Source organism: Delphinapterus leucas, chromosome 3, assembly GCF_059928025.1.
Source record: "Delphinapterus leucas isolate spDelLeu-1000000601 "Yukka" chromosome 3, BTC_Dleu_Yukka2, whole genome shotgun sequence".
In the NCBI taxonomy this organism is placed as follows: Eukaryota; Metazoa; Chordata; class Mammalia; order Artiodactyla; family Monodontidae; genus Delphinapterus; species Delphinapterus leucas.
The window spans coordinates 159183151-159244098 of NC_143131.1; the positions used below are offsets into that span (position 1 = coordinate 159183151).

At 46.5% G+C, this 60948-nt stretch overlaps 1 protein-coding gene across 2 annotated transcripts; it reads left to right on the plus strand.

The window, feature by feature from the left end:
* The first annotated feature begins 12791 nt into the window (after positions 1 to 12791).
* On the plus strand, positions 12792 to 58434 carry GFPT2 (glutamine--fructose-6-phosphate transaminase 2). 2 transcript variants are annotated; one of them, XM_022563331.2, is made up of 19 exons: positions 12792 to 12900; positions 28179 to 28286; positions 29162 to 29260; positions 29760 to 29885; positions 32324 to 32382; positions 33050 to 33184; positions 35475 to 35536; positions 37896 to 37975; positions 38413 to 38530; positions 44672 to 44835; positions 46260 to 46355; positions 46435 to 46532; positions 46819 to 46939; positions 49582 to 49739; positions 49888 to 50002; positions 52677 to 52804; positions 54808 to 54975; positions 55995 to 56156; positions 57381 to 58434. In XM_022563331.2, the coding sequence occupies exons 1-19, from the start codon at positions 12894 to 12896 to the stop codon at positions 57423 to 57425; spliced, it is 2049 nt and encodes a 682-aa protein (XP_022419039.1). In that variant the 5' UTR covers positions 12792 to 12893; the 3' UTR covers positions 57426 to 58434. The 2 variants fall into 2 exon arrangements, with proteins under 2 accessions (XP_022419039.1, XP_089765936.1); XM_089909810.1 differs by lacking the exon at positions 12792 to 12900 and having other exon boundaries at positions 27323 to 28286.
* Positions 58435 to 60948: the final 2514 nt, after the last annotated feature.

Sequence of the window (60948 nt, forward strand, 5' to 3'; positions counted from 1 at the left end):
CACACACACACACACACACACACACTCCCCAGAACATGCTGGACCCCTCTGATAACATTCTGAACTAATGTGGGCCATGGATAGTTTTTTTGTGTTTTTTTGTGTTTTTTTGGCTGCTTTGAGTCTTTTGTTGCTGTGTGCGGGCTTTCTCTAGTTGCAGCGAGCTTGGGCTACTCTTCGTTGTGGTGTGCAGGCTTCTCATTGCAGTGGCTTCTCTTGTTGCGGAGCATGGGCTCTAGGCGCACAGGCTTTAGTAGTTGTGGCACACAGCCTTAGCTGCTATGCGGGATGTGGGATCTTCCCAGACCAGGGCTTGGACCCGTGTCCTCTGCATTGGCAGGCAGATTCTTAGCCACTGTGCCACCAGGGAAAACCCCACTGATAGTTTTGAGGAGTGATGGAGCATGTGCCAAACCTGGGAGTGCCACCCCACCTGAAGGGCCAGTGTCAGCACCAGCCTGTGGTCACTTGAGGGCCCCCCAACTGACAAATGACTCTGCACAGTGCCCTGAGCTTCTCTGGCTCCTCTCTCCATATGTCCAATGGGTGGATTGGCCCAGAAGGCCTCGGAGTTCCCAAAGCCAGCCATAGCCTGACTCACCCAAACTCTGTAAACAAGCAACACACAGCTTATTTTCTTCATCTGTTAATGACAAGATGAATATCCAAAAATCCTGTTGATCTGGGAGGGGTGACAGAAAGGCCATCTGGCCAACACCCATCCCCATGCCAGTGATCTTCCATTTCCCAGCTGTGTTTTTAGGAGAAAATAAATAAGACTCCAAAAGCTGCCAATAGGGTGGCTCTGCAACTGTCCTTGGCAGTGACCCAACAGAGAGCCCCCAGTGATTATGCTCCCTTGCCCTGGCTGGAGCCCCACCCATTGGTCCCTGCTGGGGCCACTTTAGTTCAGATCATGGGGCAGCAGCGACAGTAGACCCCTTTCCATGGATGGCCTAGCCTCTGCCTGGGCTATAGCTCTCAGACCCTCTCTGGGCTTCCCCACTGTCCTCTGAGCACCTACCCTATGCTTCATGGTATGCAGAGCCCATCCTCATCTGTCCTCATAACTGCACAGGAGCTATTATTTCTAGCCCCTTTTTACAGATGAGAAAACCGAGGCTCAGGAAGATGAAGGGGCTTACAGCGTCATAGGCCAGCAAGAGGGAGCACCAGAAGTCTGATCAAACCTCTGGATTTGGATTCCTTGGCATTCTCTCCCTTTCCCCTTACACCCTCCATCTCTTCAAATCAAAGTCCCCAGCTCCAAACTCTGTCTCCAGCATAGTCCCCTCTCTGAGCTCCAGACTCATGTCCCACAACCTATAGACCCCTCTGCTGGGTGCAGGGGTCCTCAGTCACCTCAGATTCAACAGGGCCCAAACAGTTGTCCTCACCCCACTCACCCTGCTACCATCTTGTATTCCAAAGACCAGCAAATTACTCTCTCGTTGCCTCTAGAGCTGAATACTGTGGGCCATACCAAGGCTCTCTTTCTCCCCACTATCCTCTTCTTGTACTCTGCCTGGGCAACCTCCCAGGTCTCCTGCTCACCTCTCCTGTCACCCCAGGCCTGCACTGAACCTACCCACCCAGCCTCCTACTGCTGCAGAGATCTTTCTAAAGTGCAAAGCCCACTGCGTCACTTCTGCTTAAGGATTTCCACTGAGCCTCTGTGAAGTTCTGAACTTCTGACTGAACTTCAGAAAGCATTTTTATGATTCTCAGCTGATTGAACATCTTATTTATATTTTTCAATTGTATACTTTTTTTCCAAGCTGAGGAAAACATCGGCCATCTAGGAAATGGCCCATCCTACAGCTTAAGTATAGTCAGGGTGTTCAACATCACTTCACTTGAAGTTGGAAGCATTTGTTTTTGAAGTTGTACATAGTAATAATATGTCATTGTAGATGTTGAAACGTTTCTATGGTACTAAAAGTTGTATTTTATCAAAAATTAAATTTTTTAAGAAAATAATTGGACAGTAAAATAAACTTTTCTTCTTGTCCCCCCCAAAACAACAGCAACAACAACAGAGGAAACCCCAGGCAGGCCCTTGTGCTCCACCTACTAGCCCAACCTGAGATCTGGTTCCACCTGGGTGGGCTTCCAACATACCTCTCTTCTGCCTTACCTGTCCTACCAGTTTGTGAGAGACAAAAGGCTACCCCATTAGCCGTGCCCGTAGTCTGGTAACAGCACCTCAGATTTTACTTGGGTATGTCCACCCCTACCCTCACTCCCTCAGACACTCAGCAAGTGTGATGGATGGATGTGGACCACCCAGCATCTTCCCCCTTTCCCATCTGGGGACCTTCCCTTTTGCCTCTCATTCCAGGTGGCTCTGGGTTGAACCCTAGTCCCCAGCTCCCAGTTCAGGTCCATGACTGGGGAAGTGAACTCACTTCTCACCCCTCACCAGGGTCGCTCATTGTATAGACCCCAGCCACCAGGAGAGGGCACCTGTCTGAGCCCTGAGACCACCCAGAGGCAGGCTGAGTGGAAGACAGCACCATGAAGACACTGTTCAAGCCCCTGGATCTACTTTCAGGAACAGGAAACTTCCTTTCTTTATTGCTTAAGCTGATGCTGTAGTCAGATCAGGCTGCTGTAACAAAATCACTGTAGACCAGGTGGTTTAAACAGCAGACGTTTATTTTTCAGAGTTCTGGAAGCTAGAAGTCAAAATCAAGCTGCTGGCAGATTTGATTCTTCTGGTTCCTGGTGAAAACCCTATTCCTGGCATGAAGACAACTGCTTCTCAGTGCCCTCACACGGCCTTTTCTTTGGTGCATGTGCATGGAGGGAAAGAACGTTCTCTCTTCTTCTTCTTGTGAGGGCATTTATCCCTCAGGAGGATCCCACCCTCAGTGACCCTTGCTAAACCTAGTCACTTCGTAAGGGCCCCACCTCCAAACACCATCACTGAAGGTCAGGGCTTCAACATATGAATTTGGGGGGACACAATTCCGTCAAACGTCCAGTTTGAGGTACTTTCCTGCTCCATGAACTGAGCAGAGGCCTGAGGCCTGCGCTGTGTGGGACTCCAGGGCTGGTGACAGAAGGCAGGAGGCAGGCTCAGGCAAGAGCCCTGTGCTTAGCAGAGACCTCAGAGGTCCCGTCACAATGAGATGTCGAGGTGCACAGTCAGAGGATTATAGGGATTTCCTTGTTGATAAATGAGAGAACACAGCGTCACGTCCCAATCATCTTCAGTCAGCCAGGTATGAAAGGCACCTGGCACAAAGTCACATGATAGCCAGGACCCCTGGCAGGGGCAGTCACCACAACCTGCCTGTGTGATTAGAGAGCTAAGACAGGGTTAGCATGTCCCTTCTAGGAAAGGCTTCTGTGGTTAACTGTTATCAGTGTCTCGACCACGATTCCACATATGCACATGGACATGCCTGGCTGGAGGCAAGGGATTCTGATGTCAACCTGTTTTCAGTTATTTTTGCTCACCTGTGTCTGCAGACCCACGAGCATTTCCAAAATATTTCACTCCACAGACTGAGCCCAGTCAGCTTCAGGACATGGGATGATTTGCACCTCTGTAGGACACAGAGGCTCTTGTTCTCCTTGCCCCAGCTTCTCTGCTGAGGCGCTGGCCGGCCAGGCAGGCTGTGCCAAGAAGGCCAAGACCTCAGCTCAGCAAGCACGCAGGTGAGGGAAGTGCCAGGGACCACCAAGAAGAGCTGGTGGTGTAGGGGATGCTGCCCCATCATACCCCGTGGGCACTGTTCCTCCCCAATGAGCCTCTGAGGGCCCCAGAACTCAGGGACCTGCATGTGCCCCACAACCCTCAGACTCACAGCACCAGCTAGGCCTGAGTCACAGACCTGCCATCGGTCACTTTCCAACCAGGACAGAAGACCCACACTGCTACTCCCAGGCGAGGGGCCAGCCTCTCTGCTCCCCAGGAACACCTAAGGCTTAAGGACAAGGAGACTTTCCTGCCAGCCTTGGAGGCTCTTGATTTTATTTTTGAGGGGAATGATGAAAATGTTCTCAAATTGATTGTGGTGATGGTTGCACAACTCTGTGCATAAGTTTAAAATCATTGAATTGTACGCTTTACACTAGTGAGTTGTGTGGTGTGTGAATTATATCTCAATAAAATTATATCTCAATAAAACTTTGCTTCAATATGAAGCAAAACACAATAAGGATTACACACTACATAGCATCTTTGTAGCCCTCTTTTCTACTGAACAACCTAGCCTGTACATACCTGTGCTGCCGTTTCATGGTGGATACTTTCCACTCTTCATGTAACCAGTCCCCTGTCTATATATATTGCCAAAGTTTTCTCTAGAAAGTTGTACTCATTGACACTTTCTCAGGCAGTGTGTGAGAGTGCCTGCTGTCTTCATCTTATGGAAGAAGAGATTGCCTTGCTCAATACCACACCATGAGGCTGCAGAAAGCTAGGGCTTATAGCTAGCCAGCCCAACTCTGGGGCCAGTGTCTTCTCTGCTGTCACAGCTGCCTCTGGCTTGCACTGGCATCTCCATTCCCTCCTGGTCTCCACATCTCCTGCCTGCTCCAGGCCCTGGGGTGCTGCTTTTCCAGTAGCATGTGGTCCCCACACAGCCTACTCTGTCTGCTCTGAGCCAGGCGGGAGACAGACATCCAAAGGAGCAGTTACGCAGGGCCTGGCAGGGTGTAAAAACACTTGCTGTTTTCAGACCATCCCAAGTGGTGGAGGCAAAGGTGTGGGGGAGATTTTGTATGTTTTATGGATTACAAATTTAAAAGTCTTAGAGATGTATAACACAAAGGCACTGTGTAGACATTGTTAGTATACTGATTTGAATCAACAAGTTATAAAAAAAACATTTTTGAGACAATCAAGGAATATTGACTGCATTCCAACAAACATCAATGTTGAAAATAAGTAAGTGTCTGACAATATTAAGGTATTGCTATTAATTTTGCTTGGTGTAATAATGGAACTGAAGTCATAGAGTTTTTATTTGTAAATACACATAATGAATTATAAACAAATCAAATCATATCAGGATTTGTTCCAGCAGAACAAAACAAAAGCTGGAGGGATAGGTGAGACAAGGTCAGCTACATGTTGGTAATTCTTGACTCTGAGTGATAAGTACTTGGGGATTCATTAGACTATTTTTGAAATTTTTCATAACGAAAATATGTGTATAATATGTGTTCATATCTGCTAAGATCAAAAAGATTTTCTAAATATAGTATTGTTAAGGAAAGGAAGTTAAAAACTGCACAATCTGGTTTCCATTTGCAGGAAAAGGAAGAGTATTTTTTTGGATGGGTTATTTCAGAACATATGTAAGACATTGCCATGCCAGCAAAATGGGGAGCCCTGCTTTATTGTCCCGTTTGTCTTGTCTCTGAAGGAGGTGTTTTCACCAGTAGAGGCATCAAGTTCTTTCTTTGTGTCAGCTCAGGCTGCATAGAGTAAATCTCTGTCCCTAGCAACAGAGCCACTTCACTAATGCAAAGGTGGAGAACAGACACCCAGCCAGGGCTCCTGCATTCTCTGGCAGCTGGTTTCCTGGAGCACCGTAAGGTGTTAGACCCCCAACTCCCCATATTGCACAGAAAGTCGAAGTTTCGGTAACAGTTGGCTCACAGGTTATATAAATAGGTGGTGGTGCTACCTGCATCCTGTGAGAACCCTCAGTGCATTTCACAAAGATCAGTACTTGGAGGACAGAAGGACCTGCCCCCACAGTGTACTGCACGGGAAGGTAGTGAATGCCTACTCAGTGAATGAGCAGGCTGCTTGGAACCCTCCAAGCAGGGGCCAAGGAGAGGGCACACAGGGCAGTAGTCCTTGTGGGCAAGGGTCAACCTCACCAGCTAAGGCAGGACCCCTACCCAAGCAAGGACAACGTGCCTAAGAAGTCCAGGCATGCACAACTTCAGGCAGGACTGGGTCCATGTGCACAGATCTGTTTTCCTCTATTTTATTTCCACTCCTGGATTTTCCCCACCGGGGTCAATCTGGTTACAAATGACATTCCAGTCTTACATTCTAATACCTTAGTAAATTCACCGGAAACAAAGTCCCTCTTTTCTGATGGGTCCAGCAAAACTCCTCCAGTATGACACTCATTGGTTCTCATAGACCTGATTTAGGCCCCTTGTCCAGCCCAGACCCACCCCTGGGTTCAGAATATGGTGCCCTCATTATCCAGACCTGGGTCATGTGCTCACCCCGGGAGCCAGGCAGCAAGCCAGCCCTTGTGATCCAAAAGGCTGAGAGTAGAGAAGGGGTAATTCCACAGAGGAATCCAGGGTGTTGTCCCCAAAGGGGAGGGAAATAGGCCCAGATGTCTCCTCTGCCCATCGGTTACTCCAGAAGGCACCTTTGTCTGCCTACCTAGTGAACACCCAGACAGTCCCTCCCTGAAGCCTCCTTCCTGCACCAGCAGGGTCTGGGAAGGTCTCACATCCCACTGCCTCAACAAACATGTAAATGAGGCCACACATGGGTCAGGAGTAGTCCAGTAATGCCCTGGGGTCCTGTCCCCTGCCTGGTGGGATTGGACTGACCCTTACGTAGGATGCCCTCCATCGCCCTGCAGGGTGGCCCACCCAGAAGCACCCCCTCTCCACTGATGGAGAGGGAAACCATCAGTGAAACTTTCCATGGAGAGTCCTGGACCCCGCACCTCCACCTTCTGTCCTTTCTCAGGGCTCTAAGAATCACAGCCAAATGCCACTGCTAGACTGGACGACTTGGAGGGACACTAACCCTTGGAGAGCCTCCTCCTCCACTCCCCCACCCCCACCCGGGAAGCTGTAGGATATCAGCAGTGTGAAGGAGTATCTGGCCCGCCTGCCTTCGGGGCCAGGCAGGAAACCCAGGCAGGTAGGACAGGCAGCACCAGCCTAGGAGGAGAGACAGGGAGAATGTGGGGGTCAACCTCTTCTCAGGAGACTGCCACACTCAGTGATGGGCAACTGATCCTCAGCGTGGGGCCCGGATGGCCAGCTCTTCTAATTGGTCACAAGAAACTGGAAATCCAGGGCACAGCCTGGGCCCTTTTTAATCTCGGCTTAGTAGAGGGGAAAGCAAGGAGACAAGAATGCATATCAGAGTCTCTGCAGGGATCGGTGGCAGCTAGAGTGACCAACTGTCACAGTTTACCCAGAATTGAGGGGTTCCCAGAATGTGGCAACTTCAGTGCTAAAACCACAACAGTCCCAGGCAAACTCAAACAGCCCAGGTCACCCTGGGTTGTGCCCTTGGACAGAGGGATTCAGGGCATTTCCTGAAGGGAATGTGCAGGGTTAAGGAGACCAGTAGGGCTGGGTCAGCTTCAGGGGGTACTCAGCCCAAGCATAACCACTCTGTCAGGACCCAGAGAGGGCAGCTATGGGAGAGGCCACCAGACAGAACCTGAGGCCTTGGGGAGAGGATAGCTATCCTGACCGTACCCCCCACCCCAGGCCTCCTGCTCGGTTTCTCCCCCTGGCTAGAGCCAACCAGAAGTCAGAGGGCTTGGCACCCCAGATGAAGGCCAGCTTCCCAGGGCACAGAGCAGGGGGAGGGATGAAGAGTGAATCTGGTGCCTTTTTGTCTCTGAGACGTTTGCCTGAAATAATATACTGCTTGGCATGGGTTGAGCTCTGATAGTGCCATGCAGGCGTTACCATCACCAGCTCCTGTGTCTTAGCCAGAGAGCCTCCAAGGCCTGCACTCTGTGGGGTGGACCTGCTGCTCACCCCTCACTGCCATCCCACAGCCAATGCTTGATGCAACCTCAGATTTTTGCTCATCCCGCACAGACTCACACCCTCTCCTGGCCAAGCAGAGCAGAGACCCAGCTTTCTCTGGGTGCAATGGCACCAGAGGTACATCGGGTACAAAGCTGGCATTCCTGGTCAAATCCAGTCTTCACAGGACAATCTGAAATTCTTTCTAATCAGAATTCAAGCATCAGCTATGAAACAATTTTTGCAGTAAGGTGTTTTGCCAAAAGCCCGCTTTGGTTTCAATGTTTGTTGGATCTGCTGGCAAAATAACCACTCGTTTCACACAACTGAACAGATTTAATTAATTTTTTAATAGAAGATTATTAATTTATATAACTTCAATATACTGTCATTAGAAGGGGAAAACGTATGAGAGACATAACAGAGTATAAATCACCAGATTGGGCTGACACCTACATCCAGATTCAAACAGCAGCTGGGAAGTCCCACGTAACAGCAATCTGGAGTCCCAACTGGGAGGGATCCTGGGCGGTGCGTCCACCCCACAAGTGAGACTTCAAATTGCAGTTCTGGGGACTTCCGTTTATAATCCCAGGCCGCAAACTGTTACCATCAGTTTGCGCGCAAAAACGCAGCTTTGGTTCAATCATAACAATGCTGTTGGTTTCAACGTGTGAGTCACAAGATTTTCTAGACCCGGGGGGACTGGCCAGGTCCCCAGGGCTCAAGAAGTTCTAAGACCCACTCCCTTTCTTATCGTAAGTGCTGCTTGACTTGTTTATAACAATTGTGTGTGAGCAGGCACGCAGTCCAGGCAGTGTCACAGGTTGGTCAGAGGCCTACTTCTGCCTCTGAAGCCTGAACAAGACTACTTTACTAGTTTTCCCAACATAGGGCCATGTTGTTGTTTAAATAATGACTATATATGCAAAAAGAAAGAGCGTTTGTAGTGGGGGCAGGGGGAGGTGGCATAAAACGTTGACAGTGATTAACCCTTAAAAATTTTTTTATTCTGTATTTCCTAAAATGGATATGTATTTCTTCCAAAGAATGAAGTTATAAAGATTTATAATTAGCCCTATTTTTAAAAAAATTAACTTACAATTATAAAAGAATACACAAGTTCAGCCTTGTGGCAGACCTCCTCCTCAGTACCTGCAGGACAGAGAAGGTGAAAAAAGTTCTCCAAGGAACTCCTCAGGAAGGTCACCTCTGTGCAGCCCCAGCCTGTGCTGAAAGGGTGGTCTTCTCTTGCCTCAGAGCTGGGGTGAGGTGGGGGTGGAGTGGAACCATCTGGCAGCCAAAACTTGAGCTGCACAACCCTCCCTCTTTCCCATGCCCTAGCCAAGCTTCTGAGGCCTTCCTCCCCCAGGCCCTCCCTCTGTGGAATGATTCCTGCCTCACTTTCCCACCCAGCTCACCATTTTTGGCTGTCCTTGAACCCTGGCCCTTGGCCAGTCTCTCAGGCTCTCCCTAGCCATGGGCTTTTTGTACCCCACTCATCCCCCATCCACCTACCCCAGCTCCCAGGAGGGAGGGGGTGGAGGGCTGGAGGGTGGCTTCCTGCCCCACAACCAGGTCTGGTCTCATGCTTTGCTGCTCCTTGTTCTCCCCATCTCAAGTCTGAGCCGAGGCCCAGCTGTCCTGAGTCAGGGTACTCCATCTAGGTATGACATCTGAGGTCTGGCCCAGGCTCCCTGAACTTCATCTGCTGTGGGGACCACTCAAGGTGCCCTTAGAATCTTGTGCCTGCCCCCAGATGGAGTGATCCAATACAGGGCTCCCAGATGCAAGCACCAGTACCCTGCATCCCCAGCTCCCTGGACCCTCCCGAGGCCTGGGAAGCACTGTATTCCACAGCTCTGGGCAGGGTTGGGTCTCTGGACAAAAGGAGCCAATATCGAGGTCTGCCTGGCATTTCTGCTCCCAGAGGGGTACAAAGAGATAAGGAAGAACAGGTCATCATCCCAGGTTGCCCAGTGGCCACAGCCCAGGTGGGGCAGTTGGAAACGGGGGGCGAAGCCCCTGATGGGAGTCCTTGGGAGCTAGTAACAGCCCAGCCAGAACTCCTGCAGGAGTTAGAGAGTGGTCTTCACCATACCACGACCCTGTAACACTCCCTATGCCCCAGCAGAAATGTCAAAGGGAAAACAGCTGAAGAGGGCTTATATCAGCCTTCCAGGAGATAGCAGGCACCTTCTTTGTCTTCCAGAACAGCCATGGGACTCAGCTGTACTGTGTATGGGGTGCAGGAGAGCAGATCTTTGGGTTGTTTGGGAGAAACTAGATCAATGAGCAAATCTTCTGACTATAAAAGTTGGCTTGAGGTTGGAAAAAATGTGCAGGTGAAGAAGCCATGTCTGTGGCTGCAGTTTGCAATCCCAGTGTGAGGTCCCACCCTGCTGGCCAGAGGGGTCAAGGTCACTCCTAACAAGTGGGGTCAGAGCTAGCCAGGGTGATCAGTCTGGGCACTAGACACCTAGCACCCACTGGGAGTAAGCTCAGAGCCCTGCTCCACCACGCCCTGTGGGCTTCTGGCTCCAGCTCCTCAGGCTCACCCTTCTGGAAGCACAGGTATGGGGCCAGGCTGGGGAAGGTGTCTATGCATGGTCCCACATCCTCCCTCCTCTGAGAGGGACCAAGCCTTGGTCTCCAGATCCAGACCAGCCCCCCACTTCCTGGCTTTGTGACTTTGGTCAGACTGCTTAATTTCATCAAACCTCAGGGGACTCCTGGGCTGCACCCGGACAGGTCCCAGACACAAGGCGAGAGCAGGAAGGGGCTCCAGCCAGCAAGACCTTATGGGCTGGTGCCACCAGCTGCCTAATTGCTCCCCTGGACCTCAGATCCCAGTTCCGACAGGTTGAAGGAATCAGGACTCTACTTGGTTGCAAATGATAGAAGTCACTTCAGAGTGCCTCAGGTGAAGATGGGAATTTATTGAGCTCTGATACTGAGAAGCCTAGCGATAGATCCTGGCTTCAGGCCCGGGTGAACCCAGGGCTCCAAAAATGTTTATCTTTCTCCATCTTAGGGATTTGCTTTGCTCTGGATTCTTCACTCTCAGACAGCCTCTCCCCACCCAACCCCAAAGGTGACAAGAAGGTCCCCGGCATCACCACTCTACCCTCTAGCCAGCCGTGCCACTGGGCAAGGGACAAGCTCATCTTTTCTGCTGATTTTCCCATGTCCATAAGCAGATTGACAAGGGCCCAGCATGGGCCACACACTAATCCCTGAACCAATGCCAGGGCCAGGGGTATCTAGTGGTTATGTAGCCAGGCCCAGGCCACTGTCCTCCCAAAGGTCTCTCAGGGGCTGGTCCCCAAGGCAGGGCAGCAGTTGCAGATACCTCCACAGGGGTCCTAGCATTCATGCTCCTCTGCACCAGAGAGCTGTGAATCCCTGAGGAGGATAGGGGGCAGATGTGGACCCTGCTAGGACCTCAGGGTTCCTACTGTCTTGGTGCTAGAAGAGGGCCTAAGAATATCATCCTATCCCCACCGCAGTTACAGAGGGTAGAGGCCCTGGGGCAGAACAGCCTGATCTCCCAACTCAAGCTCTAGCCCTCAGCCATGGGACCCTTGCACATACCAGTACCTCCCTTTTCAAGTCTGTTAACTTCCTCTGGCAACTGCCCTGACTCTATACTGACCTGCACCAGCCCCAGCCTCAGGCCCAGCCAAGTTCCAGGCAGCCTGGAACCCTCCACATCAGCCAGGTCTGTCCCTCCTCCCTATATCCCACTTGGAACCACCCGGCTCTCTGTGACACTAGACTAAGTGTCTGCTGCCCACCACTTTTTAAGTGCCACGAGGGCCCAAGCTGGATCTATTTTCACTCACCATTAGGTCCCTAGTACCAGGACAGGCATGAAGCTGGCTGCTTAGGAAAGAGGGAACGAGTGAGTGAAAGTTGACAGTGCACTGTGGAGGTTGAGAAGCAAATGCGGCAGCTCCTGAACCAGCTCTGCTGTTTCCTAGCAGGATTACTCAACCAACCCGCTCCTTACTGTCGCTGAGCCTCAGTTTCCTCAAAGGTCCAATGTGTGCAATAAACGCCTACTCCTGACAGGGCCTGCAGAGCCTCGTGAAGCTAGAGACGGATTACATTAGGAAAAATGCTCTAGAGAAGACGTAAAAAGCTTCGTTTTTTCTCTAACACAACTGAAGAGTATCTGTTTAGAATTTCAGGACTTTTTTTTTTTTTAAGTAAAATAAAAAACACCAGATGGCTTCGAAGTACGCAAATGTTGGGCCAGTTCTCGTGACCTTCCTCGTGAGACCCAGCCCAAAGTACAGGGGGAAGGGGAGGGGGCAGCCGGTAACCAGGCGGGGGAACGCAGGCCTCTGTGACTCACGGCGGGGCCAGATTAGGGCTCCCGAGATTAGGCCGGCCGAGCGCAGGCCAGCTGCGCGGAGAAGTCAACCAGCGCCCCTCTGGGAGGAGGCGGCTTCCTGGGTTCCCCCAGCTTTGCTCAATACTTGGGGAATCTCGGCCTCCGACTTCCGGCTCTGCAATAAATCCCAGGTTCGAGTTCTGACACCGCCTCGGCTGCCCAATTTTGGCAAAGTCCCTTTCCATCTCTGAGCCTACCTTGTGCTGCGTCTCTGGCGCCCTGAGAGGAGTCTGGCACACAGAGGGGTGCACACCCGGAACACGTGTTATTATGCCCGACATTGTACTCTGTGACTTACACAGACTGCTTTAAACAACATTACGACCCGGGAGGTAGGTTCCATTGTTATCCCTATTCTACAGACAGGAAGGCTGAAGCGCAGAGCGAATCAGTCCCCTGCCCAAGGTCCCACGTCTACTCACTGGTTGAGTCTGGGTCTGAACTCAGGAAGCGTGCTGCCCCCACCAGCCCGTTTCCAGAATCTAACGCCGGATGCCCACGTGCTACAGCCGGGACTTGAGCCTGGGAGCCGCCCCTAGCCCGCTGCCCAGACTCCTGGGGGCCAAGTGCCCGCCGTTGTCACGACAACCGGGGGCCAATGGGAAGCGGGCAGGCGGGAGGAGGCCACGCCTCGACCCCGCCCCTGGAGGAGGGCTATGAGCTATAAGGGCCAGAGGCCGAGCGGCGGGAGCTAGAGTCCAGGAGCGCGAGGTGCGCACGGGGCTGTCCAGTGTCAGCTGAGCGTAGAGGCCCGGAGCTGGGAAGGGTGTGAGGAGCGGCCAAGATGTGTGGTGAGTGCAGCGCCCACCTGCGGCCCCCTCCGTGGCGGCCGCGGGTTCCGGCGCCCCGGCCTCTTAGAGCCTGGGCCCAAGAGCCGGGCCCTGGGGACTGGAGACGGCGCGAGATGGGGGCGTCGATTTGCCCTGGTCCCCGACAGAGGGGCTTTCACGGGCTGGGCCTGCCTCCCCTTGCCGCCGAGTGGGTGTCCCAAGGAGGGGTGAAGGGGAGGGTGCTCAACCCCGTTCTCGAACGCACAGAGGGGAGGGAGTTGGTCCTGTCCTAGGCCTGGACCCTCGAAACACAGAGGTGTGTCCGCACCCCATGTCCAGTGAGGAAAGCGCCCCCAAGTCGCCCACAAGGCGGCCAGGCGCAAGCTAGCGCGCATCCCGGGCGGCGGGTGCCCAACGCGACTCTTAGCCCATCGTGAACACCGATGAGAGGCGACCACACCTGCACCGTCCCCGTGGTGTCGGGAGCAGCCCCTGGTGCGCTCGGGAAGGGGCTGTGCGTCCTCTTCGCGTCCCAAAATGAACTTCTTGTCCCTAGAAGGGTTGATTCCGGATTGCCGCCTCTTCGCTGGAAGAGCTCTCGGCGAGGCGCGGGGAAGAAGCAGCACCTACCGCCGAGCTTCGGGCGGAATCTGGGAGAGGGAGCCCTGGACTGGGAGCGGGGTCGGGCCCCGGCGTCTCGAATACCGCGGTGACTGGGCGCGGTCCCTCAAGGCTGCGGGACGGTGGGGAGGGCGGCCCGGCCCTGCGCGCACATCTGCAATTCCTTACTCTCCTTGCTGGACCGCCTCCGCTGGCTGGGGAGAGGGCCGAGAACTTCTGCTGGGACAAAAGGTCACTGTGCATTTTTTTTTTTTTTCCTTGAGTGGGATTCAGTTTCCCATTCCAGCCTCCTGTGGCTGGAGGACCTGGTGGAACTTTTGAAGCCATGAAAGGCCTCTGTCTGACCGTGCTCAGGGCTGCTGGGGTCGGGTGTGCCAGCAGTGAGCCGTGGGCCAAGGTCTGTACAGGCCTTGTTTCTGAGGACAGGCGCTCCTGAAAAAGTGAAAAAGGACAGACTGACCAAGGAGCAGGCAGCTGACTTTTGGGGTGCAGCCTCCCCCAGGCCAAGCAGACATCAATTTAAATTCCTGAACCCTCAGCAAAAATGTCAGTACTCCTGGGTGTCATTGGTAATGTACATATAGGGCTGCCGGTAGGCATTCCTGGGGAGAGAGATAAGGCAAAAGTGGCAATTTTGCCAAGAAGCTTTGGGTTCCAAACTCCTTAGTGTGGCATTCAAGGCCCTTGGCCACCTGGTGGTCTTCGAGCCAGACTGGTGCACCAAGACCCTCCCACTGGGTCTGCCCCTCCAGCATGAGCAGCTTCCCTCCTTCCTCCTCTCAGATGCCCTTCTGCCCCTACCCCCACCCTAGCCATCCTGCTTCCTATGTATACCCACCTTTCTCTGTTGTCCTTCTGAGCCTGCGGGCGCTCAGACTCTCAATTCTGAGTTTGTTCTGCTTTCTTAAAGGGCTGCTGTGTTTTTGGCCCCTAGGGAAAGGATGAGCTTTGGTTTGTAACTACCTGTGTCCTCCCAACAGGGCTCCCTGCTGGCACACCCCACCCTCCAGTCCTCAGTGAAGTCTGGGAGTCTTGTGGAATTCCTGCATGGGAAAGTTATTTCCTTTTCAAGTAGCCAAGAGAAAGTCTCAGCTGGGTGCTAATGTGCCTTTAACATCTTTCTGACACTTGCTGGAGCAGCCCTTGCACAGAGGAAGCTGTCCTGGGCTCAGAGCTCAGAGCAGCAGATGGCTAAAATTGAACCCATTGGTGTGGTTTGTTTGTGGGTTTTTTTTTTTTTTTTTTGGATTATGATCTGTGTATATATGGCAAGTGATATTAGTTTTCCTTTATGTTTGTTTTCTTTTGTAATGAATTTATTTAAGTTTTAAAAACTTTGGTCAGTTTTATAGAAAAATATTAAAGAAATGATTGTGCTTTTGGTACAAGGATAGTGCAAAAATTGTGAAGGTGCTCCTGGAATAAACCACTTACCTCTTCACTTTACATTTGGGAAATTGAGGCCCAGAGAGGTCTGTGCATACCTTTGTCTGAGCAGTTGTTTTAGGTCTTTTCTCTGGACTGGCTGTAGCCCTGCTGGGCTTGAAGCCACCTCAGAGCTCAGATCTCTGGGGCTGGTTCCGCAGTGGTCAGCAGGGGTTGAGCTAAAGGCCTTTCCTTATCAGTTCCTGATGACCGGGCTCACAGTGCCTCCTGCTCTCCCTTGTCTTTGCTGCTTCTCCCACAGGAAGCTGGACCCAGTTCTAGTTGATCCTCCACACACTAAGCAGATCACCCTCAAAGTTTTAATGAACTGAGAGTTTATCTGAAGCAACACATAGGTACTCATGGGTGGTTTTGTTGACATCTGGGAATTGCTGGCATTTTGCTGACTTTCTGCTGATGAAAATGTTACTATATTCCCTCTCCCTCCCTACTTTCCCCTCTCTAGAGAATAACTGCTCCTGGAGAGGCCCTGTTTTCCAGGCCCTGGGGCTCTGTGGGCATGGTCCTCCCCTCAGAGAAGGGGCAGGTAGTTGGAGGGGCAGTCCAGAGGCTGACCAGGGACAGAGTAACTTATGAGGTAAATGTTGCCATAGAGGGAAGACCTAGGGCACGAGCTGCAGCCTGGCAGCCCCATATCAAACCGGCAGCCAGACATCTTTCTGTTTGGTGCACAGAATTTAAACTTTTTTTAAAAAAATTATTGTAGTTACCAAATAACACAATTGGGAGATTTCACATTAAATAGGTAGGATTTTGACTTCTCTTGAAAAAATCCAAAGATGAGCAACTCTGAGTCCATGTTTCTGAATAGTTTACAGTGATCCCTGGGATGACAGGTGCAAGCTTCCCATTTCTCCCACCCTGACCCAGCTGCCCCACTCACTGATGGTACCTGATGGCCCCCATGCAGTCTGAGGTTGGGACCCCAGCACAGTGGAGGCAGAGACACTGACTTTCCCCAGAAGAGAGAGAAGGACCTGGGACAGTGTCACAGGCCTGATTTCAAGTATGAGCTCTACGGAGAGAAGAGGGTGATAGGTGTGCCAGGCTGAGAGCACAGCATATGAAAGGGCATGGCGGCATGTGTGCTTGGGGATGTGACAAAAAGGATTGCATGTCCCGTCTATGAATTCTTAAATCTTCCCTGTCCTTCATTACTACACTTAGTCATCTATGAGGCGGGAAAAAAAGACTTGAGGAAGAACAAATTCTTAGTTTTTGCTAGAAGGTAAAGCCCTTGCCTTGAATTCATCATCTTTTGTATTAGCTCCTCTGACTGCTGTAACAAATTGCCACGAACTTGCTGATTTAAAACAACATAAATCTATTTTCTCACAGTTCTGAAGACTAGTTGTCCAACAGTCAGTTTTACTGGGCCAAAATGGAGGTGCCAACAGGGCCCCACTTCCTCCAGAAGCTCTAGGGGAGAATCTGTTCCTTGACTCTTCCAGCTTCTGGTGGTTGCTGGCATTCTTTGGCTTGTGGCTACTCATTCCAGTCTCCTATTCCATGGTAACATCACTTTCTCCTCTTCCATATTAAATCTCCTTCTGCTTTCCTTTTATAAGGACACTTGTGATTTCATTTAGGGCCCATCTGTATAATTCAGAATAATCTCCCATATCAAGATCCTTAACTTAATCACATCTATAAAGATGCTTTTCCATTTACAGATAGATTCTAGGAGTTAAGACCTAATATTTTTGAGGACGATTATTCATCCTGCTACAGTTGGGTTCTTGCTTTCAGATGCCTTCTGCAAGAATAGTCCAGTGTTGCCAATCCCAGATGGCTACAAGAATGTTGACCAGAGGGCTACCAGCATCTGCACCACACACACCCAACTCCTCTGGTCCCAGTCAGAAGGTGAATGTAGGCATCAGTTAAATACCCCTTCCTTCACTGGCATCATGCCACACACCCAGATGGACCAAATAGTGTTCATACTTTCTCTAAAAGTCAGTTCCCATGTCATATAAATATCTTGCATCTTGCTCTCCATGTGTGTACGTGATACCCTTCCCACTCATCTCTTCTCTGCAAGAAACAGGCATGGTTTTATTCCCCAGAACCAAGAGGGGCCAGGACACACACCAACACCCACACACAGTGTGTTTACTGCACAGCAGTCTTTCAGGAGAACTTGTCAAACGCTTACGGGGACTCGCTTGCCTCTCGTCTTAGGTGAGGAAACAGCAATCCAGGGAGATTACTTGGCTCGGGAAAGCTCATCCTTTTGTCCCAAACTTCTTTTGGCTCTCAGAACCCTGTCATATTTGACACTCCCTTCCTCCTTATAACAGTTCAGTTCATGGATGGATGCCTCAGAAGAGACTGGACTGGAGTTGATGGGGCACAGACTCTGGGGTCAGGACGCCTAGCTTGTTGCCTCTCCAAGCCATAGGAGCCTTGAGAAACGGAGCCCCCTACACAGTAGTGTGCAGATAAATGTTTAACAACTGGCTCTTTGGTTTGCCAGTTTCTATGGTGTGAATACTCTCACCGTGGCTAATTTCAGGTCACCAGCATGAGGTCCTTGAGCATGGAGTTGGGAAGAGATGCACACAGTTGGCTCTTCGGAGCCAGTCTTAGCAGCTCTTTAACACCCCTGCCCCTACTTATGGGACTTTTGTGGCACTCTCTGGAGGGCTGCAGAGAGGCCAGCTGGGCAGCCAGCCAGGCAGGGGCTCAGCGTGGCCTCCACCCTCCTCCACATCCTCCTTCTCCCCGCCGCATCATCATGCCATTTCCCCATCAGTCTTATTCATCAGGGGTTTCCCGAGTTCTGAGAAACCTTCTGGACATTTTGTGATATAAGATTAGTAAATAGTGCTTTTAAATTGAGGAGTTATTTTTATATTTAGCAAAATTTGCTTATAAAGGAGTAGTAACTTGAGGTTACAAACACTCTTGGGAGAACGTTCTGAAGATTCATTAGGTGCAAAGCCAAGTAATTTAATCTAGTCATCTGCCTCTTTTTAATTTTCAAAGGAAATATTTCAGTGGAAAAAAAAAGTCTGGCTTTTTCATAGCTGAATTTGGCAGTTTGAACTTCTTTTTTTTTTCTTGAAAGTTTTTTTTTAAGTACAATTAAGAGTATTTGTATGTTGCTTCCCCTTTGTTTTGGTGAAGCCCTAACGGGACAGGGACACCAGGAATTTTCTATTAAAAAGAAAAATGCCTTTCCCACATTTACTGCAGGAAGCAGAGTCCCCTGTTATCTCAGGGATTAGAGTGTTGTGGTAACTTGAACCCTTGGAGTCCCAAGGAGGCCTGAAACAGGGTAAGGCTGTCCCCAGAAGAGCCAACCCCCTCCTGACCCTGAGCCAGGCCTGGGGACTCCTCTGCCTTTGTGAGAGGACCCAGCTGTGCGATCTCCACCTTTACTCTCACTTCTGTGAGGAAGCAGCAGAAATTGTCCTTCCCACTTCATGAATAAAGTGGCCTTCCCCAGTCTGCACAAGGGAGGCCTGGACATCCAGAGAGGCCACAGCCTCCTTCTGCAGCCCTTGCTCCTGGCCCAGTGGCCTCCCTTTCCTCGGGGCCTCACCTGGAAGGGTATACTGCCCGCCTCCCCTGGCATGCCACACACACACTCAGGAATTTTATGAGGCATAAATCCAACTGGCCATGTCTTCCAATTTGGGACTTAGAATATTATCTAATCTCTAGTAGACTCATGGACTAAGGAGGTCAACCTCTTCAATTCTGAGAAGCACTGGATGGTGGTGGAAAGAGTGACCTTGGTCTGGAGAGGGTCCCATCCTGGCTGGGTGGTGACATAGCTCCAGTGGAGTGAGCCTTACTCTGTATGAGGTACAGGTGGTATCTCTGCCTGGGACTGTTCACCCTCAGTCACAGTGAGGGCAATGTCTTTCATTGGGAAGCTGATCCTTGGAAAGATGGAGAAGTTTTCCAAAACGATAGCCACAGAATCATAATATGGACCCTAGCCCACCCACTGTAAACTTAGACCTTCTTCCCTCATCCTCTAGGCCCCAAACAACCCCTCCCCCCATCCAATACCCCGAGCACCCCAGGGGTTGTAGAGAAGGTTCCAGGAGTTCAGTGATCCTAGTTCTGGCTGGGAATCCAGAGACATTACCCCTCCATCTTGTCATTGTCATTATCTGTCACTTGAAGGTCGAAGCTCCCCTACCTGCATGGATGGACCTCTGTGGTGCATTTTGTCCTGAGTTCCTACATGATCTCTCAAGCCATATTTGGAGGGAACATTAGAATTCCCAGACCCCCCAAGGTGGGCTGGACTAAGGAGCCACAGTCCCTTCTTAAAGGGCTCGTGTCCATCCTGCATCACATCTACAGTCTCTTCTGGAGTCCCTCTGAATTTATCTGGGTTTTTCTACCTTTGGAACGTTTTCTCACTCACTTTTCCCATCAGTTTTAAGAGTGGGACCCTGAAAAGCTGTTTCGAAGCTCTGGATGCTAGGATGGCAGTGTAGGCAAGGGGTATACACTGAGCTGCAGTGGTTGGGCCAAGGCAGCCTCTGCCCCAGGGCTGGGCATCTCTCCAACCAGCTTGGAGGTATTTCGCCATCCCTCTTGGTCAAGGGAGGTGTGTAGTGGGAGCCAGCCTTGCTGTGGTTGCCTCTGCCCTGTGAGGAGGGGCCTAGATGGGAAGAGAAAGGTGGAGTTAGAAGCAGGAATGTCCCGGGGAAGGAGTGACCTCCCAGGGGTCAGGGAAGGGTGTATCAACATGGCCTGGACCTCACCAGGGGAGATCTGAGGGTGTCCATCAGAGGCCAGATGGGCATCTCCCCACGGGCCAGGCCCCCTCTGCAAGCTATTTCTCATCCCTTGGAGTAGGATTCTAAGACAGGTCTTATGCTAATTTGGGGGGCAGCAGTGATGAGCCCCCTGCAATCAGGTAGACCTGGTTGTGATTTACTCAACTCTTTGGACTTGGAGCCAGAGACGCCCTGTCTGTCCATGGGAACCACAGCCTGGATATAGGCATTGTGAGGATTAGACAAGATAAGGTTATGAAAGTATTGGCACATGGAAAGACTTCATGAGTGGTGATAGTGGTGATTGTGATTTACTTTGCAATCCCACCCAGTGGAGTTCCGGGATCCTTCCCCAGGACCTGGTTCATTTATCTAGAAGGCTCTCCACTCTATTCCTATGGTCCTCACAGTGCATGATGGTTGGGGGTGGGTAATGCTGGGGCATATACGCCTTTGTGCTTGAGTGTCTTAGGGTTACCCTTAGAGCAGTGCCTCACTGCCCTGGTGAATGGAGCTAACACTCAGGGACACCAGACTCAGCACTACCCACCTCTCTTGCCTTTCTGTCCCTCGTGCTTACACTTGGGGGTTCTCTCTGCTTGTCCGTGGTTGAGGGTGGCTGTCTCCAGCCCAGCTCAAAGGTCACCTTCTCTGATCAACCCCCCCTCCACCAAATCCATTCATTTATTCATGTATTCATTCATTCAAAAAGTAGTTACTGAGCACCTAAAATGTACCAGGCTCTGCGCTGGGTTCTGGGAATATAGCAAGGAATAAGATAGATAAACAAGATACGTGTGGTCTCCATCCTCATGAAGGTTACAATCCAGTGGGGAGTCAGACAATAGACAAGAAGGGAAGTGCTATATAGGAAATAAACAGGGCCATGTAACTTTTTAAAAATCGGGAGAGGAGAAGGCCTGTGGGTGAGCTGTCGGCCACCTTTGCAGAGAGTCGGTCCAGGAGCCTTCTGCCCCTTTCCCACTTCTGAGCTCTCAGCCTCTCTGCCTGCAAGTCTCCTGAGGGGTCGGGTGGTCCCTGTGCATCATGTCCTCTCATGACTCGCCTTGCAAGGCCCCCTGACTGGTCTATCTTGGCACTTCGCAGCACGCAGCACAGTGATGAAGCCCCTGTGGGCCAGAGAAATGTTTATGGGATGATTTACATCTTAATCAATCTGTAACCAGATCACACATTTGGTTTAATCATCATTTCCCCAAGTAGAAAGCCAAAAATAAATATCAGTAAACTGGTACTATTTTCCTTGTGGTTTTATTTAATGATAATTTCTCAAGGGCTTCCCTTGTGCTGTATACATACCTGCATTTGTGCCGCATGCTCCCCAGGAGGAGGAAGCTCTTTGCCTGCTCCATTTTCACAGATACAGACACTTACTATGCAGCAGGCACTGTTCCTCTTGCTTTACAAAGACTCCCATGAATTCTCACAACAACCCTAGGAAGTAGGTGCTGCCATCACCACGCTCCACTGGGAGTTCAGTGACTTGCTCCAGGCCACGCAGAAGCAGGAGTGGGCTGGGATTTGAAATGGATATTTGGCGAAGGTGGTAGGCCATAGCTGCCACCCTCTGTGCTTCTTGCTGTCACAGACTAGTGAGCAGGCGAGGGAGGAGGAACCCAGGCGGGGTGACCCTGACCCTGTCTTTTTATGCACTGGACCGTGTGCTCAGACTGCTTTCTGCCTTCCCGTGGCTGTTGTCCCTCCAGGTGAGCAGAGCTGGGGAGCCACGGTGAAGTTGATTGGGCTAGCTGACAATCCTGTACCCACCACTCTCTAATTCATAGAGCGGTACATGGTAACATACTACATACAGGCACGTGGCAAAATATCCTGACTGTACAAAAAGGACACATGCAGTGGGAGAGGAGTTTCTGCCTTCTGTCCAGCACCCTCGTCAGTGGCAACCACTGCTCCTTGGGTCTTCCAGAAACACGCTACGTGTCTCCCTGCCCCACCTTGGGTAATTTACAGATGTTCTGCAGGCCACTTTTTTCCCTTGACACATCTTGGAGATGTAGCCTGTTTTCCAAGAGAACACACAGCTTCACCTTGTTCTCCGTATAGGGCTGCCTGCATGTGGCCCTACAGTGGCCACGTGTGGCCGTGCCACCACTTACCTGGGCCCTGCCAGGCATCAGGCTGTCCCCAGTCTTCAGCTACCACAGACAGTGCTGAGCAACTATCCTAATGCATGCACAGTTGAATCTCTGCACAGATATCTGTTGGATACATTCCTAGAAGTGCAGAAGCTTTGTGCAACAGATGTGTACATTTTAATTTGAGAGATTGCCAAATTGCCTTCCAAAGAGAGTGTACAAATTTAAACTCTCACTTGTTGTCGAACTGGTGGATCTTTACTGATTTCATAGGTAAAAAATTGATTCTCACTGCAGCTTTTATTGCAGATGAATGGGATTCCAGAAGGGAATTCTGATATGAATAGCAAACAAAATTCCTGGGAAAGCAGCTTTATTCTATTCCATTATTTTTTTAAATAATAAGAGCGCAGTATAGGTGCTGTTTTATTCACTTTCATGTGGTGGTGTGCAGGGAGAATCCAGCCAAGAGAGAGGAAAGAGACAGTGCTTAAAAGAATTTACTGAAAAAAGGTTGGTATGCAAGAGATTTCATGTTAAAAATTAGATTTATGCCTTCTTGCACAAAGACCTTGAAAACCACTTCTTGGCAGCCCCTCTCACCACAGTAATCAAACAAACGGTGCTTGAGTGGCTGCCAAGCCTCCCAGCTGGGTGTGGACACAGCTGGTGGTCCTGATGGCAAGGACCCTTTAGCCGTTCCAGCCAGTTCCAGCCCACCAGGGGCTCTGGCAGCAGCACCTCCCACCAAGGGGGCTGTTCTGGGTCTCAGAGCCAGAGATGCATAAGTGCCTGACGTGAGTTCAGAAGTGAAGTTTGTGTATGGTGTTAGGGAGTGTTCCAATCTCATACTTTTACATGTACCAGTCCAGTTTTCCCAGCACCACTTATTGAAGAGGCTGTCCTTTCTCCACTGTACATTCCTGCCTCCTTTACCAAAGATAAGGTGACCATATGTGCGTGGGTTTATCTCTGGGCTTTCTATCCTGTTCCATTGATCTGTATTTCTGTTTTTGTGCCAGTACCATACTGTCTTGATTACTGTAGCTTTGTAGTATAGTCTGAAGTCAGGGAGCCTGATTCCTCCAGCTCCATTTTTCCTTCTCAAGATTGCTTTGGCTATTCAGGGTCTTTTGTGTTTCCAACTATCAAACTCTTAGAGGAAAACATTGGCAGAATACTCTATGACATAAATCACAGCAAGATCCTTTTTGACCCACTTCCTAGAGAAATGGAAATAAAACAAAAATAAACAACTGGTACCTAATGAAACTTCAAAGCTTTTGCACAGCAAAGGAAACCATAAACAAGACCAAAAGACAACCCTCAGAATGGGAGAAAATATTTGCAAATGAAGCAACTGACAGAGGATTAATCTCCAAAATTTATAAGCAGCTCATGCAGCTCAATAACAAAAAAACAAACAACCCAATCCAAAAATGGGCAGAAGACCTAAATAGACATTTCCCCAAAGAAGATATACAGACTGCCAACAAACAGATGAAAGAATACTCAACATCATTAATCATCAGAGAAATGCAAATCAAAACTACAATGAGACATCATCTCACACCAGTCAGAATGGCCATCATCAAAAAATCTACAAACAATAAATGCTGGAGAAGGTGTGGAGAAAAGGGAACACTCTTGCACTGCTGGTGGGAATGTGAATAGGTACAGCCACTATGGAGAACAGTATGGAGGTTCCTTAGAAAACTACAAACAGAACTACCATATGACCCAGCAATCCCACTACTGGGCATATACCCTGAGAAAACCATAATTCAAAAAGAGTCATGTACCAAAATGTTCATTGCAGCTCTATTTACAATATCCCGGAGATGGAAGCAACCTAAGTGCCCATCATCGGATGAATGGATAAAAAAGATGTGGCACATATATACAATGGAATATTACTCAGCCATAAAGAGAAACAAAATTGAGCTATTTGTAATGAGGTGGGTAGACCTAGAGTCTGTCATACAGAGTGAAGTAAGTCAGAAAGAGAAAGACAAATACCGTATGCTAACACATATATATGGAATTTAAGAAAAAAAAAATGTCATGAAGAACCTAGGGGTAAGACAGGAATAAAGACACAGACCTACTAGAGAATGGACTTGAGGATATGGGGAGCGGGAAGGGTAAGCTGTGACAAAGCGAGAGAGTGGCATGGACATATATACACTACCAAACGTAATGTAGATAGCTAGTGGGAAGCAGTTGCATAGCACAGGGAGATCAGCTTGGTGCTTTGTGACTGCCTGGAGGGGTGGGATAGGGAGGGTGAGAGGGAGGGAGACGCAAGAGGGAAGAGATATGGGAACACATGTATATGTATAACTGATTCACTTTGTTATAAAGCAGAAACTAACACACCATTGTAAAGCAATTATACTCCAATAAAGATGTAAAAAATAAATAAATAAAAAAATAAACACAGAAGTGAAGTTTGGCCCAGAGGACGGGGAATTGCAGGGGAGAATCAGCAAACATACAGCGCTCTTGTAAAAGAATTTCGGATTTGAAAGAGTTGGTGTTTTTCCTTTCAAAACATTTAAAACAATTTATGCATATATTTGTTTGATGACCACCTCTCATTCTGACTATAAGGATCATGTATGTTTTATTTTCCTTGATATTTGTAAGACCTAACAGAGTGAATGCCATGTAGGAAAAAGGCTCTAGATATTTTCAAAAGAATGAATAAGAGGATGAATTCTGGCCAAACAAATAAATAAAAAGAAGTTGAAGAACACAGTAGATTGTATATAAAACTGTGTATTATTTTTTTAAGGCATAAAGCCAACAAAGAAGACAAGGCCACTGAACAAAATAGAATAAAAAAATATATATCTTTTATTCCATGCTTATGGGAGAAAAATAGACAATAATTTGACTTTTGGAAATATACATTGTCTCTACCCAGCCCCCCCACCAAAAAAAAAACAAGAGTTGGTGTATGGGCCTTTGTGTCATCTGCAATGCCTGTTAGCTCCCCTTTGTGAGGGTGCAGGTATAATTCTAGAATAATTCCCAAGGTGCCAGGAGAGTTTTGCAGTTTAAAAGACTACAAAAATGGTTTGTGAGTTGCTGCATCCTTCATATAGCCACCTCCCATAGCTATGTGCTCTTTACATTGACTGGAATTTGACCATATCCCTCCAGGGAACTTCCTGATTTTTCTGCAGAAAAATTAATGTTATAGAAAGTTTTACCGAAGCATAGATTATGGTGATGGCTACACAACTCTGTGAATATACTCAAAAACCATTGCATTGTACACTTTAAATGGGATAATATTACGGTATGTGACTTGTATCCCAATGAAGCTGTTAAAAATTTACATTAAAAAGTAGCTGTCTTTTTTTTTATATATATGTAAGGTGACAAAAATACATCCTCTGACCAGAAGTGTTTAGGTTTGAAGCGTAGGGTAAATTGTGAGTTCTTGAAGCACAGATGCTAAGCTGGGGAAGCGCTTCTCACCTGACCTAGAAGACAAAAATAGCTGACTGCCAAAATTATCCTTGGCCATTTTTAAAAGAAAACGTCTGTAACTGCTCAGAAACCACAGTGTGCGTGTTTTTAAATATAAACCCTGCCCCTTGATACTCATGTGCAAATATATCCTGTGTACAGTAGCATACAGTACCTAAGAATGCAAAATATAATTTTTAGCACTGTATAATCTCATCGCCTATTTTTTGACTGTCTAGATTAATTTTAGCAAGTTAAATTTCTATGATGTGACCCTACTTACTGCTTAGGAATATAATGTTTACTTTAATCATTTAGTTTAAATCATTTAGATTAATCATTCATTCAAAAATACTATATTGACTTGAATATAACCTAGAGTCATTACAGATATTACAGAGATATGACATGTGGTTTGCTCTATAATCACGATCATCCCTTAGTTATCTGCAGGCAGGTTGCCCTCTCCAAGGTTTATATCTGGCAAATATTTTTCCCAGTTTTATTGAGATATAATTGAGGTATAACATTGTATAAATTTAAGATATACAACATAATGATTTGTATATGTATATATGTATTGGTATATGTTACATATGTATGTGTATATGTATATACATATTGCAAAATGATTACCCCAATAAGATTAGTTAACATTCATCACCTCACGTAGTTAAAAGTTTTTCACTGTGATGAGAACTTTTAAGATCTACTCTCTTAGCAACTTTCAAATATACAATAGAATATTAACTATAGCCACCATGCTGTACATTACATCACCAGAATTTATCTTATAACTGGAAGTTTGTACCTTTTGACCACCTTCACCTAATTCGCTCACCTCTCATCCCCCATCTCTGGCAACCACCAATCTGATTTCTTTATCTATGAGTTAGTTTTTTGGTTCGATTCTATATAAAAGTGAGATCATACAGTATTTGTCTTTCTCTGTCTGACTTATTTCACTTAGCGTATTGCCCTCAAGATTCATCCATGTTGTCACAAACATCAGGATTCCCTCCTTTTTTATGGCTGGATGATATTCCATTAATATTACATATATAGGGCTTCCCTGGTGGCTCAGTGGTTAAGAATCCGCCTGCCAATGCAGGGCACATGGGTTTGAGCCCTGGTCCAGGAAGATCCCACATGCCGTGGAGCAACTAAGCCCATGTGCCACAACTACTGAGCCTGCGCTCCAGAGCCCACTTGCTACAACTGCTGAAGCCCGTGCGCCTAGAGCCCGTGCTCCGCAACAAGAGAAGCCACTGCAATGAGAAGCCCGCAACCAAGAGTAGCCCGCACTCGCTACAACTAGAGAAAGCCCACACACATCAAGACCCAACGCAGCCAAAAATAAATAAATAAAATTAATTAATAAAAATAATACTACATATATATTCCATGGCTACTTTATCCATTCATCCATCAATGGACACTTAAGTTGTTTCCATGTCTTGGCTATTGTAAATAATGCTGCAATGAACATGGGGATGCAGGTACAGGTATCTGGAAATTTTAAAATTTTGCTCAGACCTTTCTGTCATCCCAGAAAAATGTTGAGAAAATTTAAAACTAATAAAATTTAAAAATTAAAATTGAGAAAATAAACCTTCTTTTAAGCCTATTCATCCCCGAGGCAGTGCTGCCCAGAGGTTAGGATCATTTAAGTCCTAAAATCAGGTCTCTTTGGTTCCACTCCTGACTCTGGCCCAGTTCCAGAAGGTAAGGGGAGGGTAATGGCAGGTCCAACCTCTAAGACTGCTTCAAGCTTTGATTGATACCTGTGTAGCAATGCTTAGCCCAGTGCCCGGCATATAGTGAGTTCTCAATAAGATGAGTCCCTTTTCACGATCCATACTGTTGCTTCCCTGCTTAATACAGATTCATGGTCATTCTATCCACATACATTTATTGAACAAGGACCATGTGCCAAAACGCCTGTGACCTTGTCAGGGGATGTAGATGTCTCAGGATGTAAGAGCAGGTGAACACTTCTGGCCAGGGCCTGGACAAGCCTGCCCTGGGAGGCGGGGTTGGAGCTGAACTTTGAGAAGGGAAGGTTTTCCTGTGTAGGGCAAAAGGACAGAGGGGTAATGGGATGGGACACTCACAGAGCAGGACAGAGACAGACCAAGGGTCTGTAGTCTCAAGCAGGGAAGTGGAGGAGTTTGGAAAGAACCAACATGATGACTGTTTCTTCCTATTTGGGAAAATATTATTTTAATATATGAATGCAGAAAATAAAGCCAAACAAAATCTTCTAGGCTGGTGGGCCTCCCTTGAAGATAAGGATTCTCTATGAGGCCAAGAGATGATTTTATGCTTGCTGTCGTAAAAGTAGTGCTTATTTATGGTAATGCTCCAAGCAGTAGGGCCAAGTGGAAAGTGGAGCAAAGGCCCCAGCCCCTGTTCCTACCTGTCACAGGAGGCTGGGGTGACCTCCTTTTGACTCTTCTCAGGTGTGTTCTGTGCAAACCAAGGAGTACACATAGCAGGGACTTCCAGATGGCCCTAGGTGGTTGCTTTGTTTTGCTGATCTTTTCTATTATAAATGTTGCCACAATGAAAGGCGTCTTCTTCAAGTATGTCCATAGGAGAAATTCTCCACAGTGGAATTGCAAGGCCATGGTGTGTGAGTGTGTTCTTCACATGCTTTGTGAGTCCTTTTGTCACTGCAGGAGGGCTGCATACAATGTCCTTCTAGAAGCAGGAAGGGAGTTCTGCTCTTCTTCCATTATGTCTGGGGAAGACCACACCTTCCTCTGCAGACAGCCTGGAAGCCCTTCAGCGATGCGCCTCCACTGGTATCTGTTTCCCCAGAAGTGTTTTCTTCTAAACACGAACCAAGTGTTTTATAAACATATGGTTTTCCCTCTTTTAACAGGAATCTTCGCCTACATGAACTACAGAGTCCCCCGGACAAGGAAGGAGATTTTTGAAACCCTCATCAAGGGACTGCAGCGGCTTGAGTATAGAGGCTATGACTCAGCAGGTAGGCTCTGCAGGCTGCTGCCATATAAACATAATACTTGTTCATTAAAGAAATTTGAAAATTTCTATAGAAAAGTAGAAAGAAAAAGCAAAGGTAAAAAAATATCCATCACAAGCACCCCCCATGAATATCTGTGTCCCTCCTGTGGTTGTCTGGGGTCTGGGGACAGTAGAGGTGTCATGCAGGTATTTATTGTTCTATCTAATTATAATTATGCAATTGTGTAATTTTGTGTTCTTCTTGCACTTACATTGTTTCTTTCCATTATCCTAAACACTTCCTAACATAATCTTTCTAAGTGGCTGCACAGTCCTCCACTGGATGCCTATCTCAGAGTTTACTCCTTCATCCACATAACAGGTGGATATTTAGCCTGTTTCCCATTTTTAATTAAGCAGCCTTAGGAGAAAAAGGAGAGCCATATAGTTATATATTCCTATAAATTCTTAATAGAAAGCAAGTCAGATGAAAGATTGCAGGAACACTAGTGCAATGGAAACACCAGCTAAAGTAGCAGAATGCAAAGTGCACAAATGTCCTTAAATGAGCCCACTGCCTTTGGTGGCAGACGTGGTGGCACCTCTCCTGCAGGCAAACTCCGAGAATTACCCTGGTTAGAAGCTGGGGTGAGGCAGCCACAGCCTGGGTTCTAGGCACATGTTCCCTGATTGCTGGTTAGCACTGTCACAGTCACAGCCTCCTCTTTCCAAGTCAATATCCTAACACTGTCTAGTTCTCTTCTGGGCAGCAAGCCTGGGGAATAAGAACTAATAAATCCACAGTTCTGTATAGCCCTCACCCAGGGTCATTCCCTGTAATGAAGCGTGGGAGACAAAACTTAAATTCCAGTACAAAAAATCATGTTTATGTTACAGGTGTGGCAATCGATGGAAATAATAACGAAGTCAAAGAAAGACATATCCAGCTAGTCAAGAAAAGAGGAAATGTCAAGGCTCTTGATGAAGAACTTTACAGTATGTGAAAGACATTCCAAGTCAGAGTAATAATCACAGCCTGGATCACTTTAAAATCTTTAATTCCAACAGCATTGGAGACTAAAAATATTAACCTACCCAAGCATGGAAAAATAGGAGGGTTAAGTCCATGTTGCAAAACTGTTTCCCAGAATGTGGGATGGTTTATTTCAGGTGATGGTGCGCTGAGAACTTTTTTTTCAATATTTAGTACTTAATGTATTTTAATATTTCTGACAAATGATAGTGCTTTTCCATTTATGGTAGGGACCTGTAATTTTCTTTTTAAAGTAAGTTTATTTCAGTTAAGTGAGTTAGGTTACTGATAAGTACTAACTAAAGCAAGGGTCTGGCAGAATTCTCCAGAATGGGGCCTTTGTGGTTGATGGTGGGATGTACTTTTGGTGTAGCTGATGTGTCTTCATGTAATGAAGTCACCTCATGTAACAGTACCATGTCAATGCTTAAAGTGCGGCAAACTTATTTTTCCTTCATCTAGAACAGGACAGCATGGACTTAAAAGTGGAGTTTGAGACCCACTTTGGCATTGCCCACACACGCTGGGCCACCCACGGGGTCCCCAATGCTGTCAACAGCCACCCACAGCGCTCAGACAAAGGCAACGGTATGTAGTATAGCCTTGCTCCCCTGTCCTAGTGGTTGTGCCTGGCCCTGACCTGTGCCAGGGTTGATCCATACCCACCACCAACTGGCTTCTCAGCATCCCTGTCTTCCCCGAGTATCCAAACTGTTGTCACTGGGCCCTAGAAAGGAGGCAAATTCAACCTGGACCCTGGTAGTGCTGACCTTGCAGGCATCCACAGGAAAACAGTGGCACTTCCCATGAATGCCTTTGGCTCTGGGGACCCAGCCTGAGTGGGACTTGGTGGTGTAAAGGGTTGAAGGCCTGGGCACTGCTCCTCAGTTAGGGACCAGAGTGTTCCAGAGGGCTGGGCACTTGAGGAAAGATTGGGGTTCCTTCCTCATCCAGCTATACCCATCCCTGCCCCTGAAGAGAGTGGTCCTGAGCCAGGGCAGGTGGCAGTGCTGATCTTGTTTAACATCTGAGGTGCCTGCTCCAATCCTGGTCCCTGTAACGAGGGCCACCCAGTTCTCCCAATTCCCCCCTCACCATGTCAGCCCCAGCTCATGGGTCCACATCACTTGCCTGAGCCCCCAGGACAATTCTTTATGTGGTGGTTCTCTTAAATGATGTCCCAGTCTCCTCTCATGGGGGAAGGACTGGTAGGTCTGGAGCTCCCACTGGTAGCTCTCAGGGACTCTGTGGTCAGCACCCAGGGGTGTCAGGCCTCTGGCAGTAGGACACATGGGCATATGAGATGGAGACTGGGCCTTCTAGTGGGTCTCCACTCTGGGTTGGGCCTGGTCAGGTCAGAAGCACCCATGACCCACACCTGGGCATGATGCGAGAGGGTGTCCAGTGGAGAGAATGATTTCTGGAGTCAGCTGGGATCCTCCACCCCAAGCCAACTCCAGAATGTGGCATAATGCAGGTTCTTGCCAAGCCTCATATTAGAGTAAGGATCAGACACGTAAGAGTAGTTGTAGGGTATTTACTATTAGCTAAACACTTGACAAGCCTCACTGCCATTAATTGTCTTGGAAGTCAGGCCACAGGAGAAAGCAGCACCTCCCTGGTCAGTGTCCTTTGCCCCTGTGGACACTGCAGTGCCTGGAGGCAGCTCACCCTGCCCGATTTGGAAAGGAAAGCCTTCCGGAGAGAACAGGAGGGCCCCATGCACCTCTCTCATCAGAGCAGCCAGAGATAGCACAGGGACCAGGCTATACATACACCTACATGGTCAGAGACTTGGGTAGTGAGGTTTCTTTGCTGGGGACCATTCCTTGCATCTGGTCCATGCCCTGAGCCATGAGACGCCCCACTACAGGGTCAGGCACCCTACACTCAGGAGGGGGACAATAGACCCCATGGCGCTGAGGACCTAGGATATACATCCAGCCAAACCCCAAGCCAGATGCAGAGGCTGGTCCCTGGAGCAGCAGTGTTGGCTGAGGTAACACACTGTACCGAGACCATGTGCCCTGAAATGTCGCCACCTCAACCTCAGCCTCCTGCCCACTGAGATGATAGGGTGAACCCCCGCTTCACTGCAGACAATGATTCTGTGTCCCCCAAAGCAGCTAGGCTCCAAGGAGATTGCCCCCACACCCAAATTTGGAAATGCCTGCCGTGACTCAGGATGAGTAATTGAAAATAAAACAACATGGGAAATAAAAGATTTGTAAAATTTCTCTAACGACTTATCAGTGATATCTGAAGAGCATACTTTTTTTTTTGCGGCACGCGGGCCTCTCACAGTTGTAGCCCCTCCCGCTGCGGAGCACAGGCTCCGGACCCGCAGGCCCAGCAGCCATGGCCCACAGGCCCAGCCGCTCCGCGGCATGTGGGATCTTCCCGGACGGGGGCACGAACCCGCATCCCCTGCATCGGCAGGCAGACTCTCAACCACTGTGCCACCAGGGAAGCCCAGAGCATACTTTTAAGGAAGACTTATACCCAGCAACTACACTGCATATGAAAATTACACAAAGAAGTTTTCACAAAGAAAACACAGATTCTAGGAAACAAATTAATGATGAGAAGTTAAGACAATAGGCTGAGATGAAAGAAAATGTGACAGGGTTAAGAAAATAATGTGAAGAAACAAAGTCACAATAGATATGAAAACAATGGAGAACGGGATGGTTGTGAAGACAGTTAATAGATAATGAAGGGTTAATGATCCCTTTTGACATAAATACCAAAGCCTATTTCATGCTACTGTAGGCCACAAGTCAGAGCTCAGTGCGTGGCCAGGTTGGTGGATGCTTTTTATCAAAAGAGAAATGTGTTATTTCCTTGGGTTTAAATTGCAGTCATGGCAGATGTCAGCTCTAATCCCTGTAAATGCAGTTTGCTTAACACAAGTGTCTGTATGAGCAGAGTTTGTAGGTTTCAAGCTGTCAAATTGTCTTTCTTCACATCTGACTTGAACTTCATTTCTTCATAGCATTTCTCTCTTGACTAAACTTTTCTTCCAGAATTCGTGGTCATCCATAATGGGATCATTACAAATTACAAAGACCTGAGGAAATTTCTGGTAAGATACTTCCCCTGGGTAACATCTAAGTCAAGTGGTATTGGTCTTTCCCAGAAACTTTCCGACCAGCTCATTTTCCTCCAGAAAAAAAGGCAGAAGCTGATTGAGGTCCACTCTTGGCCACGTCACCACATTAGACCCAAAGCTCATCCCCAGCTCAGGCTCCTCCCCAGATCTTGCTGGAGGAGAGAGCAGGGCATTCTCATTTACCTCAAAGGCCGTTGCAGAGTCAGAGCAGAATCAAAAGAACGTGAACTTCTTTTTATTAAAGTATCTGCACTGAATAACATACCAACTCATACACCAAATGGAATGTGGGGTGGGAATGCAGGCGGCGAGAGTTTCAAGTATGAAGAGGTTGTGGTATTGGTTGGGAGGTGGGTGGATTTGACTCAATGTATTTGATCATTTTGATTGCTGTTATTTTGCAATGTCCAGATTAATGGCAAGGACAAGCTTCTGAGGCGGGATGATCTCAGGGAAGACTACAATGACTCAGCTGTGTTAGGCTGTGGGATTCAGGCAAATATTTCTCATCCCTTCCCCGTTTTCCTTGTTCTTGCCTTAAGTCACTCCAAGGACAAATCATAAGGGAGGAGAGGGAGCTGGCCAGGCCAGCATTGCACAACAACCATTATCTGACACTCTGTCCAACCAAATATTCCAGGAAAGCAAAGGCTATGAGTTTGAGTCAGAAACAGATACAGAGACCATCGCCAAGCTGATTAAATATGTGTTCGACAACAGAGAAACTGAGGACATTACATTTTCAACACTGGTCGAGAGAGTCATTCAGCAGTTGGTGAGTTACAAGTCTCACTTATCTAAATCATCCCTTCATTCCTCCAGTTTTTATAAACATTTATTAGGCAAACTTGCACCAAGTACCTGAGGATTAAAGATGGCTCATCTACAGTGCCTGGCCTTAAAATGTTACATCCTTGTAGAATTGGGAGAAGTTCTGAGGTTTTGGTGGTAAACATCAAATAGAAACTGCTTTGCTTCGTTTTAACATCTCTGAAATGGTGATAGGCCTTCTGATCTGTGGCTTCTACCAATGGTCTGTTGCACAAGGGACCTTGATTGTGGCAGTTCATGTTGTCATCTTATCAGTTGACTTGTGTGCATTGTTGACTTGTGTGCATACATACCCAAGATGAATTTAACTGATGTTGGAGACTTAGAATTGTAGTCTTTCCTCCTGTTTCAGTAAAGCAGTTATTCGTCATGTGGGAGAAATGCCCACAAGTCCTTACTGAGTGGAGTTAGAAGGAAGGAAGAGGCAATAAAGACAGCAGGTGTGGACTTTTGAGAAGTTTGGTTGTAGAAGATGAAGGGTGCAAAGAAATGGCCCAGTGAAGGGAGAGGGTTGCAGTTCTGAGGCAGGATTGTATTTTTGTGGTAGGAGATATCAGATCATGTCTGTGTGCTGAAATGAATGATCCAGGTGGGAGAAAGAGATTGGTGATGTCCCGGAGGGCTGGACCCATGGAACAAGGTCCCTGCAAAGAGGCACATTGTGGAGGGATTGTCCAAGAGAGATAGCTCATTGGAGGAAGAGGTAGAGCAGACCCAGGCCCGCCATGGGACGGTGGAGGGAGCAGGAGAGGGCTCCAGACTTACTAGAATCCATCCTTCTGAGCATCAAAGCTGTCCAATAGCTCCCCTGAGATGGAGACAGCTTGGAGACTGTTCAGGGCCGAGAATCTAGAACATCTGGGGTCAGAGGCTGCTTTGGGTACAACACTGTGGTTTAAAATATATGACCCTTTGGTGTTTTCAGTCTTTTTTTAAAAGTAAGTCAAACCCTTTGCCCTATGACTCCCATTTTGGGGGACCTTAATTTAGAGGACATATTTATAAATAAAAGCCTGTCCCATAACTAATGTACAGTATAGTTTTGCAGCATAGTGCTTTCTCTTTTCCATTTGTAATTTTAAATTTTGGAAATGTCTCTCAGTGATAGCACTTGGTTAAACTTCAGTGATTTATCTGAAGCAACACAGGGCTCTTTTTGGCAGAGAACGGGAAGAGTTTTTCTATTTAGTCCTACTTCATTGCTGACAAAACCAGCAGGGTGAATGTCAGGCTCCTCAGGTTCTGTCTAAAGCCCCTTCATTTTGGGCAGTTTGAAAGGCCCTTAGGGACCTGGAGATGCTGGCCCTGGGGTCTCTCTGGTTGTGTTACTGAGTTGGCAAACTGGCCATAGCATGAGGCCATGAGGTCTGCCAAGTTTTCCAAACCTTGTAAATCCAGATTTATAGCTGGCTGTACATAAAGTCAAGTAGGGTCATGATTAGTACAGGATGGTCAGAATGTAGGAGAGAATTTTGCATTGAACTTTTAAATAGGAAGAGCATTTGGAGTCTTGAGTTAGGAGAATTATATTCTAACTCTGGTTTGCACAAACCAACAAGCTGAGGCACAGAGCACAAATGGCAATCGTTGCCATAGAAATAATTGTAACAACTCATACTTCTGATGTGTCTCTATATGTCAGGCACTGTTCTAAGCATTTAAAATGCATTAGCTCACAGAAGCCATACAAGGTAGGACTATTCTCATTTCCATTCACCATGAGACACAAAGAAGACTGCAGTGATTGCCCAGTTAAGGGGTGGAGCCATGATTTGAACCCAGACACTAACGTGTGTTGAGCTAAACTTAGGTCGTGGATTAGCCCCTTTAATCCTCACAATTGCTCCCTGAGTAGGTACCATCCCTGAGGCCCAGGGCAGGACCCCTGACTATGGTTCTCATTTCCTGAAGTTCTAACTGCAGCAGTCCACCCAGGTCATCACAGAGCTGGGAACTGTTCCTTGTGGGCCTGGACAGGGAGGTTTATATTGCTTACAATGAAATCCACAAGTTCTGGTCTTTGATACTTGATTGTGGTACCGCCTGTTTCACTTTCCCCTCCTGACATCACCCTGCGCAAGCTGTCCTACATTCAGCACCCTGAGTGAGTGACCCCAGGGCTGCCCGCAGTGAAGAGGCTCCCAGGGAGAGCTGTCTGGGGTAGTGGACTGAGCTGTAGCAACCTAGCTTAGCCAGAGTAAGTTGTTCCTCACTCTCCTTTCCCGTCTTTTCAGGAAGGCGCATTTGCATTGGTTTTCAAGAGCATCCACTACCCCGGAGAAGCCGTGGCCACAAGGTGAGGCAGAACTCATTGACATTTCCAGTAACAAATAAAATAAAATCACTTAGCTTGAGGCACAAGGGCCTCTGGCAAAACAGAAGGTGCGCACTCTATCTAAGGGACAACTGTGGCTTAGCCACAGAGAATGTACCCCACCATCTCTGTGGCTGGAGCTTCTGATTTTTTTAAAGAGAAACTAGAAAGTTGGATTTTTATTTGAAATCTCTAGACTTTTTTTGAGAAATTGACAACAAATTCAAACTAAAAATAAAGTTGTATAGCAAGGGCAGGTCCAGGTTTCGGGTCAACTTCAGAGATTCCCTTTAGAAAAAGCATGCAAAATTATGAACATGAAATTAGGAACAAAAATGAATGTTGATTTGAATCCAGTAAAGAAGAGGGCTTGAAGGCCAAGAGCTCAAGCTTCATCACCTTCATGCCAGGTGTGATCCAGGAATCAGCTGAGAGGGCCTGAGTCAGCCCACATGTCCTTCTGTTAGAGCCCTGTGACCCCCAGCAACGTGTGGATTCACACAAGTGGGCATGTGAGTGCCATCCTATAATTTTATATTCAGATGGGTGGATTATCCACCCATCCGTCCATCTGTCCATCCACTCATTTGTCTATCTACCCATTTATCTGTCCATCTGTCTATCCATCTGTCTATCCATCCATCAATCAATCTGACCATCTATCTACCCATCTATCTATCCATCCATCCAACTAATATTTGTTGAGTATTTACTGTGTACTGAGCCCTGGGGACCTAGTGACACCCAACCTGGTCCTACCCTTAAGGTAGCAGTCCCCAACATTTTTGGCACCAGGGACCAGTTTCATGGAAGACAGTTTTTCCACGGACCAGTGGCAGGGGGGATGGTTTCGGGATGATTCAAGCACATTACATTTATTGTGCATTTTATTTCTATTATTATTACATTGTAATATATAATGAAATAATTATACAACTCACCATAATGCAGAATCAGTGGGAGCCCTGAGCTTGTTTTCGCTTGCCAGTCACCAATAGGGTTTTTTGTTTTGTTTTGTTTTTTTAAATTTATTTGTTTATTTATGGCTGTGTTGGGTCTTCGTTTCTGTGTGACCAATAGGATTTTGATATGAGTCTGTAGCAGTTGATTTATTACAGTCTCTGTGCAGTCAATCCTCTCTGCTAATGATGATCTGTATTTGCAGCCACTCCCCAGTGCTAGCATCACTGCCTCAGCTCCACCTCAGATCATCAGGCATTAGATTCTCATAAGGAGCGGGCAACCTAGATCCCTCGCATGCGCAGTTCATAGTAGGGTTTGTGCTCCTATGAGAATCTAATGCCACTGCTGATCTGACAGGAGGCAGAGCTCAGGCAGTAATGTGAGCGATGGGGAGCGGCTGTAAATATAGATGAAGCTTTGCTCACTTGCCCGCCCACCACTCACCTCCTGCTGTGTGGCCTGGTTCCTAACAGGCCACGGATCGATACTGTGGCCCGGGGGTTGGGGACCCCTGCCTTAAGGACTGGACAGTTGTGCAGGAGGACAGAGCAGGGCAAAAGATGGTGATGCTCTGTGATGGGGGTTGGGAGGCAGTGCACGGGGGGCCTAAGGGGAAGCAGGTGTCGGCCTGGGGAAGGCAGGCAGAGAAACCAGCGTGAGCAAAGACAAGGAGCCCAGAGTGATTGTGGCGCTTTAGGGATCTGCAGTTAGGCCAGGATGGTGATGGGGAGGGGCACTGGTGGGACTTGAGGCTCTTCTAGTCTCAGTGTGTGCTTACTGACACCTTTTGTGTGCCAGGCATGGGTGACAAGAGCGAACAAGATTGTAGGGACACTGCCCTATGAAACTCGAGAGCTGGTGGGGAGTGGGGAGGTGGGCAGAGGCCCAGCTCTGCAGGATCTAGGTTGCCCTGTGGTTGCAGGCTTCATTGTGAAGGCACTGGGGAGCCATTGAGAATGCACCTGTGGACCAGACTGTCATAGTATCTAGGCAGGAAATTATGTGAATACATTATGATTTTATTTTTTTCTGGGACAGGAACTAATTTACCATTTGGAATTTAAGTCTTTCAAATCAGTGAATTATAAAATGCCAGTTGGTCCCTATCAAATTTTGAAACTCCTTTTAAAATCTATTACCATGTTATTACTAGTTTGCAGAAGAAGATAGCGTGAAGAAGCAGTAAAGCTTTACTTTTCTAAAATGTCTATAATTAGTGGCTCTATAAATTCTGGGACAAACTTTGGGATGTCTTGGGAGCACTTTGCACTGGGGAGAGGGCTAGATGCGGGGACCCTCTCTTCAGTGCTCAGAGGACATCCAGCCAGGCCCAGGGTGTCAAGGCAATGGGTAACTCGATTCCCTCTTGTCCCTACAGGAGAGGCAGCCCCCTGCTCATTGGAGTGAGGAGCAAATATAAACTCTCCACAGAACAGATCCCCGTCTTATACAGGACACGTAAGTTTCTTGAGAAGGACTTGAACAGCGCAGCACTGTTCTGGTGCCAGCAGCTCCCCTCAGAGGCAGGATGCCTTCCTTCACTCTGCTACGGCCAGGTCCAAAAGGTTTTCATGCAACTGGGACTTGGCTCCATTTTTTCAAAAGCTTTTTCTTGTGGATATTTTCAAGCACATACCCAAGTTGAGGGAGCTGCTGCCGTGGTTCTGTTATATAAAGGCACCTGTGCCCTGATTGGAGTGTTGATTTGGTTTGTTTTGTTAATAGCCGATTCAGTGCTCTTACTATTTGGGGATCTTTTACACAATTTGGCTGATGCAGCCAAAGCTAAAAATTGCACATTTCTCCCACACATATTCAAAGGGGAAATTGGCTTCTTCGTGTTGTTCCAAGAAAATAGTCTAATGGGATTTGTGATCCTTTCCTTCATTTGCTAGGCAATATTGAGAATGTGAAGAATATCTGTAAAACAAGGATGAAGAGGCTGGACAGCTCGACCTGCCTTCATGCTGTAGGCGATAAAGCAGTGGAATTCTTCTTTGCTTCTGATGCAAGGTAGCGACACCTTGTTTCCTGTCTTTCCTAGGATTATGTAATCAAGAATGACTGGCTAAACACCCCCATTTCTTACTTACTCCCCCTTTTGAGCTGTTTTCTCAAGGGTCAGCAAGGCGAAGCGGTGATGGTAGATTTCAGCTCTCGGTGGCCCTCCTGAGGGAATCCTTGCCCACTGAGCACTTTTTACATGGCCGTCATCAGCAGCCCCGGTGGCCAAAGGCAAGGTCTACTGATCTACACAATGTTTTGGGCCTGTACAGAATAAATGAATTAGTTGCCAACATTTTAAAACTGGGAAATTTCCCATAAAAATCTGAATTTCTAGCTTTTCTAAAAAACCAGCAGATCTGAGCACACCAGACTGCTCCCCCCAACCCTCTTTGGGGCCATTCAAAGTCTGCTCCCTTTAGATGGGGCAAGTGTCTCCAGACCTTTGGTCCTTCCTGAACCTTGCCTGCCTTTGCCAGAGTCTGACCATTCATAAAAGACAGAGCCAAGATTGAGGGTTTTGGTCCAAAGTCCATGTTCTCATCAATACACCAAACAGTAATTCTGAAATTTGAGAAAGTAGGCTTCATGCCCATTTTAGTACAAAAAATGTATACACACACATACACTTAGAAAAGACCAAAACACTTTCCTGCTAGTTGAAATAGAAAACCACCATGAACACCACCATTACTACCTCCTTTATCCAAACCTTTATTATGCCTCTTTCCCACCAGCCTCTGGTAAGGCCTTGCTGTGAAGCAGGGAGGACACCAGGTGAGGTCTCCTGGGACACGTGAAGTAACAGGAACCTACAGCCCAGGCTGCAAGGCCTGTTTCAGCCCACAGCCAGCATTGTACTTAATGGTGATACGAAAGGTCAGCATTTCCCAAACCTGTGTTCCTTAGGGCACCATTTCAATGAGAAGCTAATATTATTTCAATGATTCTAAGACATGCAATTATTCTATAGATTTTAGCATCTGTAAGTGGCATCTGGGAATTATAATTTGCTACAGTTTTTATATACTTCTTAGAAGTATATAAAATAATCATGATCTTAAGATCAATGTTACCACTCTATGACATAAATCACAGCAAGATCCTTTTTGACCCACCTCCTAGAGAAATGGAAATAAAAACAAAAATAAACAAATGGGACCTAATGAAACTTCAAAGCTTTTGCACAGCAAAGGAAACCATAAACAAGACGAAAAGACAACCCTCAGAATGGGAGAAAATATTTGCAAATGAAGCAACTGACAAAGGATTAATCTCCAAAATTTACAAGCAGCTCATGCAGCTCAATAACAAAAAAACAAACAACCCAATCCAAAAATGGGCAGAAGACTTAAACAGACATTTCTCCAAAGAAGATATACAGATTGCCAATAAACACATGAAAGAATGCTCAACATCATTAATCATTAGAGAAATGCAAATCAAAACTACACCAGTCAGAATGGCCATCATCAAAAAATCTAGAAACAATAAATGCTGGAGAGGGTGTGACGAAAAGGGAACACTCTTGCACTGTTGGTGGGAATGTAAATTGATACAGCCACTATGGAGAACAGTATGGAGGTTCCTTAAAAAACTAAAAATAGAATTACCATATGACCCAGCAATCCCACTACTGGGCATATACCCTGAGAAAACCATAATTCAAAAAGAGTTATGTACCAAAATGTTCATTGCAGCTCTATTTACAATAGCCAGGACATGGAAGCAACCTAAGTGTCCATCAACAGATGAATGGATAAAGAAGATGTGGCACGTATATACAATGGAATATTACTCAGCCATAAAAAGAAACGAAACTGAGTTATTTGTAGTGAGGTGGATGGACCTAGAGTCTGTGATACAGAGTGAAGTAAGTCAGAAAGAGAAAAACAAATACCATATGCTAACACATATATATGGAATCTAAGAAAAAAAAAAAGTCATGAAGAACCTAGGGGTAAGATGGGAATAAAGACACAGACCTACTAGAGAATGGACTTGAGGATATGGAGAGGGGGAAGGGTGAGCTGTGACAAAGTGAGAGAGTGGCATGGACCTATATACACTCCAAACCTAAAATATATAGCTAGTGGGAAGCAGCCACATAGCACAGGGAGATCAGCTCAGTGGTTTGTGACCACCTAGAGGGGTGTGATAGGGAGGGTGGGAGGGAGGGAGACGCAAGAAGGAAACGATATGGGAACATATGTATATGTATAACTGATTCACTTTGTTATAAAGCAGAAACTAACACACCATTATAAAGCAATTATACTCCAATAAAGATGTTAAAAAAAAAATTTAGAGGAGAAATCACAGAGAAACTTGTCTTTGACCTGAACTTGAGTTTCCATTAAGATTGCAATGCAGGGATATTACAGATGAAGGTAATCACATAAACTTACTATACTGAAATTTGCAGAGGTTATGAGTGTTGTTCAAGATCCCAAAGCAAGTGCATTGTGGAATCAGAATTTTAAGTGAGGCCTAATGAACTAAAAACAAACAAAAACAAGCCCTTTCTGTGATACCGTGTTGCCTTTGAAGTAGTTTTTTTGGTGGGCTGGTAGAAACTGGTTCCAGTGTTTCTTGCAGGAATGACTAGTTCTGTCCCCCCGTGGCCCCCCACCCCCGAGTTGATCCTCAAAGTTTCCTTTAGAATGGACTTGGTAAAATGCAGACATACAAGTATTCATGATGCCTGTGTCCAATCATTTCTCCTGCCATAGCCTACTTCACTTCTAGGATTATATGAATTGAATTATGCTTTTCCCTCCTCCAAGAATTCCTTTCTCCCTATGGGGCATCTGGGAAACCCACTTCATTTTTCAAAACTCAGTTTACATGTTATGTCTTTTGTGTAAACTTCTTTTTAGTGTTGTGATCACATGCTTCTTTTTGCTACCCTTGCACTTCTGCATGCCTGATTGTTGCACTCGCTACACTGTATTGTAATTGTATTTTTTACATATCTCTGTCTTCTCCTGGGCAACATTCCTTGGGGCCAGGGACTACCTTTTTTCATCTATTGATGTTGCCTTAGCATGTTAACTTGTTGTGAAGTAGTTAGTTATAAAAATGAGATTTGATTAAATTGAAAAATTGTTATGTAAAAAAAAAAAATCAATGTTACCTTATATTCAATGAAGTATGGTAGATGTTTCTCAAAAAATAAAAAAAGACAAATGCTTGAAAGGAGATTAAAGAATTATTTGTAGGCAATACAATTATATACTTTAAAAATCCAGGGCTTCCCTGGTGGCGCTGTGGTTGAGAGTCCGCCTGCCGATGCAGGGGACACAGGTTCGTGCCCCGGTCCGCGAAGATCCCACATGCTCGGAGCGGCTGGGCCCGTGAGCCATGGCCACTGAGCCTGCGCGTCCAGAGCCTGTGCTCCGCAATGGGAGAGGCCGCAGCAGTGAGAGGCCCGCGTACCGCAAAAAAAAAAAAAAAGCTAAGCATTCTTTGGGCTTCCCTGGTGGTGCAGTGGTTGAGAGTCCGCCTGCCGATGCAGGGGACATGGGTTCGTGCCCCAGTCCGGGAAGATCCCACATGCCGTGGAGCGGCTGGGCCCGTGAGCCATGGCCGCTGAGCCTGCGCGTCTGGAGCCTGTGCTCCGCAACGGGAGAGGCCACAACAGTGAGAGGCCCGCGTACCGCAAAAAAAAAAAAAAAAAAAAATCCACCTGAAAGGCTGTTAGAAGTAATACTCGTGGCTGGTCAGAGTATAAAGGTGTAGAAATTTGACATTCCAGCAGTAGTCACTTTGCTGTCAGCTCAGTGAGGTGGGTGGTAGGGGACCATATCTACCCTGTTCCCCCTCATGTCTCCACAAGTGACTGGCACAGTAGGCTCTCAGCAAACTTTTGTTGAACTAAAAAAGTAATCTATTTACCACAGCTGAAAAAAAGGTTTTAATCCCTTAAAATAAATTTAAAAATAGTCCAAGAACCTGTTTGGAGAAGACTACAGAAGTTTACCATGAGAAATAAGAAGAGATTTGAATAAAGGGAGAGATTCCACATCCCTTGGTAGGAAGCCTTAATATTATTCTGAAAACGTTAATTGGTTTAAAGTTAATTTAATAATTAAAAATTATTTTTAAAGATATTGACTCTTCTTAATCTGTAAATTCGATGCTGTAATTAAAATCCTTGACATTATTTTGTTTGTTTAGGTTTTTGGAACTTAATAAAGTGATTCTATAATGTATTGTGTGTAGATGAAAAAGCATATATTGAAAAAAAAGAGTGACCAAGGTGACCCTTTCAGGTACGAAGGCACATAGAGCTCTTGTGACAACAGTGGCCAGCATTGCTGTGCACTTATGGCTGGACACTGTGCTGAGGGCTTCACCAAGACTATCCCATTTAATAATCACAACAAACCCTGGTGAAGGCACAGGGGTCATCTCCCAGTTTAAAGCAGAGGAACCCGAGATGGGCTCAGAGGGGTCATGTCTGTGTTGCCCGAGGGCACAGGCTGGTAAGAGACAGGGATGAGGATTCCACCTCAGGTCTAATTCCTGGGCCAGTAATTTTGATGACTGCCATCCATTTTGTAAATTAAAACAGTAATTATATTTAAACATGCAGATGTACACACACATGTGAATACAAACACACGTATTAAGCACTGTCTGAAGGACAATACAATGTAAGTAGCATTTATCTACTGGAGATTGAATCGGGCCGTTTTTACTTCTTCCTCTTGTTGCCTGTGTTTTCTGCTTTTTATTCAAAGAATGTATATTGTTTAAAATATTTTTTCCAGTGCAGTGGCTTTCCATCCTTCTTTGTCTTTCTTCCCTAGGATCTGGAGACACCTCTCTTAGAACCATAGAACTTGATTATTTCTCTTTTTAACTTTGCATCAGGAGTTTTAAATGCTCCTTTTTCTGCACAGGGCACATGTTGGTGTAGCACTTGGTAGAATGAGGGTTTTTTTCTCCCATGGTCCTTCAGGTACCACCTTCATGGTTTTTACCATATCTATGTACCACCTGTACTATTGATTACCTAACTTTCTTTTTCATTTACCAACTTTTCTAACAATTTTATTTTTAAAAGAAACTTTCTGTTTCCATCTCAAGGGAAAAATTGTTATTTCCACACAGAGAAAGTTACTATAAAAATAAACACAATGACTGCACATTTCATTAGTGGATAGATCTTATAGTTTGCTTTTAAGTCCCCCCGCTTTTTCTTGCTTTGTGTGTGTGTGTGTGTGTGTGTGTGTGTGTAAGAAAAGGAGTCATCTGTCCTAATGAGTTTCCCACTATATGGATTTTGTTGAGTGCCTCCTCCATGTTCTTCTGTTCGCCATATTTCCTGCAAACAGAAGTTTATAGGTGTCTAGAAGCTTGATCTTCAGGTTTGCTTTTTTTTTTTTTTTTTGGCAAGACTATTTAATAGGTAGTGTGTCCTTCCATCAGGAGGCACTATGTCTCATTGTCTTTTTGTAGTACTGTTAAAATTGATCAGGGGGTTCAAAGATCAGGAGCCTTATCCATCCATTATAAAGCTGCTCTTAGCTTTTCATTTCTTCATTTCAGTAGCCACTGATGGACCTTGATTAGGGCTATTAATGATTAGGAATTCATAAGTTGATTATTATAATTCTATCATTCCTTCTTTATTAGCTATATTTCTCCTATAAAGAGAAACTTGCCTTCATAAACTGGTTATTCTGAAAGGTCATTGGAAAGGCAAGATAAATGTTTCATTCTTTCCCTTTATGATTCAGAATGTGTTGGTTCCTGAGCATTCTCCAAAGGTGACATTGTTTGGATCCTGATTCGAGGAAAGCAATTATAAAAGGACATCTATGAGATTACTGGGGAAAATTGAACATACTGGATACTTGATGATATGAAGGAAAAACTATTGCTCTTAGATGTGATAATGGTATTATAGTAGGGTGAAAAATAATCCTTGTCTTTTAGAGCTATAAGCTAAAATGTTTACACATGATTTGATGTCTGGACTGGCTTCAAAATAATTCTGGGTGGAGGGGAGGGGCGGGAGGTATGAATCAATGTTTATATGCCATATCCTAAAATGCTATTCAGTGTTACTGATACGGACCCACATCTTGTAACTGTCAAGGACAGGCCCCATCTCTGACACCCATATTTTCCTTGCTCCAGCGCTATCATAGAACACACCAACCGGGTCATCTTCCTTGAGGATGATGACATTGCTGCAGTGGCTGATGGGAAACTCTCTATTCACCGGGTCAAGCGTTCGGCTAGTGATGACCCATCTCGAGCCATACAGACCTTGCAGATGGAATTGCAGCAAATCATGAAAGGCAGGTGTCCTCTGAGGGTCCCTGTGCAGCAGCCTCATGGGGCAGGTGCTCTGTGGGGGAGCTCCTGAGACTCTTTGCCCTGTCATGGGTGGGCATTACAGCCTTCCTGCCTGCTGTGAGCACCGGAGTGGGGCTGCAGGTGGTCTGTTGTTCATACATCTCAGGGGATGTGGGACACCTGGCCTGGCTACTCCAAAGGGGCTTCTGACCATGCCCTGGCACCAGGTCTCCCTGCTTGAACTGACCCCAGTCCATCAACTACCTCCCTTTACAGATTCTCTGGGACACATTCCTACACCCCAGGCATCATTTCTTCTCTGGATGAGAGGCCTGCAGTAACGGGGGACTGTGGACTACTTTCTCCTTGTGAGGGGAGCCTATCTTCCTGCACCCACACTTGTCTCCCTACACCCTCCTCTCCACAGGGCAGCCTGGGTAAATGTTTAAGAACATGAATCATACCCTCTTATCACTCCAATGGCTTCCCACTGTTCTCAGCATAAAAACCACACTCCCTGCCACAGCCCACAGCCATCCACACGCAGCCTGGCCCCACCTTGCACAACCCTTCTCCACCACGCCCCTCCCTGCCCACCCTGGCTGCCTCACTGTTACTCAGACAGGCGGAGTGCTTGCCCCCCTGGGCGTCATCGCACTCACTCAGCTTCGCACAGGACCAGCTCCTTTTGATCATCTCCCCTGAAACGTCACACCCTCAGAGAGCCCTTCCCTGATCCATATCTGCAGTGGCCCGACCCCTCCTCACTTGCTCTGTTTGCTTCTTGGCACTCTTTCTACAAGTTCTCTGCCGAGGGCAGCAGACAGGGATACTGTGATGCTTGGCATCATGCGTGTGTGTATCCCAGAGGACACTCCCGCCCTGTCTGTGGACACCTGTCGACAGGCATCAGGCACAGCACCTGTCGGGGGTCTTAGATGTCATCCGGTTTTATTCACATCAGAGCCCTAGAAATATGTGGCTAAAAAGATTTTTTGTTTTTTGTTTTAATACAGTGTATAGGAGGGAATTTGGTTTAAAAAAAATTGCCTATTTCCTTAGACTCGCTTAATCTGTACTTCCCTAAGTAGGTGGGTGTTAGGAAGTAAAGCATTTTACTTTCCTCTGGCCTTGTTAAGAGGAGCGTGGCCCAGGAAGGCCAGCCATGCATTTGTTACTTACATCCCTCCCTCCCTCAAGTTGCAGGGTCTGATACGCACATTGAAGATAATAATCATACCTTATCTGGCTTGTCACCATGAGTATCAGGTGGGACAATACCTGGAGACACCTTTTGTAATCTGCAGTAGGCTTTACATGTGTCACTGTGACTAACTGCATAACAACTGTTCTTCTTGATTAAAAGCTAAGCAGTGAAAGTGTAACGACATTAAAATTGACATCCTGTTGATGTTTGTTTGACCAGGTAACTTCAGTGCATTTATGCAGAAGGAGATATTTGAACAGCCAGAATCAGTTTTCAATACCATGAGAGGTCGGGTGAATTTTGAGACCAACACAGGTAATCCCTCGTCCGAGCCCTGGGCCAATGCACAATCCCTGTGTCATGTCAGCATTAACACACTGCATGTGTCCTGCAGTGCTTCTGGGCGGCTTGAAGGACCACTTGAAGGAGATCAGACGATGTCGCCGGCTCATTGTGATTGGCTGTGGAACTAGCTACCATGCTGCTGTGGCCGTAAGTGCAACATGCTGGGCCCTTGATAGTGCCTGGGAGGCAGTGTTGGCTAGGACAAGATGAGTCTTAAATGCTGTCATGCATTTGGCCTTCCAAATTTGGTACCATGAGCCAGTATGAGAACTGGCATGGAGCCCTTTCTCCAGCAGTTTGGCCTGTGAATGCCTGAAGTTCCCTGCTCACCTGGACGCAGAGGTGCCATTTCATCAACTGTCCTAGAAGCCCAGCCACCTTTATCCCTGTAGTGTTCATGACTGACTTTAGTCCCCATTCTTGTTGGCTTCAGACACGGCAAGTTTTGGAGGAACTGACCGAGCTCCCGGTGATGGTTGAACTTGCTAGTGATTTTCTGGACAGGAACACACCTGTGTTCAGGGATGACGTTTGCTTTTTCATAAGCCAGTCAGGTAAGGGTTACAGGTTTTCACTAGTTCATCTCAGGGCTCTGTCCTCTCAGTGACACACCATGCAGCTCCCTCCCTCCTTCATCCCATGAAGTTCTCTGCACATAGACCATGTGTCACACTCTCTCATGCCCAGGGTCATTCAACCCTCAGAGCCATCAGCTACTGTCCCATTTTATGGGGAGGGCCATGCAGCCAGGTTCTCCCTCCTCCTCCTGTTCCAAGTCCAGGACTTAAGGGACCACTCACCGAGATACTCAGAAATGTGTGCTGGGTTTAAATTAGAGGAAAGTTTAATTCTGCTAGTTGAGAGTCACTTCAAGAACTGTGTGAGCACCATACAGTGCTCACGCAACCCAACAGTGGGAGGCATGGAGAGACACTACTCAGGTGTAGAGAGCCCAGGCTGCCCTCAGCTCAGGAAACCCTGCCTGGGTGGCATTCTAACACTAGGCTTGGGTGTTTGCTCCAGCTCAAGGCAGGACGGAGGGTCAGGGAGATGATCCATGGCCATATGCTTGGAGTCCCCATGAGCTCTAGGAGGATTTTTATAACACTGAATTATGGAAAATCCCAAACTTTTATAAAAGAGAGACTTGCATAAAGAAGCACCTAGGCTCAGCAGTTACGTTATGGAATAACTCACCCATCTTGTGTCATCATATCTACTTTAACCCCTCCCCTTCACTGGGTTATTTTAAAGTCAGTCTCAGACATCATGTTATTTCATCCATAAATATTGCAGAACGTATCTCTAAATGATAAAAGAAAAAATATAACACCAATGTCATTATCACAATTGAAGCATTAACAGCAATACCCTAATATCTTTTTATACTGCTTTCATTATGAATTTTCAATACCATTTCCATTTCAGTAACAAGCTAAGAAAAACTAACACAGACACACCCACCATCTAGCTGACCACCTCGTACCCAGGTGCTGCCCTCTGACTTCAGTTGCCACTGTTACCTTTGGGTTTACAATCCCATCAGAGCCTAAAAATGTTTCATGAATTGGTGGAAGCCACTAACCAAAGAACAGAAGTGGTTTTAATGTGAAAATAATGCAGTGGCACCTCCTGAGTGACTTCATAGAAGGGGTTTAAAGTTTCACTTTGTTCACCCCTTTACATTAAATTTTTTAACTGTATCAAAAATGGGGACGTTGCTGATGAAGATAGAGCACCCCATGAAGATAGAGCTCCCTTGCTCCCATAGGCGCTAAGGGAAGGCCTTGTAGCACCCCAGTGCACTAGACGCAAGTCTGAGCAGAAACAGGAGAGGAGAATTGGGCCATAGTAGCACCAGCCTGCACTGCAGAGAAGTTAGGACAGCACAGCCAAGAGTGGTGGCTCTGTGAACATTGAATGTTTGGTTTTATGTTCTGGATCATATTTAATTTAGCTTGAGTTCCTTAGGACTTACAAACATAGGAAGTTTGTGCTGGTTTGTGCATGAACCTATTTAAGCTTTTTTATAAAAATAATTTGAGTACACACTAGGACAAGAAATGTTTTCCTTTAAAACAAGATCTGTTTGAGAAACACCATTTAGGGGCATTCTTGCTTTTTAACTTAAATCTCAGCCCATTCTGAATAAGGCAGTTTAGAGTCCGAGAAAGGGCACTGGGAGCCAGGCCCACACTATCACCCACAGCTACTTGGCCTTGAGTGAGTGAGGCATTGATTTGCTCCATCTCTGAGTACCTCATCCTCAAGGGAAAATGGGGATGATGCCCCCTACAGAGTTGTCATGAGAGTTCAGTGAGACAGTGGATGAGCAAGCACTTGCCACATAAATAGTAGCAAAATCGTGAATCTGAGAATCAACCAGGGCACAAGGCCAGGCTGTAGTGTGTTGAATAGGAAATGGGAAGTGAGAAAGTGGAGGAGTATTTATAAACCACTCTGTCTTAATATTCAAGAGAAATTAGATTAGAGAAGAGCTGGGACAAGAGAATCTTGAGCCATTTTTAGAAAAAATAATCTCACATATTTTTCATGAAAACATCAATTGTAGAACTTAAATGTTCTATTCAACACTTAATCATGAACAAACTTTTAATAAATTCCTTCCAAATTAGTTCCACTTACTAATCAGCTTTCATCTTCTAGTTACATAAATGATCACAATGAACCACATTAATTGCATTACTAAACACCCAAGTGGTCGAGTGACTCCCATATGTCTGTGCTGTCAGGGTCCCCACATGGAGGCCCCATCCAGTTGAACAGTTTACCAACTTTCATGAGAAAGGTCTTAACATCCCCTAGAACATGCACTTCACACTGAGTGGTAAAATGAGAAGTGATAAATTAATTTCAACCTTCAAATTCAAATCCCTATGAATGTTTTATTTTCCTATTTACTTTTAAACCTAAAGAACTCTCCTTTTTCAAGATCTAAGTGCTAACTGTGTTTTTGGTATTCATAGCCCTTGAATAAAGAGCATCTTACATTAAAAAAAAAAAAAGAATCAACCAGAAAAATTGTTGAGCATGCATTTTCCTTTCTGAGCACACACCAACTGTGTCTGGACATCAATTTCTGCCGAAGGGCCAGAAGTAAATGAGTTCAGGGCTGGGGGTTAAGGCTGGCAGAGCCCACATACCTGTGAGCTGAAAAGAAGGACCTGTGTGGCAGGTGAGACCGCAGACACCCTCCTGGCACTGCGCTACTGTAAGGACCGCCGGGCCCTGACCGTGGGTGTCACCAACACTGTGGGCAGCTCCATCTCCCGAGAGACTGACTGCGGAGTCCACATCAATGCAGGACCGGAGATCGGCGTGGCCAGCACCAAGGTAGAAGGAGCCATGTGGGCACCCGCAGGAGGGCCTCTGCTGGGTGGGTGGACAGGGGGCCAAGAGGGGAGCCCAGGAATCTGTCTCGTCTTGAGTGCACCACATGTATATCACCCCGGCTCTGCTAGCACCACTGTTTTGTCCTCAGGCTTACACCAGTCAGTTCATCTCCCTGGTGATGTTTGGTTTGATGATGTCCGAAGACCGCATTTCACTACAAAACAGAAGGCGAGAGATCATCCATGGCCTGAGATCTTTACCTGGTATGTTCCAGAGCTAAACTGCTCATTATCAAATCCTGTGAACTGTTCCTGGCTGCTCTCTTACTTGACTCTCTCCCATAAACAATGCTGTTAATCATTCCCTTCTCCTCAAAACTTTTACTTACCACTGAATCCCTGAAGCAGCCCCCACTGGGCCAAGATTAAAGTCCACACTTGTCACGAGGCCACGGAGCCCTGCGCTCTGGGCCCCTGTGCCTCTGACCTCATCGAGCTCCCTCCCCCTCCCTGAGCTGCCTCACTGACCTTCTGATCCTCAGCAATGCCAAGCTCTTTCCACCACAGGGCTTTTGCACTGGCTCTTTCCTCTACCAAAACCCTCTTCCTCCAGCTCTTCATATGACTGACGCCTCCCATCACCCAAGTCTCAGCTCAAATGTCACCTCCGGGACCCTCCCTGGCCACCCTAATAGGGGCACTAATCCCCTGCCCAGCTCTCTAAAAAACATTAGCCCATTTCTTTTCTTTATAGCACATACCATGATCTGAAATTACCTGTCCTCCTGTGAATTGGCTTGTCTTCCCCAACCGTGTCTGCTCAGTGAGCACACAACTGTGTCTGTCAGAGTCACTGCTGGATGTCAGGTGTCCAGCCAGGGCAGACATTCAGTAGTTGCTCAGGAAATACATAAGAAGGAGTGAATGGCCTCACACCTCTTCCTGGCCCAAACTGCTCCTTCACAGATTCACCAGACTTTATTCTGGAACCAAGGGTAAACCCCAGAGAAGGCAGTGAGGGAAAGCCACCATGTAACCATACAAGCTCTAGGGGTCTGAATCTGACCAAGACAGCATGCTGAAAATTTATTGACAAGAAAAACTTTCTTAACTTTAAGCCAGATAATAATCCTGCAAAAACAGGACTCTATTCTGCTAGGCAGTTACCAAGATGTAAACCCAAAGGTCCTGGGGTCCCTTTCAGTCAAAACTATTTTCTTAGTAATATGTTATTTATAGTTAATAAGATGCTTTTGCCTTTCTCTCTGTGTGAACATCTGCAAAGGCAATGGTGGCCGCCGCTGGCACTTTAGCACATTTCAAGGCAGAGGCACCACACTGTTCCCATGACAGAAATGCACATAGCTTCACTTAGGAATGTCTTTGATGATACGGTAAAATGCATTAGTCTTATTAAACTGCAACACTTTTTAATATTCTATGTGACAAATGGAAGGTATGCAGCACCCTGAGGTTGTTCCAGAGAAAAACGCCCTATGATTGATTAACAAGCTGAGTTGGTACTTGGCAGACATTTTCTCAAAAGTGAACCAAGTTATCCTGACACTTTGAGAAAAACAACTGATAACAGTTTTTTGGGGTTTTTTTTTTCGTTGCGGAGCACAGGCTCCGGACGCGCAGGCTCAGCGGCCATGGTTCACGGGCCCAGCTGCTCCGCGGCATGTGGGATCTTCCCAGACCGGAGCACAAACCTGTGTCCCCTGCATCGGCAGGCGGACTCTCAACCACTGCGCCAACAGGGAAGCCCCTGATAACAGTTTTTGTTGCTAATGATAACCTTCGAGCTTTCAACCGAAACATGATCTGGAATACTTGTAGCTGTCAGCTCGAGTTTGACCTCCTCCCAATACTCAGAAACATCTCTGATGAGATCACAGTGATTTTAACAAATATGATTTTTAAAAAAAATATTTTATAATGAAATGTGTCCATTTTTAGAAGATTTGCGTAACTCAGTGAACCAATATTTTGCAAATGGCCAATGCAGTGTTATAAAATTACGCACATGTAAAAGACCCATTTAGGTAAGTGCAAGATAGACAAATACATTTTAATGTAACAAGGTAGGAAAAGTTTGTTGATATGATCTCAGATTCCACATTTGCACCTACCCTTTTAAGAAATTGTCACTTCTTAAGTTTGGTGTACTACAAAGAACATTCACAATTATTTGAAAAAGTTGTTTAAATATGCCTTCTTTCTCCAACTACAAATCTCTGTGAGGCCAGATTTTCTTCCTGTACTTCAACCAAAAAACATATCACAACAGATTGAAAGTCAGGCATTAAAGATTTGCAAAAATGTAAAATAGCGCCACTCTTCTCACTGATTTTTTTCATTTCATGGGTTTATTGTTATTTTTAAATGAATGAATAAGTATCTTTAATTTTCTCACCTTCTATTCTGGTAAATATTGATAGCTATAACCCACAAAAATAAAGGCTTTTAGAAATTCACAGTAAATGTTAAGAGCGTAAGGGAGTCCTGAGACCAAAAAATTTGAGAAGTGCTGGTCCAACCTACACTGGCTTTGTTTCCAGACATGGCATGTGGCCCAGATGAGGGGCATTAATATGGAGTGTCAGCTGTGTGGCTGGTCAGCTGGGGATTTAGCCTCTCTGAACCTCTGTTGCCTTGCCTGTAAAATGGAGCTAGAAATAACACTTCCCTACTTACTTATGTGCTCAGGAAAGTATACACACAAATACGAATCACCAGCACAATAAAATCCTGGCCGATAACACAAGCTATTTCCCATAATCTGCATTTAAAGTCCTTTGAAACTAATACAAGGAAGGCAAGTGTGTAAGTGATGTGAGTTCTAAAACCTTGTCTTATACACCATGACTTTTCTTTGTGAATCTTGTTTTATAATTGGTGTGACTGGCTCTCCCCCTCTGCTATGTGCTTCACTTAGAGCTGATCAAGGAAGTGTTGTCACTGGATGAGAAGATCCACGACCTGGCCCTGGAGCTCTACACACAGAGGTCGCTCCTGGTCATGGGGCGGGGCTATAACTATGCCACGTGCCTGGAAGGAGCCTTGGTGAGCCCCCTCTGACCAACCCCCACCTCCACTGGCCCCTGCATGATGGCAGGCATGGGAGACACCCCAAGAAACCAGCAGGAAGGAGGGCAGGGCATTGTGCTAGGGGAGGGGAGGGTTTCGCTCACTGACCAGGTATTCTAGCTCTGGCCACACGGAGATGAGGGCTCCTGATCTCCTGAAGACAAAGGGGCAGGGCAACCTTATGAGAGCCCCTGAGGTGTCAACCTGCACCAGGCTCCATCTGGAATAGCTCATTCTTACCTCATGAGTATCTTCTGAGAGGCTGGCAGTTATTGTTTACATTTTACCCAGGAGGAAACTGAGCCTCCAAAAAATTCATCTTGCTCAAAATTACATAGTGGAAGTGATCAGCCTAAGATTCGAAATCAGGTCCATTTGGACTTTGCTTTTTTCCACTGCCACAAGCAGTCTGCATGGGAGGATTTGGGCAGACCAGAGTTGCAGGGTTGGGTCTCTGTAGAGTGTCCCTGTTACTCCTCAAACTTCCAAGGGGAGCTGGGATCCTTCAGGAATGAGCATTGAAATTCCTGTATTTTTTATATCAGTGATTGGCTGTTTTGCCCACTGCAGCTATAAAGATCCATACCAGCTTGAGAGAAAGCCGTTGGAGTAGGGGTAAGATGCCAGGACCACAGGGCTACTGAGAGGGTGGGAAGTGATGTCCAGGGACCCGAGCCTAGTGCTTGCCCTTTACTCACTATCCACCTGCTGTTTATGGATCAACAAGCAAGGTAAATGGGAGACTGTCACAGGAGACACCCCGAGAAACCAGCAGGAAGGAGGGCAGGGCATTGTGCTAGGGGAGGGGAGGGTGAGGCAGCATTTGGTACCCACACATGGGTATCATCTATAACTCAGCTTGGCTGCCCTTCTTTCCCCGTGGGAACAAGTGGCTGCTCCCCACCACCACCCCCATTTGGAAGAACGATGCCAGTTGTGGGAAACATTCACAGTATTACAGGAAGTGGGGAGTGGGTGTGGGGTACAAGCCATGAATTGCCTGACTGCAGTGAGATTCAACTCCCACATCCTTCCAGTGGATATTCTGACCCCTGTCAAAGGAAGTGAGGGGCCAGGCACACTGCTTCTCAGGGGTAATAGAGGCAATGCCTTGGTGGGGCACACTTTCGGCGCCCCAGCCCCGTGCCTCTGCCATCTGGTGTGGGGTGCTCAGCTGCAGCTCCTGAGTGTGCTGGTGAAAGATGAGTATTCAGCTGTGTCTCCAAGTTAGTCTTGGGGGAAAGAAAGAAGCTTTTACGCTGCTGCTGGCACAAGTCAGTGGCCCCTCTGTGGTGACTTGGGTACCAGCACTTCAGCCATCTGCGGCATCCAGGATGGAGCCACACTCCTGACAATGTTTCCCTGACCCAAATAAATAGTTCTAGGGAGTTGAGAAATGTTTTCTTCAACACTCTCACCAGTTCAATGACATGGGTTTAATGGTAACTGAAAAAAAATGTGTCTCTCTAAACATAGGGGGAAAACTCCATTAACACCCCAGTGTGTGTGTGATTTTGCTTGATAGCTAAGTTGGAGCAACCCTTTGGAAGTTATTAATGATCTAGAATTGGGGGAGTGATTAATCAGATAATTGAATGAAGGTGTAGAATAAAATGCCATCATTACAAATTATAACTGTTAGGGAGGCCCATGGGGCTGGCTACAGAGGGGAAGGGGGAAAGCTAGATTGACACTGACTTGTCCATCCAAGGCGGGTGACTGTGTCCCAGAGCTGGTCTGGGTTCACAGGCTGTGTGCTGGGCTTTGTGCATGCTCTGGACAGCAGCCAGCCCTCTCCCCTGGCCCTGGCCTTTTCGGCTGCCCTCAGTGCTGTTGACCGCTCCATGTGTCCATCTGCCTCTTGGCCCTCAGCTCCCTGCTTCCTGGAATCATTCCTTCCCGGCTCCCCTTTCTCCCCTCTGGCTGATCTGCTCCCTGTCTTCCCAGTGTGACACTGATCCCACCTCGTGTTTCCCCAGAAAATTAAAGAGATAACCTACATGCACTCAGAAGGCATCCTAGCTGGGGAGCTGAAGCACGGACCCCTGGCACTGATTGACAAGCAGATGCCCGTCATCATGGTCATCATGAAGGATCCTTGCTTTGCCAAATGCCAGAATGCCCTGCAGCAGGTCACAGCCCGCCAGGTGAGGGCTCTCTGCCACACATGCCTCCTGTTCTCTTCCACACATGCCCACCTCACCCACCGTCTGCCGGCACCAGCTATGGGTGTTCCTGCTGGGAGTAGGCGTGAGCACACACTCTCTCCTGGGGCCCCTCATGCGTGGTGCACATTCAGAAAGGGACTGGCCAGCCTGCGGCCATGCCCACAGAAGCTCTTAGGTGAGGCCCAGTGATCCAGATTGCCCAGAGGGGTCCTGGATCCCAGGTGTGGAGACCAGAGGAGGTCTGGTGGAGAGCCCTGGGGATAGTTCTGATATTGGCCACCCAGAGTTAGTCAGATTTCACAGGTGAAGGGCACTGTCCTCCACAAGACTGCCCTCACTTCAGCCACTAGCTACAATCTTTGGGCTTCCTAGGCCACCCACACTTCTGACCAACTGGATCCAAATTCAGGAGTTCCCACCACCCCCTCAGTTTCAATAAATCGCTAGAACTTGTAGAACACAGGCTGCTCTCTCTGCCCCAAACATTCTTCCCACACTTCTTCGGGGAGTTGGCCTCTCATCATTCAGGTCTCAATACAAATGTCTCCTTTTTAGAGAGCTCCTCGGACCTCACCACTGTCTCCCAATCATGTTACCGGGTTTTACCGCCCAGGTGGCTTTTATCTGAAATTCATTGTTATTTATCGGTTTGCTTATTTACATTTTTGTTTTCTTACCACTTGACTATGAGCCCCTGGAGTAAGGGGTAAGAGCTCCTGCTCTTTGCAAAGCACATTGGAGCCACTCAACAAATGGGTGCTGCATGAACGTAGCAGGAGGTGACCCCCTACCAGGGAAGCATACGAACCTCACCAAAAAAGCCTCCAAACTCTTTGTCCTTTACACAAATCGGATACATCACCTCATCCATAACTCCAGCAAAAGCAAAAGATCACTGTTATGATTGCAATATGTTTATCTCAGAAACTCTGCTGTGTGTGAGGGATTGCTTCTTTCAGAGATGATCTGCATCTTGTGATCACATTTCTTTGTCTTAGGGTCGCCCAATCATACTGTGCTCCAAGGACGACACTGAAAGTTCCAAGTTTGCATATAAAACAATCGAGCTGCCCCACACCGTGGACTGCCTCCAGGGCATCCTCAGTGTGATTCCACTACAGCTCCTCTCCTTCCACCTGGCTGTACTCCGAGGATATGACGTACGTCTAAAAATTGCACATCACCCAGCAAAGGGGAGAGACATAACCCAGAGTTCCATTTGGTTCTTAAATACTTATTTGGCATAAAAATTCATAAGAGAAATATTTACATTTAAAATAACTGTTTTTAAAGTAACTTATACCCCCTGAAAACAAATGGGAACTGCAAGATGTATGAAGGCCATATTAAACCATAAGCTTCTCACCCAGAGGCAATGTTAATTAGCAAATTTAATATTTTATTCCAGTCTTTTCCTTGTGCCTGTGCATTTTTAAAGATTTTTTTGAGATAATATTAAGGATGAACTTTTATAACTTTCTTTTTAACATATTACAAATATTTTCTCACATCTTGAACTTGTAAGCAACATTTGATCATTGCACAATATTCCACTGCAGTCTTACAACACAGATTTTAACAATTACTTAACCGGTCTTCTATTATTTAAACTGTTTCTAATTTTTTGGAATATCTGCATAAATAACAATTGCAGTGAATTATCTTTGTATATACATCTTCCTCCCACATTAGAAGATTTATCCTCGGTCTAGCAAATCATTCAACATTTTGGAACTCCTATATTGTCGATTTCTGTTCCAGAAAAGAACCAGTTTATGATCTCATCAGAAACTGTGTGTGCAAAGAAATAGTTTTATTACAATTTTGAGAAGCTTTAAAAAATATATATCAATACCAAAAACAATATAACAAACATCCGATGGTATATATACCATCCAGCATTGACATTTGCCAACATTTTGTCATTTTTGTTTCTTCTCTTTTTTAATGTTATTGTAAATGAAATAAGACCCTGTAGATAAAGTTGAAGGCTACTTTATCAACCATCCTCAGTCACATTTCCTTCCCAGTCCCCACCCTTAACCAATAATTTAGTGCATCTACTTCCAAGAAAAGTGAAGTTTTAACAGTACAAATTGAGCTAGCTGTTTTTAATAGCATGAATCATATCCTTTTAATAGTGTTAACACTGTGTGACACAGGTGCCCCATAAATATTTATTGCATAAACTAAACATTGTACAGTTCAGTGAAGTTTCTGGAATAAGGAACTGCTTCCAAGATGCAGGTCTCAAGGAGCTCATGGTTGGAGGTGCCCAGGAACACCTGTCTCCTTGTCGTCAAGTACTCTGAGAGTAGGCTTTATAAACACAGTGTGTTGCTGAGACTTGTGGGGTCCTGAGCAGCTACTTTCTGTCATTTTAGGTTGACTTCCCCAGAAATCTGGCCAAGTCTGTAACCGTGGAATGAGAACAAGAGTGTGAGAAGACCATCACCACCTTTAATCTGATTCAAGACCTGTCCCAGTGACACCAAGTGGGAAGAAAAGCTGGCATTCTGCGTGTTCTGAGTAGATTCCAGTAGAGCTTGACAGCTTTGACGTGCCTTGTACCCAAGTGCTTTGCTTACAGCAGATAGTGTTTCTCTGTGTCCTGAAGTTGCCAGAGGAGAAGGGAATCATTGTTTACACATGGGATCTGAGTGGACTTTTCCAGTACCGTGCAATAGAGATACAGCTCTCTTCAGAGTAACTGTGAACCTTTTTTAACCAACACTAGTTAGTTTTAAAGACAAAATATTTATAATGACAATTGTATAGCTTTTAAGTTATTTTTCTAGTATGTGGCTTTCTGTAGCCAAGGTAACGCCCAGACCATACCCTCAGGCTACCCAGTGCACCCAGTGTCCTGGCAGGGAACATTCATCTCAGATTTGAGCACCAGGCATTGCCCCTCTGGACTTCTTTCTCCTTTCCCATCCTCTCTTGGCTGCTCCTGAGTCCTGTCCCCTGACTTCAGGGAAGCCCCCTCGCACCATCTTCCTATGCCTCTTATAAGTCCTGTCAAATCTCAACTCCCTTCATCAGTGTCTTCTCATCTAAATCTCTCCGACAACTTCTCTCTGATCATGGTTCTTTTTAAGATCAGGCAGTATTTTGGTCCCTGCTCCTGCCCATAGTAAAACAGCCTGAAAAATCCCATGCAAGAGAGTAGTTCCAAGAGGGCTAACTTGCCCTCTATTTAAAAGCATGCACAATCAAAGTACTATGCAATTTTAAGACAATAAATACAGTACAATTTTTTTGTCTTGTGCGTGTGGATTTTTGTTAATCTCATTCTTTTCGCATGCTTTTGAGGGCTCCTCAAAACAAACTCAGCAGTGTCTCGTGGGGGCAGCCCTGTTTGTTGGTAGCCACACCCGTGACCTATGTGCTTCTAGGATGAAAATGAGGACTATTTTAACAGAATGGAACAAAATGCAGGAGATTTGGGACTCTGGAATGAGAATCCACTGAATAGCTGTTGGAGGGGGTTGCCCAGAGCCTGAATGAAGCATACAGAGGTGAAACTCAAATTTGTACTTTTTTCCCCCAGTAAGCCTATAAAGTCACCAATTTTATTAATAGAATCAGGCAGGAAGATAGAAAGCCAGAGACAGAATTCTTGTGGAGTTGGAGTTTGGCTCCCTATGAAAGTGCTATCCCAGACAGCTCGAGTGGTGTCTTCATGGCAACTAATTGGTATGTGTAGCTCTAGAATCCCATCAGATCTTTGTTCTGGATTACCTGTGGGCTATTCAGTGAACTTTTTCATCCTGTTCTATGCTCTCCTCCGTATCACAGGGGTTGGGAACCTGGGAACTACATTTCCAAGTTAAATTCCACCAGTGAGAGACACTTCTGGGAGATTTGAAAGACAGTTTAGAAATTATATTATTCAATGAGAAATTCATATCACTTATTCATATAACTTATTTCTGTGCTGACAGAGGCAGACAGGAGGTCCTGTTGTGGCCCTTGGCACCAAAATATCCTCTATGGTGGGGCTCCCTACAACTCACCCATCACTCAGTGCTCCAGGCTGTGGTGGCCACCAGCAGAGCTTTCCTGTGGCTCCTCCAAAATCCTAATTCTGGAGAGTTGGCAGGAACCCAAGGGGCTGTGATGGCATTCTCTGACCTTCCTCCTGCCCTTCTCACAAATTAACAAGTGTGTAAATCTTGTTGGAAATGCCTGCTCTGGTTTCTGTCTTCCTGACCAAACAATGACCAATACAACTTCAGGTTAGGAGACTACAAACTAGCCAGAACATTTTTATCTGAACAAGAACCAGAAAAATGTATTTCATCCTTAACACCTGAGAGGTGATGACCATCCTGACTTCTGTGCTCATCGTTCCTTTGCTTTTCTTTATAGTTCTACCTGTGTATCTACCCCATACAATAATACTCAAACAATAATACTGCCTAGTCTTGAAATCGGAGGGCAAGCACACACCATTCATGCAAGGAGTGGGCAGCACTGTCCCCGCTGGGCAGAGGCCCCAGGAGGAGGTGAGTGGAGCAATCTTCAGTCATGGTCTGACCTCCGCTTCTCTGGGAGGTGACAAGGCCCTTTCTGGGGAACTCACGAGCAAGGTCACAAGTGAGTCTTGGAAAACACTGGGCTCTCCACAGTCAGGTGCCTGGCAAGACTGAAGTGTAGACCAGGAGCTGGACATGCAGCAGAAGTCCACTCAGTGAGAGTGGGCTGCTCTGTCCTTTCTATATCTGAGCCCATCGTGGTCTACCTCCCGCTCTCAGGGAAAAGCTGGAAACTTCTGTGAGTTATATGCGTGTCCTCATCAGAGCCTGAGGGGAGAGACCCTCATCAGCACATGGTCAAGACAAGCCAAGTACTGATGAGAATCTGGGCCAAGTTCTCCTGGGCTTTCTGTCCTCAGGTTAAGAAGATGGACTGATGGAAGGGGGGTCTTGGTGATGACAGTCTATGTGCCAGGTCACACTGCTGCAGTGTGGCTCAGTTGCCCTCCACAGCTGCTGCAGAGCTGTCACCTTGGGATCACCTTTCACCATCCTCCAGGGGATTCTCTCCTCATCTCTCATGTCTCTTGCTTCCTGTCTCTGTGTCTTCCTTCTTCTGAGTTTCCTTTTTTGTTTTGGTGGAGCACATACTTCTTGAGTAAAGATGCTGGGAGATAAATGTTTTGAGACCTTGCATGTCTGGAAATGACTTTATGACTCACACTTGATTGAGGGTTTAGCTAATTATAGAATTCTAGGTCAGATAAAAATGTTTCTTTCAGAATCATAAAGGTAATGCTCCCTTACCTTGTTCCCAGTATTGCAGTTGAGGAGTCCAAAGTCACTCTGGTGTGCCTTTGTCAGTGACCTCTTTATTTCCTTCTTTTTGTTCCCTGTGTTCTGAAATATCACAACAAAGGTGCCTTGGATCTCTTTTCATTTCGTGTTGATTTCAGTCTGGTTACTCATGATCTTCAAGTCTGGGATGTTTTCTTGAGTTACTTTTTTATGGATTTCTTTTTGTTTCTCTAGCCTCTCCGTTATTCAGAGGTGAAGCTGCTGAGGGTTATAGCTCAGGGGTAGAGCATTTGACTGCAGAGGTGAAGCTGCTGGAATGGCCTGTAATTTCTTATCCTTTCTATTGTTCATCTTATCTTTTTTCTCTACTAATTGGGAGATTTCTTCAATTTTCTCTCCCAACCTGTCTACTACCAAGATTTTCCATTTCCGCCAAATGATTTAATTTCCAAGAACTCTTTTTTTGGCTCTGAATATATATATATATATATATATATAATATTTTAAATTAACTAAAGCCCATAATTTATTCATATCTTCTTAATTTGTATCTAATTCCCTTTTCCTATTCAAGGACATCACGTGTCTCCTTGGGCTCCTTTTGGCTGTGCCAGTTTCTCAGACTTTCCTTGTTTTCGATTACCTTGACAGTTTTTTTTTTTTTGCGATACGC

What these genes read in the sequence shown, in the direction of transcription:
- GFPT2 (XM_089909810.1), top strand. Translation starts at nt 27,593, where the DNA reads ATGAGGCCAAGAGATGATTTTATGCTTGCTGTCGTAAAAGTAGTGCTT. An exon ending in CGTGCCTGGAAGGAGCCTTG is followed by an intron (nt 52,805 to 54,807) that starts GTGAGCCCCCTC and finishes GTGTTTCCCCAG; the next exon opens with AAAATTAAAGAGATAACCTA. An exon ending in AGCAGGTCACAGCCCGCCAG is followed by an intron (nt 54,976 to 55,994) that starts GTGAGGGCTCTC and finishes TCTTTGTCTTAG; the next exon opens with GGTCGCCCAATCATACTGTG.